This window comes from Manacus vitellinus, unplaced genomic scaffold, assembly GCF_001715985.3.
Source record: "Manacus vitellinus isolate BGI_N305 unplaced genomic scaffold, ASM171598v3 scaffold_9_pilon, whole genome shotgun sequence".
Taxonomy (NCBI): domain Eukaryota; kingdom Metazoa; phylum Chordata; class Aves; order Passeriformes; family Pipridae; genus Manacus; species Manacus vitellinus.
Window position 1 is genome coordinate 7,675,567 of NW_021940917.1, and position 60,425 is coordinate 7,735,991.

General features: G+C 39.5%; 2 protein-coding genes across 2 annotated transcripts; both read left to right on the top strand.

Annotated features, from left to right (window-relative positions):
- Positions 1-2,394: 2,394 nt before the first annotated feature.
- CCDC112 (coiled-coil domain containing 112) lies at positions 2,395-10,745 on the top strand. Its single transcript, XM_018086214.2, has 10 exons — positions 2,395-2,462; positions 2,813-2,928; positions 4,124-4,245; positions 5,879-5,968; positions 6,954-7,029; positions 7,606-7,996; positions 8,789-9,196; positions 9,863-9,958; positions 10,498-10,616; positions 10,700-10,745. Exons 1-10 carry the CDS (start codon positions 2,415-2,417, stop codon positions 10,728-10,730), a joined length of 1,497 nt encoding a protein of 498 aa, XP_017941703.1. The 5' UTR covers positions 2,395-2,414; the 3' UTR covers positions 10,731-10,745.
- A 478-nt stretch (positions 10,746-11,223) lies between these two features.
- On the top strand, positions 11,224-48,131 carry PGGT1B (protein geranylgeranyltransferase type I subunit beta). The gene is given in 10 exon segments (XM_029965397.1): positions 11,224-11,340; positions 16,628-16,746; positions 25,169-25,236; positions 36,828-36,979; positions 38,402-38,534; positions 43,685-43,730; positions 45,334-45,518; positions 45,781-45,889; positions 46,983-47,117; positions 47,120-48,131. Coding segments are annotated over 9 exon segments (954 nt in total). The 5' UTR covers positions 11,224-11,340; positions 16,628-16,664; the 3' UTR covers positions 47,164-48,131.
- The last annotated feature ends 12,294 nt before the right edge of the window (positions 48,132-60,425 follow it).

A 60,425-nucleotide genomic window follows, 5' to 3' on the forward strand; every position in this document is an offset into this window, starting at 1 on the left:
CTCAGAGAGTTAAAGGTTTTGATTTTTTCTGATCATTAATTTACTTGTTCTCTTTAAAACCGCTTTGATTTTGATTCCCTAACAGTGTCTGTCTTTTCTGCTTAATACAACTGTCCTAATGCATTCCTGCTGAGGTCTCAGAGGCACCAATTAAAAAAAAACAACCCACTCCAAAAAGTGGATACTTATTTCTCCCGGTAAGAAAGGTGGTTTCCTCAAGGATCTCACGGATGGGAATATGATGTTCTGGTGCAGTCCTTTTTATCTATTTGGCTTGAAGAATTTCAGAAAATATCAGATACTTCTGAACCAACACTACAACAGAAGGCCTCCTGCATAAATAAAGTGACTGTGATCAATTGTTTGACTGCTAGCACTGCATCTTCCAGGTTAATGGGATTTTTTCCCTGTTATTTCGTCTTTTTTTTCTGTTCTATGTATACCCTGTTACTTTAAATCTTAACAGCTTTATCTTTTATTTTGTGTATTTCCATGTTTCACATTTTTGCAAAATCCTGAAATATTTTATGAAGCAAAACACGCAGAAAAGTCAGGGATTCATGGCCTTCAAACACCAAACTAAGCTTAGAAAGAATGTGGGACAGGTCAGGAGATAATTATGTAATTATCTAGCTTGTTTCTTCTGGATTTAGATTACCTGTTTACAAAAAGGGCACAGAGGTCATCCAGGAGTTGTGGCATTGTATTTGGTCTGGCTAGGATGGAGTTAACATTCCCTGTTGCAGTTCACATAGAGCTGTGCTTTGTGTTTGTAGCCATGACAGTGTTGAGACCACTCCAGTGTTTGGCTATTGCTGAACAGTGCTCAGGAAGCATCAGGGCTCTCTCCCCAACATCTCCCCTAAAGGCCAGTAGGCTTGGAGTGGGCAAGAAGTTGGGACACAGTTCAGATAGCTGACCCAAAAGGACCAAAGGGATATTCCATACCATATGATGTTGTAAAAACAAATGTTAAGGTGTGGTGTATTTTTTTATTAAGGTGTTTGCCTTCTAAAGCAACTGCAATATGTACTGGGGCCACACTCCTCCACAGGTGGTTGGACATCACCTACTAAGAGCAAGGAGGGAATAAATCTTTTTGCTTCTCTTTGCTTCTGAGAGTGGCGTTTGCCTTTACCTCAACCAATGAGTTTTTCATCTTATTTCTGCCCCTGTCCTGCTGAGCAGAGTGAGTGACAGAGCAGCTTTGTGGACATCTGGTGCCCAGTCAAGGTCAACCCACTGCAGGCATATTGGGGATGAGATGAGTCCTACTCCACCAAGGGAATGAAGTAATGTCCTGACACAGCTGGAAGCAAAGGTTCATCTTTATACCAGCATCACAACTTGATGTCTGACTCCCTGGTGCTCAAAGCCAGAAGTAACCAAGTCTAACTCTGCTCTGATACCCGAAATATCCCTGCAAATGGTTTCCAGCACAACTGCGTAAAGTTCTCGGGATTCTGAGTAACTCACAAGTAAAGCGTGTGGCAAATAATAATAGGGATTGTCTATCTGGAAACTGGTGAACAACTGAGCAGTATCTGAATTACACTATGAGTGGAGACACCTTACTTAAATGCTTGCTGAAAACAGGTGCTTCCAGTGGGGCAGTCCCTGGCCAGTGGCCAATTTGTTGATCACAGCAACAAAACCTGGAAGGGCTGACAATCACCAAAAGAAAGCGAATACTAACACTACCAACTTTTTCCTCTTACATCCAATAGTGAAGGTCAAGGTAAAGAAGACTTTGAAGCACTGCCATGGAGAGAATACTTTTACAAGCCATTCCAGGTAACAATCTGTGAGAACAATCCTCTTTAATTTATGCTGACAACTATTTTCAGGTTTTGAACTGTTCTCCTTTACTTTTTAATTCCCGTTCACCAAATACAAAGAGAACAAATATTAGTACAGTCAAAAAATATGAAGAGGAAAATGCATCAGGAAAGTGCTGTTAAAAACATAAATTAGGCAAAAAAGTGTCTTCAGCTTAGGCAGCCCGGCCAGCATCTATGAGTGCTGTTGTGCTCTGCAGCTGGGAAAACACCAGTTCCTAAAATCTCTTTAGCTAGGAGAGCCACTGCATGATTAATTATTTCCACTCCACATAAATGCTAAATGGCAACTCATTTTAAACTTTCATTCGTAAAAACATGAGTGAAAAACGTGATCTTGAGAGTCCCAAAAAAATTTACTGGATAACGTGGAACTCTTTACATTCTGACAGGACAATGAGGGCACATTCCAGTCTTCCTGAAGAGAGCAATCAATACAAAGCCTTACATCTCGACACAGACGAAACCAGGGCCAGCAACACCAGCCCTACGGCAGCTGAGAAAGGGAAAAAAAAGAGTTAAATCGTGTGAGGAACAGGCGCGGCCGCCCCTCCCCTCAGCGCAGCCGGCGGCAACATGGCCGCGCTGGCCACGGCCCTGGCGGCGGCCGCCGGGCAGCAACAGGTAAAGGCCTCCCGGTGTCCCGGCGGGGCGGAGGGATGAGCCTCCAACGGGAACACGTAGGAAGCAGCGCGGGTTTGTGGGGCTGGCCGCGGAATGGCAGCCTCTGCTAAAGCAAGCCGGTGATGTTTCATTTCTCTGTTGAAGGAGTGCTTTTTTGTGTGCGGTCACCAGCCCGCCGTCACTCGTCACTCCAGTTTCGTACCTGTGCGGCTGGAAATTAGTTGACTGGCGCCAGCAGAAAACAGAAGTGGTGCTGTCACTCTGCACTGTGGTGTTGTCTGCTTAAAACTAACGAACGAGCATTTAAAAAAATACTGGTTGTGAATAATACTTTATTTTGTTATCTACAGAATGAGGGCTGTTCCAGCGCTGCAGGTGCTGGTCTGCAATTTCAGAACTGGAAGATGAAAGCTCAGCCAGCTAAGAAAGTTGAATTCATAAGAAGTGCAGAAAAGCTAAAAGCTCAGTAAGTTAAACACTTCATAAGTATGTTTTCATTCTGTTCTGGAGGTAGCATTAACTTGATGTTTAAATAAGAACATATAGTAATGAAATCTTCAGGCTAAGGTTTCCTTTTCAGGAGCTCAGAAAAATTACTGTGGTTGTTACAGGAGTTCAGGATAGGCTTACAAGCTCCAAAATGCCCTGTTGTTCTTACTGCTATTTGGACTTCGGCCAGTCATCTTGTTTAGTAAGAACTGCTTTAGGTGCACAAAAAAGGAAGTGTGTGTGTGGCACAATTGAGTTCTCAGTTTTCCTACTCAGCTGTGCTTACACTTCTAAGGAACTAAAGCCCTTAAGACATACTAACAAAAGGGGAATTGCAGCAGCATTACAACAGCTCCTTCAGAGAAAACTGAAAGACTTCATCTAAAATATTTAGGCCACTGCTTTGGAAAATGAGGGTTCAAGACAGCTCAGGCACAGAAGTGATATAAATCTGTTTCCCTACATCTTGACTAAGTGCTGGTAACAACTACACTGGTGGCTGAAAGAAAAGGGAATTTTCTTCTTGAATGGATGAGCTTTATGAGGAATAGTGATGGCAGAATAGTGGTGTAGCCACTTGGCTGAAGGAGACCTTTGTAGTTGTGAATCCAGAATGAACAGTGGCACTTAAGTCTCACAGCAGTGCTTTACACTGTCTGACTGAATTGACTTCACCCTGGATGCTGGGATATGGCTCCAAATTTGACTGCTAGGTAATGTAGATGTTCCTAAGCAGCTTGAAATGAGTCATGCCATCCAACTGTGCCTCATTGTCCCTCTGTAGTGTTGTTTGTGCTGGGGCTCCATCTAGGTGTGCCACTGTATTAATACAGCCTGTCTGCCTGCACTTTTCCGGGAAAATTCTCGTAAGGCTTTCAGATCGTGAGGACACATAGAATTTCAGGCTATTTCAGTGTGTGAACCGCTGCCTATCAGCGAGGTGATTTCCTTGTTAATTTCTTTCTCTCGTCCAAGTTCTTGAGTTACTTTGGTGTGTAGTCTTGTAACTGCAGAAAGATTTTCCTTGAAAACAGTTGTAGGAACAAACCAGGGATTTGTAAAAAATCTCAGACAGTCCTGTTGACATAGCCTCAGCTGCATGCTAACCTTAGAAAATTTCGGGGCTTTGCTGAGTGTTCGTGCCCTCTCACTGCGGCACCCTTTTTTTCTAGGCTTGCAAATATAGAAAAAGACAAAAGTGGACTTCTTTATAATAAGAAGAGTGATTTCAGGGTAGAATACAGAATACTAGAGGATCTGGAACACAGCATGACTGTCAGCAGAAAAACGGAAAGTAAGTGGGGTTTTATTTCGGTTTATTGTTTGCCTTTTTTTTTTCTTTAATCTGCTGTTGTTTGTGTAAGTGGTTTAATAATCAGCAGTGCAGAGAGATTAGTTTAGGTGGAAGCTACGTACTGATAAGTGTGATAATTTCACCATGTGTACTGCTTATAAACACTTCCACAACTCACTTGCAAAATTCAGAAGTATAAACATTTTGGGCCTTCTATATTTTCTTTTAATCTTGAATGTAAGAGATACCACTCCCAAAACTTTGGTGGAAAGGTACTGTTCCAGAAACTTGGAGTCAATTTTATGCGTGTATTGCAAACTCTAATGTAGTCTAGCCAACGAACAATAAATACATTCTTACCGTAACATTCACACTCTGATTGCTGTCTTTAAATATAAACAGTTCTGTGTTTGCATTTTTTTGAATTTTTGGGTCATGACTATTCCTAGTTTAAATAGTGCTGTGAGATGGTACACAGTCTGTCCTGTAGTCTGTTCCACTTACAGACTAATAATATACTTCTAGAAAAAAAGTTACTCCCTGATCACAGTTCCTGGATTCTTTAAAAAGTAATCAAATAAATCATGCTATGTCATCTGATATAGATCAAAATAAGTGAAGAAAGGAAAGGAATGTAGAGACAACTAAAAGTACACTTACCTTATGAATTTGCATATGTTTTAATATGCATCTTTAAGGAATCTTACAACATCCTTTACATCTTGCAGTCCTTAAGAAATGTAAGTATTTTTAAAAAATGACTAAGCTAATAAATTCAGAAAATTTTACAGGAGTAAGAAGGGAGCATGGAAGTATGAATGGAGATAATGTTATGAGATAACAAAGTGGACAGCGATGAGAGGTGTAAGACACTTCATGTGAGATGTGAAGGAATGTTGGAGTATGATCTTGTAGAGTATGTACAAGAATACTCAAAATTTCCATTTACTTCGGCATGATCTGTGTGCTTTTGCACTTTCTGTAGTCTCAGCAGGAACCAGTAGGGTCATGTCTTAGCTACTTTTTGTTACATTTAGGTCTTGGAATCTCTTATCCCTTTCTTAAACCAAATCTTTTAGGATGGAAGATACAGCTCCTTAGTACCTAAGATGTATCCAGAACTTCGTCCTTCTCAGTATCTGATTTATGGACTGAGGAGGAACCAAGTGGTAAAAAAGCAAATAAATGCACGCATGCTTGGAGTACACAAAAACATTGATTCTACCTCATTTAACACAGCAAACAAATAAATCTCATTGAAGCAGTTCATTCACATATACCTTCCAAGTTTGCTTTCTCTTCATAGGCGAGTGTTTTGAGGCCTAGGTCAAAGTTGCCCTCAAAACTCTAGAGAAGTTATCATCTACATAGGCAGTATTCTCCAGACTCCCCCTTGGAAATGGGAGCTACTAATTTTAAAATCTGTTGATGCTGTGTGGGGAGGTGCAAGGACCATGTGGTCAGCTACATGCAGTTACAGATATTACAGCAGTTTCTTATGATCAAACACAATTGGTGTCCCTGCTTAGATTAAATCCCCAGTATATTTTGGATACTTCATTGGTCTTGTTCTTGTGTGGAATTTAATGCACAGAGAAACTTAGAACTATCAGCACTTTATTTCGTTTAACAGAAGCTAAAATCCTGCAGCAGCTGTCAAAAATACAAAACAATGTGAAGAGACTTCAGCAACAATTAAAGGATGTGAAGCCTACACCAGAATGTAAGTCATGGTGACAGATTTAAAAACATTTTTGTCTACATACAGGTTTCTTGCATAGTTGGACTTGTCGTTGTCCTTCTATAGCAAATGCTGCAACTTATTCAGGTAAGATGGTTTGAAACTTTTGGGAAATAGGCACTAAAAGAACCATTTGCTTGTGATACTCTACTACCTTGTGTGGAGCTTAAGTTGAGGCCCTCCTACTAGCTGAGGGCTTTGTGATGCTAGATAAAATGCATCTCATTTCATTTATTCAGTGTTTATCTACAAAAAAAAAATTATTATCTTCTTAAGATGTCAGTGAAGATACCAAGAACTAGCAAGGCATGAAAGCTGAAATAAGAGTTTTAGATTATATAAGTTTACCAAAACCCAGGTTAGTTAAACTATGTGTTCAGTATGTATCCACAGAGATTTATGCTGGTTTAAAACAGATTCTAAAACTTTTTTCTACCATTAGAAAAGCAATCTTCTCTGGAAAACTGTCTTACCTTCTTTCTCTAAGTCAGGACTACAGCATGCTGAGAGCACAGGACAGTCTTACTTTGATGGTTTTTTGTCAGCTTTGTAAAAGTAGTGACCTGCAGGCTAAATAGGATTGCTACAGCCTGGTATAAACCAAAGATTTGAGTGTGTTTAAGTCAGTAACTGCATAAACTGTTTATAAACTTATAAAAAACCAAAAGCATAACTCTTTAGGGATAAGGCTGTCTTATTCAGACAATCAGTTGAGGGTTAGTCAAAATGAGACTTCTTTAATGGAAATAAACATTTATACTGGGATTTGCATCTAGTTAGCTAAGTCACTGCATAAACACACTTTTTGAATAAATAAGAGTCTGTCTTTTAAGGCTCTTTGAGATGGAAATGCATGCTTTTTTGTGCACTGAAATACGTGTCCTGAAAGTCTCTGCATTTCTGGAAAGTGCTGGTAAATACTGTAGACTTCTTAAGTTATATGCTTTTTTTTCTTTTCCTCTTTTAGTTGTTGACAAGCTCAAGGAAATGATGGAAGAAATTGAAAACGCAATCAATGCTTTTAAAGAGGAACAGAGGCAAATGTATGTTTATACATGCTTCAACTACAAGAAAAAAGTGCTTTCATAATACGCAGTGAAAACTTTGCATTAGTCCAGCAAACTGCTCTTTAGATTTACTCTTTTACTAGTGATTCCTGTGGTACGTAAATCAAAGCACGAGCTATAACGCTAGAATCCTGATAAACTCTGTTTCAGACGGACTATTCCAGCATTCCAATGTAACAACCATTTGCCTGAGAAAAGGGTTTTTAGAGAAAGGCTGCAGAAGACATTAGATTGTGGGGGTTTTGTTGATGACTGTTGTTCTGTTTTCTGAGTGGGTTTGTGGGGATTTTCCTTCCTCTCTACTGGTGTCAGGAGGGGATTGAGTTAGTTGTATGAGTGCCATAAGTGTCTGCTTTCAGTAAAAGGGTAACTTAATTCTTATTGTGTAGTGCTTTATTATCAGATCATTACAACTGTGCTGTTACCACTTCAGTTCTTAATCTTTGAAGAATAGCTTTTGTGTGGCATTGAACAATTCCAAAATTCATTTTTGGTGAATGGACAATGAATACTGGATTTTTTTTCTTACGTTGCAGTGTTTGTCACTTTCAGATATGAACAGCTTTTGAAAGAGGAAAAAGCTACCATTAATGAGCTCAATCTCTTTGAGAGAAAAGTGGAACTGTGGGCATTAGGCAGCTTAACAACAGAAAAAGTTCTGACATTACCATCAGCCAGGGTTACAGTTGATAAAACACTGGAAAATCGTCTACCCAAAGAAGTAGTAGAGTTTGAAAGATTCCTTCAGCAAACAGGAGGGCGGCAAGGAGGCTGGGATGATTATGATCATCAAAATTTTCTGAAAGTACGGACTAAATACAGAGGAAGGCTGTCTTACATGGATAAAGCCCTTCAGTATCTCAGTGGAAGAACAAAAGAAGATATTGAACAGCATGACAAATGGTATCAAGAATTTCTAATTTTACATGAAAGAAAGAAAGAGGTAAAATAACCCCTTTAGGGCTTTTGGAGATTTAAGAAAAAGTACTTATTTTTAAAATACATTCATTTCTTATTTTTGTATCTGCCTCTCTGGTGGTAGTGCTAGATGGATTTCTGTTGGTATATAACTGAGGTCTTTGGCATCCTCAACTTGCCAAAAGTACTTGTCTTTAATTACCAATAAGCATAGACCTAATAACACACTGAAGTGAGCTGTGTATTTGCAAAGTATGTTATAAATGCTTCTGGTGGTAGTGGTCTGGCAAGTTAGATACCAATCCCGGTGCAGCAAGTGATCCTATCTGAAATTACAGTTCCTATTACATTTGTCCCTAGGAATGTTGGTCCCTCTCTATAGACAATCTACCTATGCCAGACCAGACTGACATACAGAATTATGATTCTCTAAAAAACTATCCCTCTGAGTAGTAAAGGATGCACTGACATAAAAACTATTATGAAATAATAGGTTGAATTGTTAATTTGAGAAAAATAGGAACTGAAATATGTTTGTATTGAAAAAGCATATTACACCAACATTCATAAGTACTCAAAGTTATTATAATTGCTGTAACTGAAACAGGTTTAGCAGACATCTATTAAACCTGCCCATGTGATCCATAAAATAGAAAAAAAAAAGTGAGAAAACATATGTAGGTGCTTCTTTGCCTTAAGTTTTGCCTTAAATAAACTTCTAATTCCTATCTGCAGTATGTTTCCATCAGACTGAATCAATATGAATCTGTAAATTTTCATTAAAGCCTTGGATTTTTTTCCTGCCGGTCTCTTGCAGTCAATTAAGAAGTGGAAAGAAAAGCAGCAGGAAGAAAAAGAAAGAAACTTGAAGGAGAAAGAGAAATCAGAAGAAATGCTCAAGCAAAAATGGCGACAGCATGAAGAAGCTCAGAAGCAAAAAGCAGAAGAAGAAAGAAAAAGAAAACAAGCAGCAGTGGAAGCATGGAAGAAAGAGAAAGCAATAGCATTTGCAATGGAACAAGCGTCACAACTGAAACTAGAAGAGAGAGAGAAAAGGCAGGAAAAAGAGCGCCAATGCCACGTGAAGTTACTGTTGGAAAGGAATACCTTGCAGAAGAAAGTAAAGGAGGAACTTGAAAAGCTTGACATTGAGAAGAGAGAGGAAGCTGAAAAGGAGGAAGGGAAGAAAACTGCTGCAGAAAAAATTTCTAGGTTTCAAGAGCGTGTGCGTAATTACATCTTCATTTATGCATATGTTATATACATGTTAAACATTTTTAAAATCCAAGTTTCATACACATAATTGATTCACTATGAAAACAGCATCTATTGCAGACAAAAAATAGTATGAAACTTGATTTTAGACACAGGTGTTCCTTTTCCTCAATATCTAAATTCTACAAGATTACTCAAGCCCGTGTTTCTTTCTACATATAGAAGTGGTTTTATTTACTTCGGTGTAAAAATGAGAAAAAGTACTTGGGCTGTGTTGTCCTCTGTGCTGTAGAAAACGTCAGAGGACCTGAGTGTTGGATGCAGATGAGATAAAAAGAGATATTTTAATATCCTCACAGCTTTCAGTAGCTGTTAGGTAAAATTAGATCCCATATCAGCATAAGTGCCACTACTGGAGAACTGATATTACTGTCAGCATTCAAACTAGAGTTCTATAAAAAGAGTTTAAACTACTCCATTTTTTTTCAAAGTCACGTAACTATAATTTGTTTGTGCAGGACAAGCTATAGTAAGTAGCTACCTAGTGAAACTTCCTGTACTATGCCAATAATTTCAAAACAAAAAATAATTAACTGTGAAAAGGCTACATATATATCTTTATATCATTTGTTTTACTTCCAAAGAAAAGTTTACTTTTCCATTAATTATATTTCAGGATCTACATAAACTGGAGCTAAGGGTTTTACAGAAACAAGCTAAAGAAATAGAGGAAAAAGAAAAAGAAAAAAAGTTGGCAAAGTTGAGCGAGAAGGTAACTTTTTTTTTGTTGTAATATGAGGTGCATGCAGCATGGTGGTTTAAACAATTTTTTTTTCATTGATCTAAAAAGCAATGGTTTTTAATTATCTAAATGGTTGATAAAGTAATTCTTGTTATCAGGAGACAAAAATGCAGCAGGCATAGTTGTTCTTGTGTTTAAAAACAAAACGAAAGATGAGCATTTATTTATCTCATGGCAGTATTTACCTGGGTAAAGCCTATAGGTCATAGAATGCTGCATTATGGGTGCTGGCTTTTATTTTTTGAAATGGTTTTCTATTATTGGTTAAATAAGTAGACTGGCTTCTGGAAAATTACTAAAATTTAGTGACAGCAAGCAGTTGTTGCCCCTCTTACTGATTTCATGTTTCACCCATTCCCTGTGATAGTATGGAGGGAAATGTCTCCTTCTGTCTAGCCAGCTCTGTTATGTTTACTCTGCACCTGTTTCTGTGATGAAGACCCGAGGAGTGTAATGTATGATCAAGGAAAAAAATCAATTTTTGGGGGGGTTGTTTGTTTCATCCCGAGGTCGAGATTCAGGTAACCAGAGACCGATCCGAGTTGCACAAAGCTACCGAGGGCTGGGAAGAACGTAGGAAGGAGATGGCACCAGCAGCTTCAGAACCACTGTTACGTGTTACTCACAGGTGAGGAGGGAGCCCTGGACGTGTAGCCTGACAGAGGTGCAGTTACTGTACGAGCTCTTTATGCCTTTTTGCTTTGTTGTCAGGGCTGCCCCAGCCTGGAGAGGAGGGCTATAGCTGCGCCCCAGCCTGGAGAGGAGGGCTATAGCTGCGCCCCAGCCTGGAGAGGAGGGCTATAGCTGCGCCCCAGCCTGGAGAGGAGGGCTATAGCTGCGCCCCAGCCTGTCCCTGCCGCAAGAGGAAGCAGCAGCAGCACTTTTCGGGAGCCAGCACAGAGTTGGCTTGACACATGACGTGTATTCCCTTTGTATTTTGAGAGTGTCGGGTTGGGAATGCCGCCTGTGGGACCGGCCGGGCGTGATGTCCCTTGGCATTAAAAGCACGTTTCCCCACAGCTGCCTGGGACAGTCCCTTCGGGGTGGGGGGGGTCGTCACACTGGCTCCCGCCCTTTCCTTTCCCTTTCCGCTTTGCCCCTTCCCCCGTTCTCCTGTTTCGTCTTCCCCCTTCCCTGTTCCCTTCCCTTTCCCCGCCCCGGGGCGGGTCCCGCGGTGACGCGGTCCGGGGGCGCGCCGTGCGCGGGCAGCGGCGGTGGGATGGAGATGGCGGCGGCGCGTGCGGCGGGGGCCGGAGGCGGCTGGACTTCCTCGGGAATCGGCACGTGCGCTTCTTTCCAGCGCTGCCTCCAGATATCCTGCCCGAAGCGCTATCGTCCCTGGAGACCAGCAGGTAGCAGCGCGGACGGGCTCTCGTGCTTCGGGCGGCGCGCCGCCGTGTCCGCCCGGCGCCCCCCGCCCGTCCCGGGATGCCGCCCTCACCCCCTCCCCGCCGGGCGGGCGCCTCCACGGGAAGTGCCTGCCGGAGGCTGCCTGGCCTCCCGCGGCCGTGGGCAGGGAGCAGCCCCGCCGTGGCCGGAAGGAAAAGCGTCCTTGTAAATCCGGCCACTGGCAGAAGGCTCCCAAAAAAACCGGGTTGATGTAGGGGCGTAGTCTCTGCTCGCGTAAACTGCCCAATATCCCCGCGGGAAGACTTGTTGATCCTTTTAATCTGTTTTCAGTCCATTGCTTAATCCGCCCTGGAAGCCATTTTAAAATAAGTTACTTAAGCTTTTTGTTGCTCTGGGTCAACACGCATAAGATTCTTGTTCATGTAAGAGAAATATTTTAAGTCTATATTTGTTAGTATAATAGATAAAATACCAGTGAAGTATGTTATGAATTAGAGGGACATTTGTCCCTGTAATGACTTGAGAATGTACTTACTTCATGTTCTTGAAGTCTTCAAGTAAGGTAATTGGTTACATCTGAGGCATAAGAAGATCAATAACTTGATTGTCAAGCTTTACCTGATAAAAACGTGGAGATATGCAGATGGTTTGATATATTATTCAACCAATAAAATCATCAGATTCTTTTCACAGTATCATCTTCTGCAAGTCATTCTGTGAAGAATGTTCAATGGCTTTGATTGGGTTGTCCTGCTGAATTAAGCTTTATTTCAGTTGAGAGCACAAACACTTGGCAGAACCGTGTAAGGACTGGCACAAGTAGTGCCAGGTTGTTTGTGGAGAGGGGCTAGCACACGGCTACAAAGATGATTAAGGAACTGGAACGTTTGTTATGTGTGGAAAGGTTGAAGGAGCTGGGCCTGTTCAGCCTTGAGAAGAGACGACTGAGAGAGGATCTTATCAATGCATTCAAATATCTTAAGGATGAGCAGCAAGAGGATTGAGCCAGACTCTTCAGTGGTGCCCAGTGGCAGGACAAAGGGCCACAAACACAATCGGAAACACAGGAAGGTCCATCTGAATATGAGCAGAAACTTCTTCACTGTGGGGGTGACCAATCACTGGGATAGGCTACCCAGAGGGGTTGTCGAGTTTCTTTCCCTGGAGGTATTCAAAACTTGCCTGCACATGATCCTGTGCAACTTGCTCTGGGTGAACCTACTTTAGCAGAGAGAGGGTTTTACTAGGTGGTCTCCAGAGGTCACTTCCAACCCCAGCCATTCTGTAATTTTGTGAATTTTTTTATTTCAGAGCTGCAAATAATTTATTCATTAAGAATTATTTGGTATTTCAGTGTACTTTCTCGGTTATTTTAGATGACAGCAAGAGTCTAGGCCTCCTATACTTTTAACAGGTTTTAGACCTTAAAGGTACAATAACATGGAGATGTGTTAGAATGATAACAAATAGCTAACCTTAGCCCACTGACATATGAAAATGCTAAAGAAATGGGATGTCTTTGGTCTAGAAGAGGAAGAATCTGATCACAGTCTTCTGTTACTGAGAAACTAACTACAGAGAAAGATTGAGGTGTGCTCTTTAGAAGGGACCATGATGACAGGGCAGGAGACCATGGGAATAAGGTGCTTCAGAAAGAATTGTGTGGATGTAGGATAATATTCTTCACCATTGGAGCAGTTAACCATGAACAGCTTGCCCAGTGAAGTGATGGAGTCTCCACTGAGGACTTGGCTTGTCCGGATCCTGTGAATCTCATCTGAAACCCTGTGTTGTGCAGAAGGTGAGATCAGTGAGAGGCTCTGATTGCATTGTCAAGCTTGTTGCAGCTTGCCACTGATCTGAAACAGAAGTTCCAGTTTACAAAAAGTCTTCCGCAGTCTTACTGAATAATAGTAACAATGATTGTTTGAGAACTCTTGAGAAATTAATTAGATGTCTGAGCTTTAATTTGATGTGTGGTCATAGTAGCCTCAGTACCTTGAATAACCAGTGCCTAGTGTGTTGCACATAATAGCTGTACAGTACTGGAAAAACACTTGTTTTCTGCAAATTGGAACCATCAATTTGAAACTGTTTCATGATGCTTTAATTTTTGGTTAATGAACACAGTCTAAGCTTTCAATTGGAATAAAAATCATGGCCATGTAAATTCATGCGTTTTTTGTAGTTGTGAAGTTTTTACCCAGCTACAGATTTTTTTGGTTCTCTTACAGTGATTTTTAGATCAGTGTTCTGCAGGTGTGCATGCATGACTGTTGACAAAAGGGGGGATTAAACCATAAATGCATCATCCCCAGGGTGACCTCGAGGGTACTAAGTTTGCCTTTTTGCCGAGGTCAAGGTCACTGAATTCAGCAAACCTTAAGCAAACCTCTGGAGCTGATACTGCTGCAGAAGGAAATGCTTTTAACCTTTTTATTCTTGCTTCCCCTGTTCCTGCCTTTGCATGGTTCCACTGTGAATTAGAGGAGAAACTCAATTAAATTAAAGATGTGTTAAATAAATAAATAAAATCATTTGTCAGTGAGATGTTTTTTGTTCACTGCAGTGCAGCATTTGTTGTCACCAGACACGGGTGGTAGAGACTGAAATTTTCCACACTCTGCTGGTCCATTCTGACTTAGGCTGTAGATTGTCAAATAATAAGGGAGAATAAAGAAAATTCATTTAATGTTCTTTACTCAACTTTTTGGCTCAAAGCCTTCATAATTATTTTTGTCTGTAGTTATTGCATGCAACAGTAGTTGCAGCAAGAGTGCTTTTTAAGTGTTCTGATTGACAGTGTTTCATACATGGATTGCCAGTACCGTCAGGTTTTGCAGGAAAGTCAACTCCTAGTCTCTGAAGTCCTTCAGATTGTGGTACTTCATGGTGCTCCTTGTAGCACACCTAATCAGTTTCTCAGATCAGTCATTTCAAATGCTTTTTGAACTCTGGTGAGAAACTGTAGTCTTTGTTCCTGGCTGAAGATAAAGAGGTCTGAATATGTAGTCAGAGATGTCCTGTTGACCGTCCTCTATGGAAATGACTGTAGATAAAGTTCTTACTCTCCATGGCATGTGTCGCCTAAGATGCTGCTAAGAGTTATTTTTGTAGGAACATATGTCTGTGAAGTTTCTGTGAAGTAGGATAGTCTATGGAGTAAGGATGCAGTATCTAAGTGGCTGTATTGGGACCTCTCTGTGTCCAATGGTGCCAGATCTTCTTGCCCACCACAAGAAAATTCCAACAGACACAGGCTGTTCCTTAGTAATGCTGGAGACAATCAACTCCAAATAAGTAAAGTGAAGCCCAGCCCAGGTAAAACCACTTTTTAAATTCATATATTTGACATATATTTTTAACTATAGATGAGATTTACTTTCTGTATTGTATGCACAGCTTTGTAGTTTGGGACCTACTTTGTAGCAGTTTCTAGTGCTGATGTTGGCATGTTGTTTGTGCCTTATTGGAAGTAGCTCAGCTGAGTAAAATAGTGTGAAAATGTGTTTTAAGTAGTTCTAGTAGAAGACTGTCAGTGTTCATGAAAATCAGAACATATAGGCAGTGTTTCAAATAAATAATTTCCTGTAGCTGAACAGTAAATTCCTTGGAGTTTTTTTATAAAAGTAGTGATTTTGTTTGAATTAGTGGTTTATTATCCAGGGTCAGATTTTGGGTTAAACAGATCTGATCAATGCAATAGTTGATAAAAGCCTTGAAGCATTAATTTTCCACTTTCAAAAACAATTTTTTGTATCAGAAGAGTTAAAAGATACTCTTGCTCTACATAGAAGTACCTTTTTGTGCAACATACTTTTTTTAGCTTTCTCTACTCAAAAAATGTATTTGTAATAATAATAATTGTAAAGAAAAATTTTTTACCAGCCCACTGGTAGAAATGTCACTTGGAGGTTATGCCACTGTGCTGAGATTAGTGTCTCCTTCGTTGTCATTTGGCTGCTGTGTTTTAACTAGAATAATTCTTATGGAGTTGTGTTTTGGGCTGACTCACATCACCATTTTTTCCTTGGTCTTACTGTTTGGAGTTCTGATGCAGAACCACATGCAGAAATTAGGTGGCTGTAGAGGTGCCTATCCACATCTGTCTCCTCTTCTTCAGAGGTGCCTACTGCTGGTGGCCAAGGTGACTCACCACCTTGTGAGGAAAATGCAAATTACAACTTGATCTGCTAAGGAAAGCTGCTATTAACTTTTGGTTTTCCTTGACATGCTGAATTGTAGTTTCTGCATATGTACCGGTTGTTTCGCAATCCCTCATCTTATTTGGTGAAAGGAGAGCAAGAATTTCTAGGAGGATAGCCAGACACAAGTGTGGGTGGCAAAAGTATACATCTAGCTAATTTTAGTCTGAGTCAGAACTTTGGGCTTCCAAGGTACCATTACATGAGCGTTTTCTCTCATAGCAAACTCTCTGAGAGTAGTGTGGCTTTGGTGCTCTGTCAGAGTGAGCAGTGCAGCTGCTTGAAAGGCCATGCTGTTTGCTGGGTGGCTGCAGTGGTTTGAGGTAAAAACAAACCCTGCAAAAAAAGTGTTAGTTAGCAGATTTGGTAGGATAAGTTTATGGAAGGAGACAGATTGTGTGAAAGAAGGACTTTTGGTGTCCTAGCTTCTCCACTATTCTATTGAATACTTGAATTTGGTTATTCAATTTTAGATGTTTAAAAAAGGTAGTCATCTAGGTTGTTTTATGCCCAAGGACAAGAAATAAATAGCTCTAGATGTTAATTCATCCTGTGTGCATATTTTTGCATTGTTTGCTTACAAAGTAGGCTTTGCTGTTTGACACTTGAATTCTAAACGTCTGAAACTGGGTTTGGGGCACAATGAGAAGCAGCTTGCCATAGTTAAGGGTTACCTTGCATATGCACTTAATGCATATTTAGGGGATTATTCATGTAAGAATTTTTCACAGAGAACTAGTGCTCCATATATTAATAACATAACCTAGTTTACTTTGTAGTAAGTTGTTTTGTTGGGTATTTTTTTCAGGTAAACAGGCTCATAGGTTAATTTTGAATTGGCATATCATTATTATATAAAAGAAGGGGCAACTTAAATAAAAAACCTTGTTGAGACAGAGAAATATCTACAGTACAAAGGACATTATTTTATCCAGTAGATACATTTCATGTTTTCTGAGCTAGTCTCTGGGTTGCACCACTCTCAAAGGCTGAGAATTCATAGATGAATCTGTTTCTGCAACATTTTGTTAATTTCCCCGTGATATTTATGGTGGGAAGTGTAAGTCTTATCTTTTTCTTTTAGGTTGACAATTGCATTTTTCGCGCTCTCTGGTCTGGATATGTTGGATTCCTTAGATGTGGTGAACAAAGATGATATAATAGAATGGATTTATTCCCTGCAGGTCCTTCCCACTGAAGACAGTGAGTGAGTTTTTAGTTTTTTTATCGATATTAACATCTTTACTTTTGCTTTCTACTTGGGGAATAGTGGATGGCTCTAGTTTTTATAAAATACAAGATTGACCTTCCTGAAGTGCTGTCCTGATAATTTCAGATAGTGATGCCAAGCAAATCTTGGAAATAGATCCCTCACAAATAATAAAGGTAGAAAAAGCAGAAATTAATTTGAAGATAAGCCAGTATAAAATAGTATAATGAAGTTGCATCTTTGGGCATCTCAGAGGAGTGTTTCACTTGGTTCTAAAAGAAATGCATATGTTATGTAACTATTACAAGTCTAGTGGTGTTTATATTGAATTCCACTCCTATTCCAGGAACTCTGAGCACAGGTGTGGTTATTTGGAACAGCTTTTGGAAAACTGGAGGTGTAAGGGTAAGAAGCAAAAAGGATAAACACAGTCCCTGCTTGAGAAAATAAAATCTGTTTTCTTTAGATCTGTGAAGGTTGAATTTACCCAAGGTTTTTAGAGGGAATAATGCTGTTGCTGTATCCCAGCTATCCTCAGATTGGAAGGTGCATAATAGATCCAAGCTGGAGAGGGAGCCCACAGGAAATGTCTGTTTCCTGGTGACTTGACAGAAGTTAGGGAGGTGCTCTTCCTGTGGACTAGGTGGTATTGGCAATTTCTTCTGTGGCACTGCAGGTGAGTGGTGACCAGCAGTAGAGTGGGTGGGAGGGAGGGAGATGTGGGTGAGGTGCTGCTGCTTTACAACAGGCCTGTTAAATGCTGGTGTGGGTATAGCTCCAGGCTGGTGGTTCTCTAGGGAAAAGGTAATTCCATGTGCCTGTCTGTAAAATCATGAACATGTACTTTGGATGGATGTAGAAAGAAAATTGTGTGTTTTCTCCTATTATTTAGTCTAATTATATACTACAAATCAGGTCTCTAAAATCTACATATAGGGTCTCTAAAATCAGTTTTGTGAAATAAAAAAAAAATATATGAAGTAAGCATTTGGAAGTCAGGATAGCTGATGCTTTCTTTATGCAGTAATAAAAAGATCACTCCAGGATCCACCCCAGGAATTAGTTTTAATAGATTTCTTTTGTCTTTTGTTGTATTCCAGGACCAATTCTAGAAAATTAGGAATTTGGATCACATAATTATTCCTGCAACATTTTAATCATGAGGAGGTGCCTATGCCTTACCATTAAATTTTTTTTCCTCTGTGTATATGCTTTGTTTTCAGGAGTTCCTCACTTTCTGACTTTTATACCAGCCTTCAGAAGTGTATTCCAAAAGATCAGGGAAGTTTGCAAGATTAGAGAGATTAAAATGGGCATTTTTATTTGTTTGTCATTGATAGTATGCAGTAGTTTTTCAGGGGGTTCTACCTGGCCAATGTTTGGAATATTCCCACTGTCAAGAACCTCCTGGAGTGGGCAGTAAAAATCTCAGCACACAGATGTGGAGGCTGACAGTCCATGGTGCAGTAGAGATGTGCTCCTTTTTTCTCTAGCTATCCTCTCTTCATAAAACTACAGGAGGGTAGTTTTGGGGAGGGTACTTTTGGCAGTGCATTCTGTGCTTTCTAAATAATAAATCTCTGCTTTTTACCATAAGAACAAGCTTCCCTCCAATCCTGTATTTTCATATCACATTGTAATAACTCTTGTTCTTCTTACGCTTTTGGTAATAACACTACTCTTATCTTGGTCATTTGACCCTAAAGCTTCAGCATTATTTTTATTTAGTTTTTACTTCATCTACTAGAAAATAGACAGTGTAAAATATAAATTATCCCAACAGCAGAAAGTAGAATATTGGATCACTAAATGTGAAGAAGAGAATGTCTACCCTTCTGTAATGTCTACTTTCAACAAAATGTTTTGACTTTCTGGTTTTTAATCCTGGTTGTGTGCAATGCTTGTTAATTGGCAGCTTCCCAGTAAGAGAGCTCTTACTCCCTCTTTTGGCCTGTTTGAAGAAGTGTCTAAACTCCTGTAGGCTACAGCAATGAAGTTTTTGGTTTCAAAATGCTTGTGCATCTCTAGTTAGAGATGGGTGCCTGCTAGATGAATCAGAATCCTTCTGGGTAAAAAAACAAACAAGCAACCACAATAGTTTGCTTTTAAAGAAACTTACTATTGCAGCTTTTTTAACATTCATTCTGATAAATCTGTCTTTCTGTGGAATATTTGTTTTAGACATTTAAATTATACCACTTTTTTTTAATGCAGTTTCTGCAATGACAAATTCCAGCAATCTAAAGTAATTGTATCATATTTGATGTAAGTCTTTATTTAGTTTGGTTCTGGGACTGAAAACCAATTTAAAACCTCCATTTTATATTGGAATATATTTTTACAGAATCTTGGGATTTGTTTTTGATCATGTCAGTGGTTGAATTTCTAAAATGGGCAAAAAGAGAATTTCTGTAATTCTTTTCAGAATAAATAAATTTCTCTGCTCTTCACGTTTGTCCCTCCAAAGGTTCCATTATCTATAGCATCATGGCTGGGCTTCGCAAACGAAGATTTGGGAAGGTCTCTACCCACATTTGTTGCAGGCACGTTGGTGGCTAAAAATGCCAATACGAGATAGACAGGTCCGGTTGCAAAAGGTACAGCAGAAAGACTCCTTAGGTGGTATATTCTGCAAGGCACGATTCTTTCTGCGTTGTCTTTTCTCTTCAAATTATCTATAGCACTTCAGTTGATTTTTGCTAAAAGCGTTTTTTTTCAGATGGCTAATTCAAATTATTTTTAGAACTACTGCTGCCTTACAGTCATTTTTCCAATGGATGGGAGGCAGAACAGTTGATGCTTTACAAACTTAGTACCCGTTCATTTTTATCAATAACTGTTGTAGTATGTATACTAGCTGGGATAGAATTTACTGTTTTTCATAGTAGCCCCTAAGCTGCTGTGTTTTGGGCCTAGGACTAAAAGAGTGTTGGTAACAGCAGTCTTTTAGCTGTTGCTGAATAGTGCCTACACAACGTCAAGGCTGGCTCTTTTCTTCTCCTCTGCACTCCTTTTCCCCCAGCAGATACAGCTGGGGGACACAGCCAGGACAGCTGACCCGGACTGACCTGAGGACTGACCTGAGGGATACTCCACACCATCTGGCATCATTTTCAGCAATAAAAGCTTGGGAAAAGAAGGAGAAAGGGGGCGATGTTTGTGGATCTGCCATTTGTCTTCCTGAGTAACCCTTACACCTGCTGAGGCCCTGCTTTCTGGGAAGTGGCTGTTTACCTGCCTGGCTGATGGGAAGTAGTGAATGAATCCCTCCACAACTTTTGCTTCATTTATCAGACTGTCTCTGTCTCACTCCCTGTGTTTTCTCCCCTTATCTCTGTTTTCTTGCCCTGACACTGGAGGGGGAAGTGAGTGGGTGGCTGTGTGGGTGCTCAGCTGCTGGTCAGGGTCAACCCACCACAGCGGGTCATTACAGAACCTGACAGAAAATTCAGAATTTAGTGGTTTAGAGCACTTCTTAGATAGGGTCTCCCAATATCCTGTGGTAGTTTTAAGTAACATGTTTGTATTTACTGCTGTGTAATGTATCTTATGGCTGAAGAAAGCTTCGCTTCAGAGGTTTGTAGTCTTTGAAATTTTTATGTGAAACTAAAGCTCACTAATGCAAAGTGGTGAGATCTTGATCTACCTGAGTAAGAAAGCAAATGTATGCTCTGTCAGCCTAATTGAAATGCACTAAAGGAAGATAAAGATCAAGGTCTGTCAGGATAGTATTCTTCTGTGGGTTTATTGCAACTGTGATTCAAACAAATAATGTCCTTTAGGTACCATAATTTTAGCTCAACTGTTTCAGAGAGTGGCTCAATACTAGTTTTAATTAGGAGGGAATGGCATGTCACGTATGCAAACTGACTCTCACACAGAAACACATCCTTAGCTGAATGCTTCAACTTATTGCTGCCTTCTGCTTGTTTGAAGGGCCCCTGCCTTCTGTAACTCGTGCTAAATAGTTAGGCTTTATATTGCATAGATTTTGGCCATGGTTACCTTTCCTTCACTGCAGGAAATGCTCTGCTTAGGTGCGTGGCTAATATATATTTTTGGTTTGTTTGTGTGTTCACTGCATGAAGTGGGAATCTTGAAAAAGTACTTTTTTCTTTTTTCATTTTGAGGAAAGTGGTGCTCTTTTACAAGCCTTACCAGAAATTATATGTATTTAGACTAAGATGTATTTTTTTAAATGTTAGTGAAACTTTGGAAAAGGGTTCACAGAAGACCCTCTTTCTCCTAGCTGCTTTTCTTAAGATCCTTATCATGTCAGAGTTTTAATGTTTTCCCTCTCGTAGTACAGCTCTTTGACAGAATTTCGAATTTATTATAATTATCTTAAAGTGTAACTCATAGCAATTTAAGAAAGATGTATCCCACTTTCTTGCAAGCCAGTTCAGCACTTTTAAAAGAGAGTGAATCCAGAGCTTTGTGCTCAAGTAATCTAATTACAGGCAGCGGAGGCACACTGCTTGGCCATATTCATCCACCATCCTCCCACATAGGAACACTGGCATTTGTTTGACCCTGCTTGAGAGCTTGCTGAAATGGCAGGAAAACATGTATTTATTTATCTAACAGAAGGTTAGCTTTGTGTTGTGTTGGTGAGCTGTGTTGACTGGGAGTGCCAGTGCCAGCCCACTAGAAGAGAGGGAAGGAAATTGTACTTTTTGATGACTGGATGCTTCACTAGCTTTGCTGTACTAAGAAATGGAACCAAAAAGAACACTGAGACACGTTTTATTTATAGGACTGAACCCACAGAACCCATGCACAGCAGACTGAAAACCGTTATGCTACGTCACAGACCTAAAACTTACTTCTGTCAAAGACTAGGTTTAGATTTGTAATAATGATTATTTCTTCTTGTGTTGTCAGTACTGAAAAAAAATTTATAAAATGCCATTGACTGTTTTTTGAAATTATTGTTGCATTGTGTGCTTTTTGATCATAAGTTTCTTGAGGAGAAATATGAATGTTCTTCGAATATAACTTTCTTTTAATGGCTACATTTGAAATATTTATCTGGATGTATAATGGACTTCCATTTTAGAGAATGCAACTTTGCATTTTATGACATCCTCTAGTGCTTGGATTTACAGGAATGATTACATCTTTAGCCCTAGTTCAATAAGAAGAACTTAAGTGTGTTTTTATCTGGATGTGCTGATGGGGTCAGCCTTTGTTAAAGCTGTGACTTTTTTATATATATAATAAGATTTTATTGATGTGTGTAAGCTTGTTTCTGTACTTGGCAAAATGAGAAAAGCCTTGCAGACAGAGGAATGCATGGGTAATCTAAATGTGAAGAAGTAGTGGTAAAAGTTATTAATCCTTCCATGCAAGAGAAATCATAAAACACAAATAACAAAAATGTCCTGTCCGTAAAAAAAGAGCTCTTATGATAAATCGTCTGTGGTCATCATTGAAGCTCTGTTACCTCTCTTAAGGACTTTCTGGCCTAAGCACACATAAGTAATAGGGTTTTCACAGGAAAGTCTCAGCTGTTGATTTAAGTATGGAGTCTTTTTGTTTTGAAAAAGGGTCAGTTTTCTTTAGTTGTCAAATGTGAAAGTTTTTCCAGGTGGGTCATGTTCAGCTTGCAATAATTATGCAGCAATTGATGAAATGTTTATTTCTTTTGCTCTGTCCTAAACTCCTTCAGAAAGTGGTTGTTAGGTCGATGGTGAAAGTGGACACTAGGTGGTACCATTTCATAGCTGCAGTTGGACTGAGCTTCAGCAAGCTGTGCTGGAGCTGAGCTGGTCACCCCAGCAATTTTTTACGAGGGTCATAAACTATGATCACACTCTTGTAATTAGGGTATATTTAATTTCTACTTCTGATTCTGACAGCGCATTTGTGGCAATTTGTTTGACTAATACTACTAAGCTATCATAAAATAAGTACAAGTACTTTGTAACAGTGTAGTAAAACGATCTTCACAGAAGGTGAAGTTTCACGTCACAAAGTTTCTTTCATAAGCTGAAAGACAGCAGTTTTCCCTGACTCCTCTTTGGTTCCCATTTGATTTTGAACTTGTGTCTTCACAGGATGCTAAAAAAAATTTCTAGACATGACATCAATGTTCCAGAGTCATCTGGTTAAAAATGAGTGGTTTTCAATTCCTGTTTTAATGCTTCCCTTATCAACTCAATTCTATTTTTTAATTAATGTATTGTGACCAGATATGCAGCAGTTCTCTTGTAATATTGAAGGTCTAGGTAGCATGTATTACATGCACATTACTGGATTGGAGGGGGGGATAAAATTCTCTTTAAAGTTTCTCTTCTAGTAGTAAGAGCATTAAAGAGCCATGCTGGTCTTCTGTTTCTCCTAGGAGCCAGTATGTAAAGTCTAGAATGAGGGATCAGAAGTACCGACAAAAAGAGTCAAATCAGATTTTAAATTGATAGCAATATAGTTAAAAATCCATTTTAAAATTACAGATGCTGTTTTGTAGTTGATAGCAGTTTAGTAGTACAAGAAAGGTTTTAAAATACTATATGAAAATTGAACAGCTAAAGGGAGTAATGGATCCTGATTTCATTCATGTACTTCATTTTTAATCTCTTTTCATAATAGCTGTGAATTCAGAAGCTAATCAGGGTGACACGCTAAAAGACACACTTGGGTTTCATGCTGCCATTTCTATCTTGATAATTAATGATAAGCTAGTCTAAAAGGATGGGAATCAGTATTTCCAGGATGAATCCTTCCATCTAGCAGCTAGCAACTGAGCTCTGTTTGACTGCAGAGCTGTCTTAATTGTAGTGTGTCTTCCTTTGCAGCAGGCCAGAACAGCTGTGTGCTAGTAGGCTAGCAACTTTTCTGGATGAAGGGTTTCCACTTTAGGACCATTTCAAAGTGAGTTTTCTTGGTTGCTTAAGCACTTAAGACACAGATTCTTTTTTATTGAAAATGGGTCAAGTGAATGGTGATTTTTTTCCACAATGTCGCCTGGGAAATTTGGTACTTAAGAGGCTGGAATTCTAGTTCTTCTCTTACTGATTCATTCACATTGTGTCATTTTTGAAATTGTGGCTTTTTTTTGGACAGTGTCTTTCAGGACCATGGATTAGTCTTTAATTTAATTTACTGTGCTTTCCAAAGGCTGATGCAACGTGAAATTCAAGTATTTGACTCTGGAAGCAACCAGACAAATGTTCTCTGCTGCAAATGTTTAGATTATAACAAAATAAAACAGTTATGAATTTTTTTGTCCACAATTACAGATACTGTTTCTGTTTCCTCTTTGTGGGTATGGCTATGCCATATCAGCTTTTAGTGAAGGCTGAAGTTGCTTTCATTGCATGTGTAGAGTCATTAAAAAGTAGTTTTGATTGAACTCCATGTGGAGGAAGTGGAGAGTTGCAGGTGTTTTGCTCCATTTCAGTTAGATCCAAAGACTTGTCTTGTAGAGAAACTTGCGTACTTTAGCCAAGTTGAAGTTCTTAGGCTAGTAAAAACTTCCCAGTTTAAATTTTGCATATATGGAGAACATATTTAGAATTAGAAGGTAATATGCTGATAAATTACACAAGAACTTGTAGGCCACATTATACAGTGAGTTTTTTAGAACTTTCAGCTTTATAACTGTTCATTTTTTTTTCAGTCTGGTGCAATTTTCCCTAATATCCATGAGGATTTTTAGATTAAAGGCTAAAGAATTAAAAAAAAAAAAGGGGGAGGGAGAGAATTTAAGAAATTCAAGAACACCCAGGTGCTGTTTAACTACAGCATTCATTAGGCTTTTACTTTCAGAGACTGAGCAGTAAGCAATTGAGTTTTTGCCATGCAAAAGCACAGTTGAGCCCCACAAACCTGTACTTTACACAGTGTGTGGTTCACACTTCTGTATGCAACATGCTCAGGTATTGTGAGACATTTGAAACAAATTATACTGAATCACTGACAGAAATGTTTGATAGCTACAATGTGCTTACAAGTGCAATTTGTTTGCCCTTGAACATGTTGCAGAGTATCTTAAGACAGTTCTGTTTGTGAACAGACGGTATTACCAGGCAGGAATCCAGGGAAGAATAAAAAAATATGTTAACTCTGGGCATTTTCCCAGGGGAGCAATCCTTTTTTTTTCTTTCTGGAGAGCATGGAAGACAATTCTTTGCTGATCCAATGGCTATATTTTCACCAAATTAAAAAAAAAATGTGTGCTTTATGCTTTGTCATTACAGCAGGATTAGGTTTGCTTGTAGTTTTCTTTGTTTTGTTTTTTTTTAATTAATCATGGATAACAAACTAAGGTCAAAAACTGAGAGACACATGCAAACTCTAGTTATATTATGAATAGTGTTGGACTAGTGGGTCTTGATATCAGTAGAGGATTATGGTTTATAATGAGTGTTTTAACTAAACAAGTTAGTTGAGTGTTGTTTTAATCTTTTCCAGGATCAAACTTGCATCGCTGTGGATTCAGAGGCTCTTCATATTTAGGGATGCCATTCAATCCCTCCAAGGTCAGTTAAGAATGTGTGTGTGTGTGTGTGTGTGTGTGTGTGTAATATTTTCAATTAGGCAATAAATGATCTTGTGTCTTTTTTATAATATAAACTTCACAATTACAGAATATCTGGAAGGCAGAGATTTTTGCACTGTTAATACACTAAAACGTTTGTAGAGCTTTTAAAAAACATACATAAGAAACATGCTCAAATGATACCTAGGACTTGAGTTTCCAGATCAGTGAAGAAATTGGCATACAAATTGTGGCTTGTCTCAGTGCAGTTTTTCTTTCTCTGGTCTTTTGCTAACTTAGGGAAACTTCTCTAGCTCAAGAACTGTCACATGGCAGAGAAGGGCAGAACAGCCCCATATTAAGTGGTGCAGAACATGCTGTTCTTTGGTATCATAAAATGGTTTGGGCTGGAAGGACCCTTAAGATCATCTCGCTCCAATCTCTCACCACAGACAGGGACACCTTCCACTAGACCAGATTGCTCAGGACCTCATCCAACTTGGCCTTGAACAATTCCAGGGATGGGGAATCCACAACTGCCCTGGATAACCTGTTCACCACCCTCACAGTGAGGAATTTATTCCTAATACCTAATCTAAACCTACTTTCAGTTTGAAGCCATTCCCACTTGTCCTGTCACTACATGCCCTTGTAGAAAGTCCCTCTCCATCTTTCTCATAGACTCCTTTCAGGTACTGGAAGGCCACAGTTAGGTCATCTTTAAACCTTCTCTTTCCCAGGCTGACCAGCCACAACTCTCTCAGCCTTTCCTCATAGAAGAGGTGCTCCCTCTAATCATCTTCCTGGCCCTGCTCTCATCTTGCCACATCCTTCTTGTGCTGGGGACCTCAGAACTGGATGCAGCACTCTGGGTGGGGTCTCACCAGACTGGAATAGAGGGACAGAATCCCCTCCCTCCCACTCCTGCCCATGCTGCTTTTGATGCAGCCCAGGATACAGCTGGCTTTCTGAGCTGCAGGCACACATTGTTGTCTCATGTCCAGCCTTTCCTTCACCAGCACCCCCAAGTCCTTCTTGGCAGGTCTGCTGTCGATGACTTTTACTCCCACTGTATCCTCCCAGTCTGAGATTGCCCCAACCCAGATGCAGCACCTTGCACTTAGTCTTGTTAAACCTTATGAGAATCCCCTTCTTGAGCTGGTCCAGGTCCCTCTGGATGGCATTCTGTCTTTCAGAAGTGTCAACAGCACCACTCAGCTTGGTGTCATCTGCAGATTTGCAACAGGTGCACTCGATGCCTCTGTCTGTGTCATTAATGAAACTATTAAGTAACCCTGGTCCCAGTACAGACCCCTGAGGGCACCACTTGTCGCTGATGCCAACTGGGACTTTGAGCCATTGACCACTACCCTCTGGATGTGATCATCCAACCAATTCCTTATCCACTGAACAGTCCACCCATCAAATCCATAGCTTAATTAAGAGAGAAGGGTGTTGTGGAGGTCTCAGGTCTACTTTAAAGCTCTATCAGTGGATCCCCCTAACTGTCCTACATCTTTTAGAAAGTAGATCCTATCTGATGCCAATATGCATCATGCCATGTAGGCCATCCCATTGTCAAAAAAGACCCCAAAATTTTGACAGTGTCACCAGCCATGTAGCCACATATTATTAGACTGGGGTTCTCTGTTTCTTCTGATATCACTTTCTGCAACTGGTATTCCCCTTCCTGTGTTGAATCACATGTGTTTGATTGCACCTGATACCCACTCACACATAGGCAAAGCTCTGTTCATCCCTTAAGAGACAATGCTTTGAAGCCCAGGAAACTGAGGTTCAAGAGAGTTAAACTTGTATATGAAAAGAAAGTGCCCTTAATAAAAGAGAGAAAGGAGGTTAGCAGAGGCTGCTAAAAGTGTTGCAGAAGGTTTTATGTAGTTGGATGTGGAAAGTAGAGGCCAGTGAGCAAAAAGAACTGAGAAAACATAAGTAGTTCTGTCTTGTGTTTGAGAGTAACTTTATGCTTCTGACTAGCTTGTGGAAATGTTAATCTACATTGGAGTAATAACTGCGTATGCCTCTTTGCATGGCAAATCAGCAAAGTACTTATAGCAGTAATACTCAGAAGTTACACTTTATAATAAGCTGAAAATAATTGTGAAGGCAGTATTTTACATGTCTATGTTGAGCACTTGGCAGCATGTGACAGGCAAGGTAATTTGTCTCTTGGTTTGGTTTGGTATTTATCCTGTTACACACTACAGGTGATGTCTGCAGTGAGATCTCACCATAGTAGCAAGTTTCAGCTGGAATTTACTTCCATGGCAATCCAACCACCCACTGAGCTTGAAGGAAACAAGGAGAAAATTCTGCTTAAAACCTAAATTGATTTGGGATCTGTAGTGGTGACTTACTGATATAACTTGTTAAAAATAAAGTTTAGATGCAAAATAATAGTAGATAATTTCAATATAGTTGTATAAGGAAAAGACTGAGTTTACTCAGAAGAAAGATGATTACCTTTCATAACAGTCACCTAAAGAAGGTTGAGGTTGTCATACTTATATCGTGGCATAACAGCACTATATAATGGATAAAGACATAATTTTAGCAAACTGAGATAACAAAAATATAACAGTCTCATGTTTCCTAGAAGGTTTGGGTCACTGCCATGTGGTGTAGTACATTAAGTCAGTGTATAAAGCTAGAAGATTTGATTCTGGATTTGGTTCTGAGATCTTATAATGGACCCTGAAGACAAAAAGTCTGTAAGATTGGCAAAGCGTTGTTTTCCCTTCCCAGCACTTTCTGGTGTTTTAATTTAACTATCAACCACCAATAGTATGTGCTTCATACTTAAATATTCTCTTTATAGGAAATGTGTTGCAGTCCATCAGTGTCTTGGAATGTGTTAGCCAATCTGCAGAACGAAAAAAGGGGTGGAACCATGTAACCTGTGGAAATAAGCTATAAGGTCATTATTTCTAGAAAACTGTTTGCCCATGGATGTGCTTTTTATTCAAACACTGCAGTACTTTTTTCATTGTATCTGCAGTAGAAGGATTACATCTTCTTGATTTATTGGCATGCAAAGGTTTAAAGCATTTCCAGCACTGTTGCTCTGAAATGTTCTGAAATAAGTCAGAAAAAAAAACTTGGAAATCACTGCCATGACTTGGAGATATGTTTACGGTCTTGTCATTATTCTTTATTCATCATTTAAAAACATTCTATGAAATCTGTCTTGAAAAATAATTTATGAAAAAGCCTGTGTTTTGGATTTACACTGATGTTTGATAAAATTTATTACGTGCCGCTAGAGTGATTTCATTCTTGAACTCTGAAAAAGTGCCATACCAGAGGTAGCCAAATCTATTCTGTCACTAGGGATGCTTCAAAATAATAGGAAAAAAGTCAAGTCAAATGTTAGAATACCCAACTTTACTAAATGTTGCAAGGATAGCTCATTGGGGTTTAGTTTGTGGTGTGTGTTTTTTTAGCTGTTACCCTTTTAATGTTTGATAGTAATGTCTTTGCAGTTCTTTGGAACAGTAGCAAAAATAAAACAAAAGCATATCCACTTCACCAGCTTAGCATACAGCCTTTACGAACCATAACAGTCTTAACTGTAAAGGAAGCATTAGTGTGACTGTTCTGTCACCACATTTAAAACATAATTTCCTTTAGAATTAGAAAATAATTATTTTTTGAAATGGCTCCAAGTTCTGCAGTCTCTCTGATTTGAACTAGCTTTTTAAGTTTAGGGGTGAACAGTCTCCTCGGAGTTTCAGGTGGGCTTAGATATTTTCAATCTCTTTAAAATGTTATAAATCAATTTTAGGGCTAGATTGAAAGCCAATACCTGAAACTTCTTTGTAAGATTGTGGTAAATAACATATGCTTTCACTTGGGGGACAAAAGATTTCTTTTGTGTTCCTGACACAACATTGTATTTTCTCAAGGCTGTAACACTGATACTGATGAAAGATGAATAGTTTAAGAAACTATTTTGCAGAGTGACTCAAATAAAAGACAACAATAAATAGAATATAAAAATAAACAGGAGATAACAATAAATACTATAAAGACTCAGGTAAGTCTGGGTCAAAGCATCTCTGTATTGCGTATTTCTTTTATTTTAAGCAAACATCTCTGTATTTTATTTTTGGGGATTCAGAGCAACCCGGCCTAGTGAAAAGTGTTGCTGCCCATGGCATGGAATTGCAGCTAGATGATCTTTAAGGTCCCTTCCAACCCAGGACATTCTGTGATCCTACAAAATGAGAAATTGCAAGGTCTTGCAGAATAGTTTTGAAACAAGTAAAGAGATTACCATAGCACAGGCATCTCAAATTAGAGTCTAGGTACTGTGTTCACCACTGGACTGTAAGTTTTACTCAAATTGGCTAAATCAGCTGAAATCATGCACTTTAGATGAATTTCAGTCATTGTAATGTGAAAACCATACCTCTACAGCTTAGGCTACCCATCTCCAAGTGAAGACAGCTACCCACTGAACATCTGCAATAAACTTAAAATACACTGTACCTTTAAATCAAAGCAGGCAAAAGATTGTCCAATAGCTATTATGTACACATTTATTTAGAAATTAGATTAGTGAATACTTATGTATTTTGAAAGTATAATTATGCTTCTTGGCTGTAACCAGGTGTGCTGGTTTTGTAGATTTACCATCCAACACCCATCTCTGTGCAGACATGTCAAAAGCAATTAACTCTATGTGTGGATTGGCTCCTTGCACACTGCGTAAAAGAATCCTTTCTTGGAACAGCAGTGCCAGGTGTGAGAAGAAAGTTTTTTGAAAGTGGGACTCTGCTTGTGCAGGTGTATGTTTATTAGTGTTTGAAGAGATCTTTCCCATGCTTTTACAGCAAAGAGAATTTCGTAGTTCTCTCTGCAAATAGTTGGCAGGAATTTCTGGTGACCATGAGTTATGTTTAATTAGCAGTTCTAAATAATATGGTAGGGAACACTGCTGTGTCACTGAACCATTTTTAAAAGCTTCCCCTCACCTTGCATCTTTTGGTGGGAAGGTTCAGATTATGGAGACCATGATGGTAATGCCAATAGAACTAGAACTTATTACTCTGTCTCTGAGATCCAAGTAAATTTGTTTCCTGTGAGACTTACAAACTAATTACCACAAATGTATAGAGGACACACCCTGACCATATCCCCTTTTGTTGTCTTCTCAGAGTATGTGTGTGTCAGTGCGTTAGCTCAGATCGGTAGAGAGCACTTTATAAAAGCAATTTCTTGTGCTTGCTCCAAACGAGCAAGACTGGGCTCCTTTTAAATGAAACTGAGCCAGACAGTGCACTCCAGATGAACTTCCCCATTAGCAGTCCTTGCTCTTCCTGTTAAAGGAGAAGACACTGCTTGAGCATTCTTGCACCATTCAAGGAGCCACACACACACTCCACCCAAGACTTTAGGTGCCAGTACTGGAGTCCTTCCGCAGTGGGCAGCCCCAGGGAGCTGATGGGTGCCCCTTTCGACTTCTTGCTCACACACACATGAACTCTCAGATGTGCTTCTGTCTTCAGGCTGAACCCTGGGTTTCCTATAGCAGAGTCTCAGCCATTAGATTTATAAAAATTAAATACTTTAAGAGAGTGGTACAGCAACAGGTCAGCTCAAGATGGGTACCTCCAGAAAGGGACCCAGAACAATGAAATCCATGGGCAATTATACCCTTACAACTTATGCATCTGCCTCTGATTCATCCTTCACCTACCTTGCATGCACCCCTTGGTCTGATGGTAGTTTTTGGTCTGGGATCTTATAACACCTTTTTGGGTTCTTATTTTGTCCATGCAGACAGGCTGCTCTTGTTGAGTTGCAGCTTCTGCAATTGATGGTTGTAGTCTCCTCATTTGTGTTTTTAGTGCACCTGCTCCCTGGCAGAGCATGGGAAACTGAAAAAGACCTAGACACAGGATAAACATTACTTAGCAACAACCAAACCAGCAGTGTGTTATCGATATTGTTGTCATAAAAAAACCAAAACACTGTACCAGCTACTATGAAAATTTCTATGAAAATTAACATTGTGTCAGCTGAAAGCATATCTGTGTAGTTTCAAAGCATATCTGTGTAGTTTCAAAGCATATCTGTGTAGTTTCAAAGGTGTAGTTTCAAAGCTTGCTGCCTGAGGCTTTATCCAACTACTCATGCTAAGCAAGTAAAGGTAAGCAAACAACATCATAAATCACAGTATTATAGCTCTGTATGACACATTCTACTTAAAACTTAATTTATGCTAAACAACTGCTATCTCTCAACACTACCCTCCAGACCCACTCCCGTTGCGTTATTCCTTCATGCAAACATAACTATACTGGATCAAGTGTATTTCTGGTTGTTCAAGTGTTTAACACACTCCTCTGCAGTTTAACAGGTTTGTTGTTGCTAGTTTTTGAGATGTAACTTCTACCATTTAAAATAACTTCATTCTGTTTATCTGTGTTCTTGGCCTATGAATCTGAGCTGCTGGCAACTGCTGGTTTTGGTATTTAGGCTGACAGTTTGCTTAGTTGCGGCTGTCACTTCAGTCAGCAGCGTCTATGAGGCAGAAATAGGTAGATTTAACTAAAAGTATTTTTTGTTCATAATTCAGAACTTAAAAGTTAACTTATTTTTACCAAACCTGATCATGTGCTTTGACTATGCTGTCTTCGATACGATTTCTACGCAATCTCTGAATTACTTTGTTCTTCGTAGCAGAGGCAGTCTAGCAACACTTCCTCCCACCCATGCAAATTTTAGACATATTGGCAGTTATCTCATGAAACCTTTGAGATCTGCTGTAATTTTTTGCATTTGGGGAATCCATTCTAGTCCTGTTTTGTGGTACCAAATTGTCACAGGACCAGTTACTACAAATTTTAGGAATTTTCAATTTTATGGAAAATTTGGGTTTTTGGTTTTGGAGGGGTTTTTTTTGTCTGAAACATCCAATTGTCCTGACTGTTGTCCCCTCAAAAACATCCTATTATGTGGGCTCTGTGTTCTGTTGCATAAGTGTGTGAAGTATATATAGGTGTGTGTAGATACAACATAAAATTTTATAAGTAGTATTACAGTGATCTTGCAATAATTACATGGAACCTAGAAGATAAAGTGCATTCTAGTAGACTTAAAAGTTTAAGAGTATATTATTCTTATGGTGAATACTGTTTTAATTTTTTCTAAAATCATGTGTGGTGAACAAAGGATCTGCTAGGCTCTCCAAACTTTCAAAAATCCTACAGTAATTACACATCTGAAACATCATGTTGGCCTCTATGAGTATGTCATACAGTAATTCCTGTATGATCTCATACTTCGTGCTGATCCTCCTGTGTTTAATTTGATTTTATGGAAATATTGACTGTATTTGTTAGGATTTTTGGACCTAACCCAGAGTTGTCAAGACATTGGATGCGTACCAGTATGTTGGACCCTCTGTAGTGTCCCCTGGCTTTTTCAGTAATTACTTATCAAGATACCTAGCAGTATACCGATTTATCATATAAAGAATTTAATTACTTGCCACATGATAATCCTGTGATAAGAGAAAACTATTAGTACCAAAGGCAGTTTTGTGACTTACAAGTAGCTGTTCTTGAACGCTGACACCATCTCCCTGATTTCCCACAAAACAACATTACAACCCATCTATCCTAGCAGTCTTTTCTGCTTAAGGATTTGTTTGGTATTCAAGGACAGAAGTGAGTGACAATACTAATGTAGCTGTGGACTTCACGATTGCATGTACAGGCAGCAGACACTACTGTTTGCTTTATATGTGTCATACCAGTATTATTTGTGTTCTTTATTAAAAATACCAGACTTGAAAAATTTTACACGGCTCAGGTGTTTCTGAAAACCTCTGTCTGGAAAAGCAGTGTGCTACTGCTACATTTTGAAATATTTGCATAGGAAACAAGTACAGATAGAATTCATACGTTGTTCAGGTGCTGTCGTGATTGATGCAATTTGCTAGAGGAGGAATGGTGGTGTGTTTTGTGAGCATACAGTATATGTGCTTATAACACTTTGTCTGCAGCCTATTTTTGCTGCAGCAACTAGTGGTGTAAAAGAAATGCTAAAATAAAGAGTTCGCTAAAAAGTAAGGGCTCAGTTGTTTAAACATATTTGTTGGCTACTAAGGCTTTAAAAGCAATGTAAAATTAGCATGTATATAGAAAAGTAGAATAAAAATATCTAGTGATTTTCAGTTACTTTATGTAGACACTGTGAAAAGATTGTCATTTAGAGGAGAACGTTGTTTGACAACTGTAGATGTCTTAGAAAATTTCCTGAATAGTCAGGCATATTTCTTTTAGTTAGAACATTTGAGTAGACTTTTTATAAATATGGTTTTAAAAAGCAAGTCTCAATATACTTCTGTAAACCTTCCTTGCTCAGTGAGTGTAGTCTTCCTGTGGAAATAATATATTCAAATGTAAAGGCAAACTTTCATTGTACATATTACTGTTCAGTTATTCCTGATGTCAGTATTTATTTGGAGATGAACTACCTATAAAAGTGTGTGAACAGCCATGGTGAACAGTTAATGTTGATTCGCAGGCTCAGTTGTATTTGTTTGAAATCAGCAGAGGCATCTTCTGCATTTCCCTTGCTCTAGGTTAGTCCAAGGAGGAAGAAATCAAGTGCTCCTCTGATTCTACTTTTAACTTAAATTACGTAGATGTTTGGAAGCTTAATTTTCTTCGTAGTTGCTGATGGGAACTGCTGGGACATTTTGTAAGCAGTTGGTCCTAATATCTGATAACCTTTCCAGGGATTTTTACTGCCTAGTGTGTGTCATTTATTTCATTTGACAAAAACTGTGAGAAACTTTAGGGGCAGAACTGGGACGTTGAGAATCCTTTTAGGGAAAGAACCGGTTCAAATTTGGCTTTTTAGAATAGAGACTTGCTTTGCTTAAAAGTAAATCAGTTTAATTGAACTAAATAGTTCTAGGTGTTGGCAAATTTGTATCACCCTATATGTCTGTATGTTTGGAGCAGAATTTTAGATTTGAAATAGGTGAAGCTGCTTACAATAAAATTTTTAAGGTGAAGGTATTCTGAAAAAAAATTTTTTGGTACTGTTTGATTTAAAAACCCTAAAATTGCTATGGTAGGCCAACTTGTTCCTTCTGGGATTAGAGCCTGTCATCCACTCAAGATAGAAAAATGCATTTCATTACTGCAGTAGTTTTTTTCTAAGCTGTTTAAGGGCACAGCTGTTCTCCATTTGTGGGGTACTCCATGGGGAAGTCTGTCTGGAACTGGTGCACCCCTCCTAGGAGGAAAGGGTGAGAGAGCTGGGACTGTTTAGCCTGGAGAAGAGAAGGTCTGGGGGTTTCTCATGAATGTGTAGAAATACCTGAAGGAAGGGTGCAAGGAGGATGGAGCCAGGCTCTTTCCAGTGGTGCCCAGTGACAGGCACACACTAGAATACAGGAAGCTTCCTCTAAACATCCAGAAACAGTGTCACTGTGAGGGTGATCAGGCATTAGCAAGGTTGCCCAGGGAGCTGGTGGAATATCCATTCTTGGAGGTGTTCAGAAGCCATCTGGATGCCTGGGTGCCCAGATGTAGGTGACAATACTTGAACAGGAGGTTGGACCAGACAAACACCAGAGCTCCTGCAGCCTCTGCCACTCTGTGGTTGTGTGTGTGTGACTGGGGGATGTGCAGGACAGGAGACAGCAATGTGGGCACTGGCAGCACAGGGAATGGAGTGGGAGCTGCTGAGATTTGTCCCCCTTGTCATCACAGGGTCCAGGAGCAGAAATGAAGGAGAAAAGATGCAGCTCTCAGCACTTAAGTCTCTTGTTTTTCTCTGTTCCATAGCTTTTTCAGTACTGCTGCAGTCATTTCACCTCATTTTCTGCCTTGATGCCTTAAGACCCTTTTAGGTTTTTTTTTTACTTTGCTAATTTTTATAAGCTTTTTATGTAATTATAGTAGGAGTAGATTTTAGAAGCAGCTATATTGTATTCCTCACCCTTTAGCACCCTTTAGTTTACACATACCTCAACCCTCCTACCCCATTCCATGCTCCCTATATCAATCCTACCCCTGAATTCAGTAGAAATGTTTAGTCTCTTGTCAAGGCAAGGCCTATGCTGTTTTAGAGAACATTCATATCTTGGCCTGAACAACAGAACAGAGTCAAGAACTGTTGTTCTTGACTGACCGTGTACCCTTTGTGCTCTGAGGATGATGAGAATGATGAAGAGGGGGTCCTGATATACACCCTAGACTCTAATTCCCAGGGGGTGGGCCTGGGGCGGACCAGAGCAAAGGCTACAGGGTGGGCAAAACTTGGGTTGGTGAAGCAGTATTATAAAATGTAACATCTCAGGCACAGCCGGTGCGCGTCCTGTAACATCTACGCCTTGGCACAAATTAAACCCTTCCCTTATCTCACCCTCAGTTAACTGCTCCTTAGTTTTTTTCTTAGCATCAGCTGAGCTGGCATCAGCCTCGCTTTCCCAACTGTGTTTGATTCCCTAGTGTGAGAGCAGTCCCTTGCTGTCTAGTGGGTAATTATTTTTCTTCCGGTTTCCTATTAGAAACAAAGCTTTTTGGCTTTGGAAGTAAGCATGACTTTCCTGGAAAATACCAACTACACATAACATAATATTAAATTCAGTTTTATACTGGTTTTTATTTAGAATTTTTTAGAATTACTTGCAAAATAAAAATGGCAACTGATTAGGCAGTAATGCCAGTAATATAATGATTTAAAAATGTATCTGCTACTCAGTATTGAAATAGCTTTTATCCTGTTTAAAATAGTTGTCTTCCAGTTGCTCCAAACTGAACCATCCCAAGTATCCACAGGCATCTTGTTACATGTAGTGTCTGTTTTCATGAAGTCATACAGTTCAAGATGTGCCTGTAAAATACCAGAAAGACAAATAATAGTTTTAGCACAGCAGTATCAATCCCCTGTCCATTTCTGTGATTTGTATTGTGTGACTAGTCAGCACTTAACTCTCAGTTTAGCTTCTCAGTTGCCATTCAATGATCCTTGTGTGTCCCTTCAACACAGTATATTCTATATTCCTCTGATTATTTGGTATGTAAATACTTTGTTTAAGCTCTGATTATTGTATTAAAATAGACATGAAAGCAGATGAGTGGCTAATTTGGTATTACTTCAATTGACAGAGAGATTACTAATAATCTCTCATATTGCTTTGTACTTGTAGATCATTAGGTTGTAAAATCTTTGCTGAGGGGACCTCCAGAGGTTTGGCTGTTTAACAGTGCTTACCCAGCTGCCAGGAAGCTAATGCCCAGTGTTGTGTCAGCATAAACTTAGGTACAGTTGAGGACATCCCATCTTTTTGCTTAACTGTTGCATAAATATAACTCGTGGCAGAGCTTTTTCCAAAGCTTCCTTCTGACCAAGTGTTTACAAGGGTAACAGAGCTTAGTAGTAGCTTCATTTGATGAGGAAAGCTGAGCAGGATGCCTTCAGTTTAACCATAGTGAGTCAAGGGAAAAGAAATTTGTTTACCTCTTAATTGGAAAAAAAAAGCTTGACTGTAATAGAAGGCATTGTGATGTTTCAATATCTTTATTTTTTTCCTGTTTTTTCTAGGGTCCAGGTATATCTCATCCCTATGATAGCGGGCACATAGCAATGACTTACACAGGTCTATCATGTCTGGTTATTCTTGGAGATGATTTAAGTCGAGTAAATAAAGATGCCATACTGACAGGACTGAGAGCTCTCCAGCTGGAGGATGGAAGGTAAAAGATATTTTGTGGTCTGCAACTCTCTGGATGGTTAATAGTAAGCCACATGTGGAAAGAAACATAAGAAACACATTTTTTATGAAAGTAGCTGTATAATCTTTTTGTTCTGTTAGAAACAATATCAGTCACAGAACACATGCCAGTGCATGTGCTGCCTTCTTGCAAATAGTTGTCATCAAAGTATATTAACTAGCTCTTTGAACCAGAGGCTTGTCAGGCAGCAAGAAACAGTTGAAGATTATTTATTGTCACAGGTAATTCAACTTTTTACCTACTTCTGTTTATCATAGAATCATTTAGGTTAGAAAGGACTTCTAATATCAAGTCCAACCATTAACCCAGCACTGCCAAGTCCAGCACTAAACCATGTCCCTAAGCACCACATCTGTTGGTATTTTAAATACCTCCAGGGATGGTGACTCCCTCACTTCCCTGGGCAACCTGTTTCGGTGAAGAAATTTTTCCAAATACCCAATCTAAACCTTCCTGATACAACTTGTAGCCATTTCCTCTGTCCCACTTGGGAGAAGAGACCAACCCTCACCTTGCCACAACCTCCTTTCAGGTAGTTGTAGAGAGTGATAAGTCTCCCAAGTGTTCTTTTCTCCAGGTTGACTGCTGCAAGCTCCCTCAGCTGCTCGTCATCAGACTTGTGCTCTCAACCCTTCCCCAGCTCCCTTGCCCTTCTCTGGACACGCTCCAGCACCTCAGTGTCTTTCTTGTAGCGAGGGGCCAAAACTGAACACGGGATTTGAGGTGCAGCCTCAGCAGTGCTGAGAACAGCGAGGCGGTCACTGTCATGGCCCTGCTGGCCATTTTCTTATACAAGTATCACAATCATAGAATCCATCATTTTAAGAGTTTCTGAGATTGTGCCAAAATAACCCAGATACAATAATTTTAAAATGTTCATGGAGTTTGAAAAGGTTATAACCATAAGAAATGAAAAACTGAATTGAAGGCTATTTTCACCGTTTGTGTTAGTATTAGCAATTACATTTACACATACATTGGAAATTGATCCTGAAGATAAAATCAGGAAAGATAGCTTTGTGAGCTATTAGGATTCCTAGGAAGGCAAAAAATCCTGCCCAAAACAGTAAATGTCAAAATATTAACTCATATATCAGTATATACTATAAACAGTATGAATGAATAAATAAAGCCCAGTGTCATTACATTGCTAGAAATAGTCACCCAGGCCCTGAAATGTTAGTAGTTCTATTCATTTTCCTTGGCTTAGAGTCACGTCTTCTAAAAACAAAATCTAGCATAGCTTTGGGTAATATTTATGAGACTACTGTAAATAGAAGTAACTAATCTTTAAAGGAAACACAGTGCAATTCTATGAACTGCTTTTCGTATTTTCTGGTGTAACAGGCGACACAGTGTCTAAGACAGAAATGTTTCTTTCAGTTTCTGTGCTGTGCTGGAAGGAAGTGAGAATGATATGAGGTTTGTGTACTGTGCTTCCTGTATCTGCTACATGCTCGATAACTGGTCAGGCATGGATATGAAGAAAGCTATAGACTACATCAGAAGAAGTATGGTGAGTATTCACAAAATGTTATTTCTTTCTACAGTTTAACATTTATAGCTTTATTTCTTAATTATGGCTAAAAAATCTCTTTTTCCAAATTTATGTATTATGGTAATTCCTTTATTTCCTCTTCCTGCTTTAGCAAGTCGAAATTGACAAAGTACATTGGTTTTTTTGCATTTATATTTTCATTGTAATGGGTGTGCTATCAAGATAATTTTATTTGGTATGTTTGTTCATTTCAAATTAAATCTTTTAAAAATATATAAAATCATTAAAAAATTTAAAGCAAGTTTTTGAAAACTGGGGCCTGATGTTCCTGTAACTTAGAAAAAGTATATAAAGCACTGTATCAATAAAATCCTCACATTTCATTGACCTGTAGGCCTGATTTTTAAAAGATACACCGATTTAAAGGAAAAACTAATTATTGACATCAGTTCATACTTAATCAGTGTTTCCAATTATGCATTTCATTATTTATTTGTTACATACTTGGAATGAAGGAAAATACACATGATTATATCTGTGTGCTGTCTTCATATTTGGTTGGAGTAAAGGAGTTTTTTCTTTTTTTTCCCCCTGTGATATTTCATTAGTTTAATTGAGTTTCATTTTCCAAGATTAAAATAAATCTTGTTTAAAGAAGCTGAGCAAGCTTGAAAACTGCAGTTCCTCGAATGTGAGTAAAGGTGTAGTAAACTCTTTCGGTCCACAAAAAAGACCCAAATTTATAACAACGTACAGCTTCCACTGTAAATGAGTAGTTGCTGCCAGCAGTGAGATTGTAAAATTTATGTGAGAAACAAGTCTAAAAAAGGCTTAATTTCCTGCTTCATACCAAATTGGGTTTTATTTCTTGTTTATTTTTAAAGGAGGTAGTTGGATGCCTAAGTTTCTTTTACTGTACCTCACAAGAAGCTTTCTGACACACTGCCATGGTCTTGGACGGACTAAGGGGTCAAGGCCAGGGCTCAGTCATAGGAGCATATGGACCTGCAGTCTGTTCACACTCTAGTAGCACCTTTTACCTCTGTTTTCTTTTGCTTGTTCTTCCTCAGTCTGCTTTGATACTTCCCTTTCTCACCATTGATCCTTTCCCTAGACACTCTGTAATAAATTATGCACACTCCTGCATTCCCCAGAGAATACTCCATAATAAGTTGGTGGGTTTTTTTTTATAATCCTGCAATTTTCTTCCCCTGCATCCCATAAGAGCCCCGTTACCCAGTGGGTGGTAACTCAGTAGCAGAGGTTCCCAGGGTGAGAATATCCCTGCTGAATACTCTTGGTGGGTTTCACCTGGGGACAGTGATTTATCCATTCTCCTTTCACAGTCTGAGGGAGGAGCCAGGGCAGAGTGCTAGCTTTTACTGATTAGGTCAGGAGGATTTTTCCTCCTCTGATCCTTTCTGGACCTTTGTGTTTACTGAGTTTAGCCTTTAGTCAAATAACTTAGAAGAAATCGAATAGGAGAATCAAATACTAAGAACAGAAAACGAAAGAGCAAAATCCTCATTTTGTAGTTCTGTACATCACACTGACTGTTAGTTAGCATTTTGAGCATTTGAGTGCAGTTTTGGTCCCAAAAGATAAGATGGAACTGGACAGGGTACGAAGAAAGTTGAATTGAACTGTGAAAGTACGATCCAGCTTCTGTAAAAGGAGCATTTAATATACTAGGACTCTTTATTCTGGAAATAAGATTGTTAAGTGCAGTGTGACAGAGGTATGTAAAGAAATAAGTAGCACTGAAAAGATGAAGGGAGGAGGAAGCAACTCTTGCTTTCTAAGACAAAGCTAGAGAGTATCATATAAGGCCATTAATAGAGCAGGCGAGTGGAGATTCTTTGAAAGTTTGGAGCTTTGAAATGGCACTGGAGATTTACTGTCTACAGTGATCTTGAACCAAATTTATGCTTTGCTTCTAGAACTTAGCATTAATCCTTGTACCTGCAAATTCCAATTGTTGTGTTCCTATTGGGATAATTGATACCAGTTAAAATAATAATTAAATAATAATTAAAATAATTGAAGCCTGAACAGAGCATGACTTCTTGGAAGGGCTTGTACTAATACTTCATTTGACCAGTGACGTAAAACCGGAGTCTGGGCATGGTCAAAGTTGAGAAGCTACTGTGGCTTATAACGAAGATTGTGTCTTTTCCTGGCTGGCTCAGAGAGTAACTTATAGAGATCCTATCAGCAGCGTTCTGTTCTACAATCTTAGCATGTAGAAATGTGTGATGAGATGCTGTATTTTTGTCCAGGTTTACTGTGAATTGGTAAGTTGACTATACACTTCGTTCAGTAGGACTTTTTTAAAACCATTGGTGTGCTGTTAATTCACTCTGGGGTTGGTATGCACGTGTGCACCAGTTTCATCTGTGTTTTCTGGGTTTGGACTGCTTGGTCAGACAGTATTTCAATGCATTAATTCAGTTGCAAGGTGTCTGGTACTTCTAGGAAACTACACACAACCTTTGCCTCCTGCTTAGTCACACTTAGAGCTAAAGATGTGTCTGAAGAAGACTCAGACGTTCAGGGATTCAGACATTCATTGTGAAAATCATTTCACAGCAGTGGTTGTTCCTTCCTTTCATTCATCTCTTTCCACCACTCTCCTTGAGATGTATTCCAGTTCAGTTACCTCTCATATGAACACAGTATTTCTGAAAGTGTGTCTCATAAATAAATACAATGAATTTGAAATGTGGCATCCACAAATGTAAGCTCGATTTCTCCCATTAAGATTTTGTAGATGATGCTAAAAATAACCTATGTATAGAACAATTCAAAGGAAATTCTATTTGAGATTATATCATTTGTTACTCGTTGTGTAGCTAACTATGCAGTGCATATAGGTATAGACTCTATTGCAAATGCTTATTCCTGTTTTGCTACAGTATCACCTTGTTTTGTCACTTTCATTAATTATAGAACAAAAGAGATTGCCTTGCTCAGTAGTAAACTGCTTTGACAGAAAGGTGTGGTTTTGATTTACTATTGTATGTCATCATTTGCACATAAATGAAGCACATGACAGTTAACAGAACTTTTTCCAGTTTTCCAGATTGGCATACATGTGAATTGCAACTAATATGGACTGAGAGTAGCATGGCTGGTTAAACACAGTAATCTTTGTAATAAGGTTGTGAATTTTCTAGCTTATTCTTGGAAATTTGTTCCCTTCCATGATGCAGCATAAGAATTGTGACAGATAGAATTCAATACAGCTGAAGGAGGGAGCATGTTTGTGTAGTTAGGCATATCAAGAACAGCAGAAGATTGGTACATTAAGTAAGATTTAAAATTTTAAAAAGAATTGAGTCTTTATACAGAATGGATAGCCTTATTGTTATTGCTTGACTAAAAAGTGTTTATGCAATGCTGATCACAAAAATAATTCTAGACCAGTTTTATTGTCACTAAAATAGTTGAATTTCCATCACACAATTTTTATCAGTACAGGTTGATATTTGTCTTTTATGTTCAAAAGTCAGGTATATCACTAATCAAAACACAACAGACACTAAAATGCTGAAATTTTACATTACTTCTAGAGACTCTATAATACTGCTTTTTGCAACATTACTTGGGTTTTTTTTTAAAGTAGAGATATTGCAAGAAGCTTTAAGTATAGCATCTGCTTGTGCCAGTATCATAGAGTCTCCTTGAAATGCAGTTATATTAGTCTGTTGATATAATTAAGCTGGTTGTGAAACTTTCAGACTTGGAAGCAAAGATTTGCTTCAAATCCCAACTGGATTTACACGTTTTCTGAGGATAGTATTTAATTATGAAGTTTTCATGTTGCAGTAACCCAGAACGTCTTTTGCATAGCTTCTTGATTTCTTTCAGAAGGACAAAGAAATAGAAGTATTTCCCTAGTTTTTTAATGCACACAAGTCCCCGAAAAACAGCTGCTGCCTGTAAATAAATAAGTTAAGCCAAAGGTCAGTTATTGTCGATTAGAATTTCAAGCTAATTGAACAGCCCAGTATAGTAGACTGCCTGGGATACACTCTTAACAGCTTTTTTCTGGAGCTAATTATTTTGTCATACTAAAGCAAACCACCTCCTCTTACAATTGCTGTTTGTAATTAGCTTTGCCAGCATAGCTTTGCTAATCACCTTGCCTTTGCATAGCAATTAATGGGTCTGTGGAGTGTGGTAGAACATTTGCATTGCTTTCTCAAAAGGCAGTGCCTAAGAGGTCACACCGTGTGCTTTAACATTCAGACATTCATGGGGATTGCTTAAAATTAACTGGTTCAGATTTTAGAAAGTCAAGCTGCAGCTTGAAGTGTATGTGTCAGATGTTAGTCTTTTTAGTTGCTTAAACTTGCAACAACAACTCAAAAACTGAGCAATGTAGTTTTAATCTAACTTCTTTGTCTGCTTCTGTTTCCTTTTTTGTTCTCAATGTCAGCTTTAAAAGCAGATCTACAAAACAATCCTTAGGTAATTCCTAAAGGCATGATAGGTCCTGTAGCCATTCTTTGGCTAGGACTGTGGGAGTCATTAGTGGTTTGTCAAGGAGTCCTGTATCTACTAGCCACTGTTGAGTGTTTTGGAGAAAACATGAGAAATTCATAGTCCATAGAGGGGATGAGGGAAAGATTTTGTCTTACTGCTTCTGGTTCCCTCCCCCTTGTTTTTTTTTTTAAGCCTGATACATTTGCTTCTTACTAAAGCACTTCTTGGATTTGAGTATTGTACACACAGTAGTACCTTGAATTTTTGCATGTTAGCCAGCTCTTGGGTTAGAGACAGATTACATTATCCATTTAATTTTGTTTTGATTACGTACCCATTTTTTCTTTATAAGGACAAAAAAATGGGTTTGGCTTTTTCTTTAATGGTTATCTGCATCACATGCTTTTACTTTTTGGCAAAGATTTGTTTACCCATTTTCAGACTTTTAACATACGTCACAACTAAAATTAATTCCATGGAAGTCATAAAAGCTGCCTACATTAAAATAAGTCTGATTTTTTAACTGCTTGGGGCCAAGAGCCTTTGGAGGTCCAGAATTTAATCAGGTTAAATGGTGCTTATGGTCTGATGACAATTTTGCTAGTAAACTAAGAAATTACAATGTCTGTGAAAGTGATGTGGTACTAAACCAACTGGTGTGTGGGATTTTTTTTCTTCAGTCTTATGATAACGGCCTGGCCCAGGGAGCTGGACTGGAATCTCATGGTAAGAATGTTAAAATGTTCTAAACCTGTTTTTAAGACTGGGATTGAAAATGCTGTAAGAGGTGCAGGATATACCTTTCCTTCTTTTCTGATTTTGAGGAAGTGGGATGAGGAGGAGCAAATCCAAAACATGCCCCTGAACATGACATCTTCTTCCCTTAGTTCCAGCCTAATATCAGAACAGATGGGCTCTTAATATATTAACTCCATTAATTATACCTCATTAATGTTTTACTGAAAGGTGTTGGCTGTGGTTCTCATCTCTTGCTGACAGATCAAACTTTTTCCACATGTTCCATTGCTACTCTGTGGATTTTATCTGCAAGAGATTTTGTGCAGTGCACCAGATGATCTCCAGTTTCAGTAGCTATTAGTAAAATCTAGAAACATTTTCTCTCATAAGTCACAGCATCTGTTGTCAGCTCAGATCTTGAAGCAGCAGTTAGTTTTTGTGGACAGTTGGTAGTTCTGAAGATAGGAATCTCCAAGAGACTGCTGTTTTTTAGCAGAATGTTTCTATGCCCTGAAGTAGTGGTCTGCTTGTGACAGAGAAACTATTGACTTTTATATGAGTGATACTAAATCTAGTGCTGTGGTCTATTGGACTAGGTGGGGATTGGTCAAAGGTTGGACTCAAAGATCTTGGAGGTCTTTTCCAACCTGAGTTGATTCTATGATTCTATCAAATGTTTGCTATCTTTATCCTTATTATTGAGCTTTGATGGGATTTCATCTGTTTTCTTCTTGCAGAATCGATAAAGCTGAAAAACTTAAATTATATCCCTACATATTAAAACAATTGGTTAACTAAATTTCTGTAGAGTGCTAGTGATAACAGATAGCATTACGGCAGCAGCCTTCTCTTGCATCAGAATGAACATAACCTTAGGGCTCCTGGGGTCTTCCAGGACCAGGATAGTGTGAGGAACTTTGGGCCCCAGATCATCTGTCAGCAGCTTTTTTATGGTCCTTCCCAGCCTCTAATTTTATCATATCAAGGAATAAACTCATAATAAGTGTAGATGGGCTTTAAAAAGTGATGATCATGCTACAGAAACAAAGAACATGAGTTTCTCTTCTAATTCCAAATTTTACCATGGAGTTTCCTTGACAGTATAAAATTCCTTAGAAGCACAATTTGTACGTATTACAAACATGAGAGTCCAAGAGTCTTTTCACAGTATTAACTATGAATTTTTTTTTAGTTTCTGCTCACCAGACACTTCTGTCTGTTTATGTCCTCTGGGGGATTGTATCTGAGACTGGCTTTGGCATCTCTGCTTCTCTCTGATTGCTGGCATCCCAATAGCTTTCTTTTTTAAGTTACATATGAAGAAATGCACAGCATTGAGAGAAAAACCAGCTTTAAGAAAATTATTTCAGGTTTATTTGTGCAAGAGCTGGGTTGAGGGCATTTTTTCCTCTTTGACATACCTGCTGAACTAAAGTGTTCTATCTATTTGGATTTTAAACTTAACATTTTCATACTCCTAAAAATCCATTGATTTAATTGTTAACACCTTAAAGTTCTGTCTGAGATCATACAGGCTTTGGTGAAAACCTGGGTATCAAAGCATTGCAAATACAAGATTCTCTTTTCACAGGTGGCTCTACATTTTGTGGTATTGCATCGCTGTGTTTGATGGGTAAACTGGAAGAAGTTTTTTCAGAAAAAGAACTGAACAGAATAAGAAGATGGTGTATAATGAGACAACAGAATGGCTACCATGGACGACCCAACAAACCTGTAGACACTTGCTATTCCTTCTGGGTGGGAGCAACATTGAAGGTAGTGTGCAGAACAGCTACAGGATAGTTATTGACTTGTTTTGATTTCTTTAAGCATCATTTTCTCTATTGAAAGAGTTAGATATTTAACACAAATGCACTGATGATTATAAAGATCTTTCATCTTGCAAAAAGGCAGGAAATAGAGGTTTACCAGATTACTGCTTTCTCTGCTGTCACTGCTTACCTCTAAAATAAGCGCTACATTTTAGTATTAAAAATATACTAAGATTTACTATATTACTGTTATGGTCTAATTTCAGCTCTTGAATATATTCCAATATACAAATTTTGAGAAAAACCGAAATTACATCCTGTCAACTCAAGATCGCCTTGTTGGTGGATTTGCCAAGTGGCCAGATAGCCATCCAGGTAAAATTACTTTTAAATATTATGGTGAGTGTGTTCTAAGCTAGAAATACATTGCAGCAGTCCGACATCTGAGAGGCATAAAGGAAGTTGTCTGCTTCAACAAAAAAAAAAAAAAGGAAAAAAATCCCTCAAAATGTAATGAGAATATCATGATTGAAATGGAAAGAGGGAGGTATAGTTCAGTTTCTTCACCAGAAGGGTTGTTAAGCACTGGAACAGGCTGCCCAGGGAAATGGTGGAGTCACCATCCCTGGAGGTTTTTAGAAGATGTGTTGATTTGGCACTTAGGGACATGAGTTAGTGCTGGACTTGGCAGTGTTAGGTTAAGGGTTGGACTCTGATCTTAGAGGTCTTTTCCTAAATGATTCTGTGGTCGTTTTAGTCAAATATGAATTTACTGACACCTCCACAGATTAATATATGTTGAGAATTTGCAAGGGGTGTATGAAGTTCACATCTTCTTTCCATTTTAGCCTATGATTCCATGGGCAGATAATCCAATCTGATAGCTTGCTGCTACCCAGAGGAGGCAGATTTGGCAAGCTGTAGTGCTTGGTGTAAGGTGGGCAGCAGGAGCAACATAGAACAAGAAATGGTGGCAGTTGATCAAGCTGCATGAATTCCTATCCTTAGGGTATTCTCTCAGGAAGGAGTGAAGCAAGGAAAAGTAGTTACTTCTTTCATTCCTCTAAATCTTGCTATTGGCAGCTACTGGCACTAATTTTAGTGTTTCAGTAGTTCATAATACTTCATAATAGTTCAGCTGTTCATAAAATTATCAACCAAAAATGCTTTCATGAAAAATATTTGTTTTCTGGACTGGAGTTGTTTCCAGATGCTTAAATTCTTTGGCCATGGCACTCAGAAAAAGTAAAGTAGTGTGCAAGTAGTTATAAAACAAAACTAGACACTAGTTCATGCTGGTTCTGCTTTGGACAAAAACTGATTCCTTCTGTCAAAACTCAGATTTAAAATATAGCACCTGATTATTTGTTTTCCTTGGATGTAATTGTTCAGGGGTGTTTGAATATAGGAACATTTGGCTATTACAGCCTGAAATAATTTTATTTTTCCTTTTCTGTCCTTCTTTCAGATGCTTTACATGCCTACTTTGGGATCTGTGGTTTGTCATTAATTGGAGAATCTGGTATTTGCAAAGTTCATCCTGCCCTGAATGTAAGCACAAGAACCTCAGAGCGCCTTCACCACCTTCATCAGATCTGGAAAACACGGACTTTAAACAGTGTTCAGACAACACACACTTCTTTATGTGACTGATTTAGACTTGAATTTAGTTCTGGTAGCATAATTGTAGCCCAGGGTTAAAAGCCATGTATAACCAATGTGCTCTTTTAAGTGCTGGAGTCATACAATCAGATCTGTGTTGCTGGCATCACTTCAGTAGGGAGTTGCCTTCAGCAGGTTATTCTGCATTGTGAAAAAAGGAGATATTTTGATTATATAGAAGTTTGTCACCGCAGACTGTAAATGGCTTTTCAAATGGCTTTACTTCTAGGAAATCCCTTGAGGCGTTTAAACTTCATTTCAAGTTTATTTTTTTAAATTTGTGCATACTGTGTCAAAATATATAATGGGGAAATATTTTCAAAATCTGTTTACATATCATGCAGTATAGCACAGAACCTTGGAGTTCTTTATGATCTTACTATTTGACATATTTTGGCTAGAGAATCTCCCATATTAAGTCTCAGTTAAAAATTACCTTTTATCATAAACTTTCAGATTCCATAAACTTTCTTTTAAAAAACAAATGAATTAAATAAAAATAAAATTATTTTATTCAATATACTGGACTTCTAATGTTGTGTGGCCTTACTAAATGGATTTCATAATTCTTCTGAGTAGTTTTTACACAGTTGCAGTGCATTGTTAGGCAAACAAAGAGTTCTCATCTGAAATAGTTTCTTCATGTGAAATTCAATAAGAGTGTGGCATATTGATGTGTGTCAATAAGAGATACTCAACACGGTCTTTTGGAAGTGTACCTGTGTGCAAGAGTAGCATTAGAACCTGTTTCCAAAGACAAGCCTTTGCAATACATTAAAATTGTACAGTTGCACTCTGGTGATTTTTTCATATATATTTCTCTCTTAGTGTGAAGTAATACCAAGTTTCATAACCGTTCTGTGTAAAGGGCGAAACACTGGGCTTTAAAGTAAGCAGCAGTGGTGTACTGTTAGAGTGATGTTGAACATTCTCATTTAGTAGTGGTGCTTTACTTTGTATGCGTGAAGTGCTTGTTCAGAATTGAAGGAAGTAACCTTGCAGCTGATGCATTTTTGGCCAGTCAGTTTGTGCATTTCCAGTTCAGTAGACACCAGGATGTCTTTCTGCTTGCCAGTTGTTAGGGCACATTCATTTTTCTAAAGGACTTCCAAACACAGACAACTGAAGACTTCTGAAAACAGTTTAATTATGCCATTTACCACTGCTGAGCCCAAAGAGACAGAATATAGACCCTTTCAGTCAGCAGAAAGAGCTTCAGGGATAACCATTGTCCTGATTCTGCAATGCGAGGCAAGTGAAAAGGGTACCATAGTTGTACTTCTGTCACACGTCAGAGAGATCCAATAAGCATCTTCAGGCTACCAGAACAATCCCAGTGTCCAATCCTGTAGCAGCCTTCCTACCTAAATAAATTGTTTTTATATCTATAGCAGATTAGTTTGCATGGCAGCATTGGGAACATCAGTAGTGCAAGTGAACTGCTTGGAAAAGCAGAAGAGGAACAGGAGGCAGTAAAATACGTGATCTGGACGTGTCCCAGTGGACACTTCCCTTGGAGGAGGAGAGGCTACATGGCTGTAAAAACTAAGTTGGGAGCGTTGAAACCAAGAGAACTGTGGGGCTGGTACTGCGGAGGGGGAATGATGTGCTTGAGTAGGACTGGTGCAGAGTAAGAGAAATGAAAACTGGGAGATAGGAAGGGTGGGGGCAAGAGAAAACTAGAGAAGGGAATGTGGAGTAAGAATGAAACCATACTGCTGGAAAGGATTTGAGCCACCTAGGATAAGATTAAGGGAGCAAGAGCAAAAGAGAGATACTGACTCAAGCAACATGAGGGAATCAAAGGAGGAGGACAGAGCTTGGGGATTGGTTTTATTTCCCACATGCTGAGATGACCAGAAGTTCAGCTACAAATAAAAAGAAATAGTAAGATACATAAAAGAGGGGAACTACGAGGCTGGGAGCTCACTACAATGGTTCTTGTGGGAATCCTGTTCTCCTGGAGAGGATTAGTGGGATGTTGGTCAGGGGGGACTGAAGTAGTTTCCCTGAACAGAAGACTCTCAGATCAGGGTGGTCACCTTAGCTGAAAACCGAAACAAATCTTGGAGTAAAAATTGTTCAAAACAGCACAGTATTTGTTTGTCTTGACATCAGATGGTGGCCACAAGTTGAATCATGGTAGGGTGGGGTGGAACATGGTGTAGTTACAATGAAGATGAGGTGAACCATGTACAAGTTTTTTAACATTTACTACATACCCTGTTAGAGGAAGTAGCTTTGAATTTCAGAAGAGTTGAATAAGGTACTCTTAGGCTCTACTGGGAAACAGCCCAAATATTGATTCTTAGCTTCATGAGGAATTATGTACTTGATTATTGTGGGGCAAATCCATACTTGCAAAATTCTAAATTATGGTTCCTGAGTTTCCCTGTCTGTGACCAGGTTCTCATCTGTGAGGGATGAGGTTCTCTACTCATCAGAGTAGAGAAGCAGAAATAAGGGCTAACAGTAAAAAATCACATTATGTGAACAAGAATTTCAATTCTCATGGCAAGTTATTTAACAGTGTTCTGCTTCAAAAAGCAGCTAATGTTTGCTTTGTTTTCTGTATCTGTAAGCTATCTTGAGTTGTTTACATGGATTTTACCTTTCAATCTCCTTGGCCCACAGTTATTCTACAACTCCCCTTTTTTTTTTTTCCCCAAGTAAAGAACAGCATCTTTTCAGGCTGAATGTTGACATCAGAGTTACCCTTTTCTAAAGGTTGCATGAGGCATATTTGTTTTGCATTAACTCCCAAAGTTTGAATGAAGCCAACAAAATGTGTGTGCCTTCACCCCACTCTGAGTATCTAATTACTTTAATTGGTTTGAAATCTTTAATCTTTTTAGGTTGACAAAAATCTGTATTAACAACCAACGCTCTATGCATGATTTGACATTTTTAGTGCCCCAGCTGATGTCAGGCAAACAAATGATGAACATGGAATGTTCCTGTGGAGCAGACATTTTGATTCTGACTGTGTATTGAATTGCCTCTACCATTTTTGTGGTTTATCATGTCTTCTGACTAGAAAAATGTTAAATGATAAATCAATAGACAACAGTTTCACAGATAAGAAGTCCATGACCTAAAATCTCTCTTAAAATGGATACGTCCAAAAGCAGCTAAAACTTAAATATGAACTGTGAAGCTTAAATGTAGCTAGAAAAAGCAAAGCAGTGGTTACTGCCCAGCTCCAATAATTTGTGTTAACCACAGCTTTACATTGCTGAGGCTGAACCTAAGAAATTAATAAATTAATACCATGTGCTTGAGGATGTAAAACCTCTTGGCTGTCAGGGCTTGGATTACGTAGAGCAGCTGTACTGCACTGCCACAACCTTTTAATGTTCTTGCATTGGTGGTCTATAGGAGACCCCCTGCCTAATTTCTCCTGTTTACCGAGAATGTATTTATAAAGTTGTTGCCTTATATAATCCTCAGAAGCACTCCAAGCTTGCTGGTGTTGGCTCAGGCTGACAAATGTATGAGTGCCCCTATCCTGTCTGAAAGGCTCGCAACCTATTTCTGTGGCTCTAGCTTCTCTTCCAGAAAAACAGCTTTGAAATGGTGTATTCAACAAAGGAAGTTAAAAGTATCCTTTCAATAAGATCTGAAGATTGAGGGTTTAAAAATTGTTATTAGGGCTTTCATAGCAACGTGCTTGCAACAAACGTGGGTAGAGCCCTTCCCAAATCTTTGTTTGCGAAGCCCAACCATGAGAATTAGGGCTTTCACAGCAACTTGATTTGTACATAGGTGCTGGCAGATGTGCTAACTCCATTTTGGAAGACTATTGTTAAGTATGTTCATATTTATGAACTTTTCATCTTAATAATTGCTTTCCTAAATGGAACAATCATCAGCTGTTAACAAGTAAATTGGGCATTGCAGAAATAACTAAAATATGTATGCTGAAGCACCTATTAAGAGTACCTTGATCCATGCCTAAATGTGCTGTAACAAGGTTAAAGACAACTTGAGAGGAGCTGAAGAAGCTGCATCAAATATGCTGTTCTCCATGGATGCCAATAACAAAATTAAATACCCCATGGAAACTGTAGAGTTCCCTGAAAAATGCATTTCAGCTTTGTACTGAGGCAGCCATTCAGTGTGAGTTTGCCTAGCGCAAAAGGGAAGAAGCAATGATTTCCAAAGTCAGAGGCTTTGTGGAGACCCCATCTCCTTGCATTTTGGAGGAACCTTGCTGTCGGTGTCCCTGTGGAGGTAGAAGACATGTCAAGACATGAGGAGAGAGACCCCTGGTAGGAAGATGCTGTTGCTGCAACTAAAATATAAAACATTTCCAAAATTCATCAGTTGAATGAGATAATTGGTGTCTGAAGGTTAATGTTAGATATTGTGGTGATTCTCAAAAGCTCTTGCTATTGCAGGTAGAGACTATATAAGTTTTCCTCACTTTAGCAAGCACAGGGTGAAAAAGAAGAGTGTCTCAACATCTTTATACTAAATGGTTATTAAATTACTCCACTGAGTGGTTACAGTCTGTCACAGATTTACACTTTCAGTTCACCATTTTAAAGCTTTTGTCTTCCTGATCTCTGTTTGCCTGATTAGTTTCTGGATTCAATAAAGATCAATGAACTGTTGGGAAACTGAGGGAAAAGTATAATTCCTTGTGAGCTGTAACTCTTGTGATGTCATTTTTTGCAAGTTACATGTTCTGGGTGAGGAACTGACTTCTTAAGGGCACAGAAAATTACAACCTCCAAAGGTTTTTAAGCTGGACCCACCTACAGCAGCAAACCCTCACACTACTGCTTTATTTTTGAAGCACTGGCAAAGCGCCTTGTTTGATAACTACATTGTGAGACATCATAGAATCATGGAATGGTTTGGGTTGGAAGGGACTTGAGAGATCATCTAGTTGCAACTCCTCTGCCATGGGTATAGGCACCCTTCACTAGACCAGGTTGCTCAAATCCCCAGCCAGCCTGGCCTTGAGCACTTCCAGGGATGGGGCATCCACAACTTCTCTGGGCGACCTATTCCAGTGCCTCACCATCCTCAGAGTGGAGATTTTTTTCCTAATATATAATTTAAACCTGCCCTGTTTCAGTTTAAATCCATTCCCCCTTGTTCTGTCACTACATGCCCTTGTTAAATGTCCCTCTCTTGCTTTCTTGTGGGCTCCCTTAAGGTACTGGAAGGTTCTATAAGGTCTCCCTGGAGCCTTGTCCTTCCCAGGCTGAACATCCCCCTCTCAGCCTGTCTTTATAGGAGGGATGTTCCACCCCTCAGATGAATTTTTTTGGCCCTCCTTTGGACCTGCTCCAACAGGTCCATGTCCTTCCTATGCTGAGGATCCCAGAGCTGGACACAGCACTTCAGATGAGGTCTCACCAGAGTGGAATAGAGGGGCAGAATCACCTCCCTCAATCTGCTGGCCATGCTGCTTTTCATATGGCCCAGGACATGATTGGTTCTCTGGGCTGCAAGTGCACATTGCTGGGTCATGTCCAGCCTCCCGTCTACCAGCACCACCAAGTCCTTCTTGGCAGGACTACTCTCAATCCATTCTCTACCCAGCCTGTACTTGTGCTTGGGATTGCCCTGACCTGGGAGCAAGACCTTGCACTTGACCTTGTTGAACTTCATAAGGTTTGCACAGGCCCACCTCTCAAGCCTGTCCAGGGACCTGGATGACATCCTTCTCCTCCAGCCTGTTGGCAGCACCACTCAGCTTGGTGCTGTCGCCCACAAAGATGTTAAACAGTGCCAGTCCCAACACTGACCCCTGAGAAGGGCCACTCATCACTACTTGGACATTGAGCTGTTGACCACAACTCTTCTGAGTGAGACCATCCAGGCCATTCCTTATCCATCAAGTGGTCCACCCTCTCCAATTTAGAGACAAGGATGTTGTGTGGGATAGTGTCAAAGGCACAAATCCAGGTATGTGATATCAGTTGCTCTTCCCACAACAACCAGTGTAAGCCCGTTTTAGAAGGCCACCAAAATTGTCAGGCACAATTTGCCCACAGTGAAGCCGTAAGAAATCACCAACTTATTTTCCACATGCCCTAGCATAGTTTCTAGGAGGATCTGCTCCATGATCCTGCTTTGCACCAAGGTGAGACTGGTGTCCCTTAAAATGTCTGTGTGTTGATACAGGCTCTGTATTGGGAATGGGACAGGACAGAAATGGCCACTGTTACTGGAGAACAAGTCAGATTCTGAGGAAGGAAACAGTGCTGACTCACAATTAAAAGGGGAAGTCCATCAAGGAAGAGAAAACTCTGAGAACCATCTGCAACCCCTAACTTCAAGAATTTAGAAATGTGCATAGGAGAGGAAATGTTTGTGGGTAGGGAAGGAGCTTTCAACTTGCCAGATTAGGTTTTTTATATTAAACTCACAAATGTAAGGAGGGAGATATTCCCTGTGTTTTGACAGTTTTAGTCAGGTATGCTTGTGAAGGTGGCTTCCATGTTAACTTGTAAAAGGATGATAACCAGGCTCTGGTAAAAGGACCAGGAGTGATGTGTGCACCATTCAATCAACTGCCCTGCATGCTCACAGTCTGAGAGAGCATGGAGGCTTTCATGACGCTGCTTCTACAGCATCCCCAGGTTTCCATCCAAAACCGTCCCCATCTTCTCTTTGTTCCCTTTGGCTCTACCTCACCCTGGGAAGGAGGACCCCACTTTATCCTTTTATGTGAAATCTGCAAAAGGATAACTTGAAATGAAGATGACAATTTGAAGTGAAAATGACAGAATAGAAGTAAAGGCAAGTTCTCTGTTGTTCATCACCCTTCCTGAGTGCTTGTAGGACAGGAGTGATGCTTATGCTGCCTAGAAAGCTAAATATGCAAGATTGCTGTTGAAATTGTATGCTGCCTGTCGTTAATTTTAAGGTTTCCCTAAGCACAGAGCTATATTTATTTGCTGTTGTGCTGTCCAGGAGCCTTCATTTAACAACCGTCTTCAAATTATGGCCACTAAAATATGCTCATTTTACAGAATTACATTTTAATCTTTGTCAATCTTCATACTGCTTATTATATGCCTTAAAGCCTCCTTTAAACTTAGAATCATTGTGGAGAAGCATCATATGGAAAGGTATCATATGTGTAAACATATTGTCCAGGGAGCATTTGTCAGGGGGCTCTTTCACAGCATGTCAGACTAACAACTGTTGGGAATGGCATGGGGACAGTTTGTTTGTCCTGCCTTGGGGCTCTTTGGTGGGCCCTGATGACTCCTGGACTGTTTCTTGCAGTTCTTTAGTTCCACTCTAACATTTTATTTTTTTTAACACCACTCCCCACTACACTCGACACCACTACACCCACCCACCCCCCTCCTCTGCCTTTACATTTTTAAATTAAGGGAAGTTTTGCTGGTGGGTCAGTTTAACAGAGAGCCAATCTGCAAGGCACATAGATGGGAAGTGGGACGAGGGGAATGTTTCTATAAATAGCACAAAAATACTTTAGAGAAAATGAGAAATCTTAGGCAGATTGGGTATATTTGCACCCTGGTCTGTATGCTCATACTTGACAGATCAACTGTCCTCGGGAGGTGCTGGCTGTCCAGCGTCCTTCCAAAGTATCCTCTGAAATATGCAGTTTTCTGGTGAGGCTGAGGAGAGGAGTCTGCTAGAGAGGTGTGTTGATGAGGCTTTCCAACACAGGCACTGGGCTCTTCTGTATTTTTGTATATGGCTCTATATATAACTCCCTGTGTACGGCCAGAGTGAGTCTGCGGAGCAGTGATAACATGTGCCCCCTGTGACTTCCTAGTTTCTATAGATAGCTTCTTACACAGACCACGCAAACTGCCACTACCACCAAACTTTTCTGATGGGTCCATGCCTTGACATTTGTTTTCAGCATAAAAAAACCTCCAGCCTGAAGCAACTTCCTTCTACAAAATGAGGAGCTGCTGGTACAAGTGAGGACTGTGGTAGTTGGCATCTAAAGGGAAGGTGCCAACCATGTTAAAAAAGTGAACTTCCCTGACCATAAGACAAGCCTTGTCTCTTTCCCTTCTGCTGCCCCTGGATTATCCTAGCCTTTATTAAACACAGGAATGAGGGAACAGCAGAGTCATGTTTACTCTGCCCAAGATGCACACTGCTGCTGAGGGGTGTTGCCAGCTCTGAGCATAAGCTGGGAATGACAGCTATCGGTGGGAAAGCTGTTCCCCAGCCCTGTAGCAGCTGCCAGTGTGCTCCTGTGCTCAGTGGCCAACAGCACAGGACTCAGGCAGGCACCAGAGCCTGAACTCCATCCCACAGGGCCCCATGCACAGCAGCACATTTCCTAGAGCATTTCTTCTGCCCCCGGACAGCTTTAACTCTGCATTTCCCTTACCATCTGCCTATATTCCCTCAGGACTGTTGCAGGCTTTCTCACCTGTGGCTCCAGGTCATGGTTCAGGAGGCACAGAACAGAGACACTTCAGAGTCCCTGCCTGCAGTGAACACAAGCACTCCTTTCGGCTGCAGTGGAAACCTGAGCAAACACTCAGGCCGGTATTTGAGATGTCACATAGTGTCTGTTCCCCAGGGAGCAGTTCTTTAAACCAAAGACTCCACGGGCTATGGAGAGCAACAGTTCCCACAGTCTCCCTTCTATAAAAGGAAGTTAAAGTCTTCAGCAGCTGTTGATCTGATAGCCAGCCTGGACTGGACCTCCCTCCCATCCCTACTGCTTACTTCAACTACCCACAGACCATCCCTCCTGTTAGAATAAGCTGCACTTTCTGGTGCTTTTGATGCTACCCAAATTTCGAGGGAACGGGGGTGTAAAGGAAAGCTTCTTTTTTTTTAACAGCTTTCATAAGTAAATGCCCCGATGTCAATCACTCTAGTGAAGGTCTGTGGCACTGCAAACACTGGCAAATGCAGATTCAGACACTTTAGAGGTGTTTTGTCTTGTGGGTTGAGACAGCTCTTGCCTAAACACTTCTGCTTATCTACTGCAGTTAGTTGGGAACAGATCATTCTTTATGTTTTTAAACTAATGGTAAAAAAAAAAAATTAAATGAGATTAAAATGTCCTTTTGCCAAAGTCCTTTCACATACTTCAGTTCAAGGTAAAACCAGTAAAAATGTAATAAATAATGCAATATTCCAAACTAGTAGGAGTTTGTCTTGTCTTTAACCTTTTTGAAATCCTCAGCTGACAAGTTATTTGGGGAGGTCACTGGAAGGAGCCACCCTTAGCACTCCAACATGCATTTGACTTTCCTTCACAGGGCAGAGCAAGCATGTCTCTGTGAATTTAGTGTGTCATAACTGAATTGGAGGGAAATCTGTTCCACTCAGTTGAGCTGCTGCGTCTGGGAGGCCTTTTTAAGTGTGCCAGTGAGAACTGCTGAAGTTGTTGAGCAGCCTTTAGAGGTCAAAGGAATGAAAAGGAACTTGGATGGAAAGCCAGAGAAATTTCCTTTTCTAGAAGCTCCAGTACAGTGCATAGGTGCTTGTGAGAGATCGTGCTTCTGCACATGGCCCATGTGATGAAAGCAACAAGGCTCACACAACAGAGCTCGTACCAGCTCACTCTGCACTGCAGAGTGTGAGGGACAAGCACTCAGAGCTGCAGCGCTGCTGCTGTGGCTCTGCATCCTGATGCTCTGTTTATTCTGCACTGCAACACACACAGGGAATCAGGCAGAGTCATGATTTGAGGAGTTGGACCCCAAAAACTGCTGGCCAGCCTTAGCATCAGTCTCAGGTCCAGAAAAAAATGCAGGCCCAGATCCTCTTCATGCTCCATACAAGGGACCAGGGAGCAGGAGTGTCTCTGTGCATTACCCTCAGCTTTCCTTAACACTACAAGGAACAATTTGCTTTGCTGTGATTTCAGATAAATTCCCCAAAGTGACATTTCTGGCCTTTTGCTCTGTGATGCATGTCCCTTTGTATACATAAGTCCACTTTGTTTGAGCCAGTCATTCTTTGACTGGTCACCAGCACCTCTGTCAGCCTTCACAGAGGTAAAGAGATGCAGGAACTCCACCAGTGCAGTGCTGCCTGCCCAGGCCAGCAGAGACAGTGCTCCTGCAGGCAGGTACTCCAGCAACGTGACATCTGCTACAGGCACACCTGTAAAGGGGTAGGTTCATTCTGGTGCTGTGTGATGCCAGGAGGGTCAGCCTTTGTCTGGCATAGTGGGCTCTGCACCAGTCTTGCTCTGTGCAAAGTCAATCCACAGGGAGCTTAATCCAATTTTCATGGGTATTAAAGATTTCATTAACCCATGGGTAAACGCAGGGGAAGAATTTTGTTGCAGGAACATGGCAGGCCATTTTGAAAAAGGAAAGCTAACTCAAACCTAATCCTGGTGTAGTTAAGCTGAAAGAAAATTGCAGGAGCCCAGATGACATGTTTAAACCTTGAAGACGAGAGCTGGACAAGCTTTATCCCATTTGTACAGGAGCGTAATAATCCTTGAAGACCAACTGAGTCTGAAAAGCTTTTGTGTCTATGCTTCACTCTTCAGAGCCTTCACTGTTACAGATCTACTCCTTTTGCAAAACACACAAAATCACTAAAACATACATCACAACATTTGCATGCAGATCTCAGCAGTGCTTATCTTTACCTTATCTTTTCCCTGATTTGCATGTCTCTGATTTCTTCATTAGACAACTTTCTTTTAATGAGTAAATTAATATACTCAAGCTTGCTGTGTTTTGCTCAATTAATATTTGTTAAAACTCTAGATACCCAAAATTCTCTTTATATTGTCAAACTTGATTAACTGTAGTTGCAACAAAAAATGGCAATTACATTATATATTCATAGTATGCATCATTATGTACTTTAGCTTATTCTTCATAAATATCTAATAACATACTCAATACATTAAATATTAATACTAGTCTACATACTTAACCCATATTTCTTAAATGAGCTTGTTCCCGGGGGCATGTGGTACTGTAGTAGGGTTGCATGGGACAAGCTAGGAGGAAATCATGCATAAAGGTAATTTTCAAATAATTTTATTTTGTGTGTTTATGTATCACAAATGCTGAATGAATATGCTTATAGTACCTGAATAGAGGTCTTCAAAGGAGGAAGACAAAATGCCCAGAGGTTGATATCTCCAGTGTCAAATAGGTCTGAGTGCAGTAGAACAAAATATCTGGCTCCAATGTATTGTGGATTTGAAATTCACTTTTTGATTTTATTACATTTACCTATGGCTGAGGATAGGCCAGAAGTATGGGAAATGAGACGTATGGGTGAAGGTGAGAACATTTATTCTGACCATTAGCAATAGAGTTGACTTAGCCACATAGCAGCAGCCAAACTGCTTCAGTTGTTTGTTGGTCCTATTTTATTTCATGGGTTTAGTGACCTTCATGTTTTTGGCAGTGTCTATTAGAACAAGGCATATAAAAATATCTAAAACTCTGTTTCAGTCTATGGTGATGGGGAGAAAAAATTGGATCACTAAAGAATCTAGAGACATTAAGAGGGCAAAAATCACGATCTCCAGAAGAAAGTAGAGATATGAATTGGCAGATGGATCACAGTCAGAGATCTGGGGATCCCACGCAATCACAGGCTAAATCTGAATCCTGAGTAGGATTTATTAACACAGTTGACAGGGCAAAGGTGCAGGAGTTCTCCAGCTAAAGGTGGACCTCAACCAAGCTGTGGAAGAGACAGAGAAGAAGATGGTTTCCTGACTGCTCATTAGGAGAGTCCAGAGAGTTGTGCTTCTTTTTCTAACCCAGAGCAGCACAGGTGAGAATGGGGGAAAAAATCCCCTTGTGGTACCTAAAAGAACAAGAGGGAATGGGGTTTAATGCATGCAAATATAGTGATCTTTGAAATAATTTGGTCTCATTTGTTCTGCTTGCAATAGCTTTCCAACCATCAGAAGGTCTCATCTGTTTCATGGTAGTTTTCCTGCTAGTGACAGTTCACATCTACATCATTCCCTGTGGAAGGAAGCAGCTTATCTAAAATTCATAAACTATTTACATGGATTCTCTTTCATATTGTTCGAGCTGGACGCAGACCTGAATGCTGTTAAGAGAATAAAAGCAGGTCACAATCATTTTCAGAAGCATTCACACTTGGATATGCATTTCAGAGGTTCTTTTTCATGACTTGCAGTGTTTGCTCACATGTGCAATTTAACACTGAAGCAGTTCATGCTGAACACCACTACTGGTTTTTACTACCTTTAACATCATCTTTCTTGTGTCTGCATTGCTCTAGTATTGCAACACTCAGTGATATCGGAGTTGTCTGAGATGAAAGTACATCTACCCAGATCCATTTTCCCCATGCATACTATAAAATTGAAGCATTCTTTCTCTCCTCTGTACTGAATTATTTGTGTTAACTCTTCTCATATCACCACCTGCAACTGGTTTCAAACACTCTTTAAGTAGATTTCCTCAGGTAATGACGGCAAACAAGTTCAAGTGTGGTGTACAGGGAGAAGACCCACCCCACCACGGTGCTAGACAGCTGCCAAGGGTGCATGCTTGAGTGGATTCCCTGTGCAATGGAAGTAGGAAAATATCTTACAATCCTAGGGGAACAGAAAAAGAAGAGCATCTGAATAGGCTTCACTGCTCAATTTGGTTCAGAATTAGAAAGTAAGACAAGGAAGGAGATCAAACAGAAAATCTAGAGCTGTTGTTGTTGTCCTGTGAGAATTAACATAATTCACAGGTCAGGACACACAAATTTCCTTTGTATTTTAATTTGTATACCAACATGCCAGGACAGAACAATGTGTTGCATGGTATTTCAGGATTGCAATACAGAACCAGTTTTTCTACTGATATAAAATTATACAACTTAGTTTACATCAGTTGATAATCTGACTGGGATCCTTGGTTTTTTGGAGATCTGCTTCAAGTTGAAGTGATAGAAAACAAATAAAATCCTACTGCTTCATTTTAACATAATATGACAGTCTGATATTGATAATTTCATGACAACAGAAAGTTAAAATTAATTTTCAGACATCCTGGTTCCACAGAAAGGAACTGAACTAAGAGATGAAACAAAAGGAATAAAAATGTGAAAACAAATTGCATATCTGCAATTCTGTGGAACAGGTGAGGAGCTCCCAGCTATTTCTGACATATGTCCCATCTCAGTAAAGGTTGTGTAAAACACAGCAATCATTACCAAGAAGGGTGAAAGTCCTTGGGCCACCAGCTGCAACGTGAAGCTTCTCCATCCACCTCCAGCCTTCCGAGAGCACATTCCCCTGTCAGCCTTCAGTCACTCAAGGCAA

Coding starts and splice junctions, on each gene's coding strand:
- CCDC112 (XM_018086214.2), top strand. CDS start 2,415: ATGGCCGCGCTGGCCACGGCCCTGGCGGCGGCCGCCGGGCAGCAACAG. Junction 2,929..4,123: donor GCAGAAAAGCTAAAAGCTCA/GTAAGTTAAACA, acceptor CTTTTTTTCTAG/GCTTGCAAATATAGAAAAAG. Junction 9,959..10,497: donor TGGCAAAGTTGAGCGAGAAG/GTAACTTTTTTT, acceptor TTTCATCCCGAG/GTCGAGATTCAGGTAACCAG.